The following is a 72,089-nucleotide window of genomic DNA, read 5'->3' on the forward strand; positions in this document are numbered from 1 at the left end:
AAGGAAGATGGAGAATGCCCCACTCACTAGTCGTAGCAAGGGAGCTATAAACTTTTTCATTGGTTATTACAGTAAATCAAAAGAATGTCTCAAGTTTATAAAGATCTTACCAGACCCACTCCCACAATTTATATTTTAAGATACTGGGATTCGAACTAACAATAGAAAGATCTTACCAGACCCACTCCCTACACTTTAAGATGACAGGACAAATACAATATTGTAAAGTTAAAAAAATAGAAAATAAACTAATTTAAAAGTAAAAAAATAAAAATAAAATATCCACACACACACACAAAAAGATGACAGGATTATACAGAAGGTTGAGAAGGAGGAACATCTTCTCCTGCAGGATACATTGTTGTTATGTAGTCTTAGGTACAGGGTTTAAGGAAAAACATATCCTTGAGCAAGATGAGTTATTTAGCTCTGGGCTTAAAGAACAAAAAAAACATTTTATGTGATTAAGATGAAGAAATGTAGAAAAAAAAAAAAGCTTACCCTTTTCTCCTTCTCCAGAGTCCCATACCCCTTTCTCCTCCTCAGGGACCCTGCACTTCTTATCAACCTACCTAAGCATAGACTCTCTCAGTATTGGAGCTTCAGCTTCAGCATCAATTCTTCCAATGACTATTCAGGGTTGATTTCCTTTAGTATTAACTGTTGATCTCCTTGCTGTCCAAGGGACTCTTGAGAGTATTCTCTGGCACCACAATTCGAAAGCATCAATTCTTTGGTGCTCAGGCTTCTTTATGGTCCAGATCTCACATCCATAGAAAAAGACTACTGGAAAAACCATAGCTTTGATTACATAGACCTTTGTTGGCAAAGTGATTTCTCTGCTTTTTAATACACATGGACATCACTAGATGATCAATACCAAAATCAGATTGATCATATTCTTTGCAGCCAAAGATGGAAAAGCTCTATACAGTCAACAAAAACAAGATTGGGAGCAGACTGTGGCTCAGATAATCAGCTCCTTATTGCAAAATTCAGACTTCAGTTGAGAAAGTAATGAAAACCACTAGGCCATTCAGGTATGACCTAAATCAAATCCTTTATGATTATACAATGGAAGTGACAAATAGATTCAAGGGATTAGATCTGATAGAATGCATGAAGAACTATGGATGGATGGTCGTAATATTGTATAGGAGGCAGTGACCAAAACCATCCCCAAGAAAAAGAAATGCAACAAGACAACATGGTTGTCTGAGGAGGCCTTACAAATAAATAGCTGAGAAAGGAGAAGTGAAAGGCAAAGGAGAAAAGGAAAGATATATCCATCTGAATGCGGAGTTTCAGAGAATAGCAAGGAAAGATAAGAATGCCTTCCTAAGTGAACAATGCAAAGAAATATAGGAAAACAATAGAAGGGGAAAGACTAGAGATCACTTCAAGAAAATTAGAGCTATCAAGGGAACATTTCATGGGCACAGTAAAGGACAGAAACGTTATGGACCTAACAAGCAGAAGAGATTAAGAAGCAGTGGCAAGAATACAGAGAAGATCAAGTGTGAGTATCTGCTAAAGCTTAAACTGTGCCTACCCTGTGACTTAGCAATTTCACTCTTAGGTATATACACAGTAGAAGGAGTGCATATATATATCTAGCAAAGGACTTTTAAAAATATTTGTAGCAGCTCTATCCGTAGTACGCCAACAACCAAAATGCCCATCAAAAATAGAATGAATAAATTTTAACTTATTGGGAAAGGAGTACAACAAGGCTGTATATTGTCACCCTGCTTATTTAACTTCTATGCAGAGTACATCATGTGAAATGCTGGGCTGGACGAAGCACAAGCTGGAATCAAGATTGCCCGGAGATATATCAATAACCTCAGATATGCAGATGACACTACCCTTATGGCAGAAAGTGAAGAGGAACTAATGACTCTTGATGAAAGTGAAAGAGGAGAGTGAAAAATTTGGCTTAAAACTCAACATTCAAAAAACTAATATCATGGCATCTGGTCCCATCACTTCATGGGAAATAGATAGGGAAACAATGGAAACAGTGACAGACTTTATTGTTTTGGGCTCCAAAGTCACTGCAGATGGTGACTGCAGCCATGAAATTAAAAGACGCTTGCTTCTTGGAAGAGAGGCTATGACCAACCTAGACAGCATATTAAAAAGCAGAGACATTACTTTGCCAACAAACGTCCGTCTAGTCAAAGCTATTATTTTTCCAGTAATCATGTATGGATGTGAGAGTTGGACCATAAAGAAAGCTGAGCACCCAAGAACTGATGCTTTCAAACTGTGGTGTTGGAGAAAACTCTTGTGAGTCCCTTGGACTGCAAGGAGGTCCAACCAGTCCATCCTAAAGGAAATCAGTACTGAATATTCATTGGAAGGACTGATGCTGAAGCTGAAGCTCCAATACTTTGGCCACCTGATGCGAAGAACTGACTCATTGGAAAAGACCCTGATTCTGGAAAAGATTGAAGGCAGGAGAAGAAGGAGACAACAGAGGATGAGATGGTTGGAAGGCATCACCGACTCGATGGACATGAGTTTGAGCAAGCTCTGGCAGTTGGTGATGGACAGGGAGGCCTGGCGTGCTGCAGTCCATGGGGTTGCAAAGAGTCGAACATGACTGAGTAACTGAACTGAACTGATTCATACAGTGAATACCACATATCAATTTTAAAAAACAAACTACTGCCACTCATAACAACATGGAAGTATTTCATTGACACTTTTAAGGAAAAGAAACCAGGAAGAGAAGAGCATTTACCACATGATTCCATGTGTATGAAGTTTAGGAATAGGTAATTAAAACTAATCTCAGGTGATAAAATGCAGAATAGTGGTTACCTCATCAGAGGGGTATGTCATGAGAAGGGGCACTGAATAGACTTTTGAAAACATTCTAGTCTTGATTGGGGTGCTGGATATGGAATGTATACATATGTAAAACTTCTTTGGGCTATATATATATGCTATACTTCAGTGTAGCAAGAAAAAAAAGGAGGAAGAAAGGGAGAGGCAGGAAAGGAAGGTAGAAGGAGGGAAGGGAAGGAACAAAGTCAGAGGGGGAGGGAGGAAGGAAACCAGGAAGACTGGCTGGAGCAGCCTCTGTGGCTGGCAATAAGAAACCCTGACCTGACTAAAACATGCATAAATGAAAAATAACATGACTTCCCCGGTGGTCCAGTGGTTAAGAATACACTGCCAATGTAGGGGACATGGGTTCGATCCTTGGTCCAAGAAGATTCCACATGCCCGTGAGCTACAGCTCCTGAGCCCACACACCCTAGAGCCCATGCTCCACAACAAGAGAAGTCACCACAATGAGCAGCTGGTGCACCGCAGCTAGTGAGTAGCCCCCACTTGCCACAACTAGAGAAAGCCTGCACACAGCAACCAAGACCCAGTGCAGGCAAAAAAAATAAAATGAATAAATTTTAAAATAAGAAATGAATAATAGTCTAATGTATGATTAGATGGTAAAAATTTATAGTGGGCTTAAATCTGTGCTTTCTCCAGGAACATCCATCAACTCTGAAGTATAATTGGAGCAGGAATGCTAACACTGAGTGCCTATAGCATGTGTTATATGAAGGCACTTTTCATGTCTTCTCATTTAAAACACATGATCATTCTGAGGAAGGTATTACTATATTTTTTAGAGTAGATAATAGATTCAGAAAAGTTAAATCATTTGTCTGAGAGTAAAGGGCTACGTAGTAGTAGAATGGAAATTTTATTCAAGTAAATTGAAAAATTCAAGTAAATTCAATGTTTTCAAAAATTCAAAAAAATTCAAGTAAATTACTCTGCTGAAAAGAGTAAGAAGCCTGGGCTTGGAAACTAGAAAATAGAAGTCAAAGGTCATAGTAGTCTAAGGGCAAACTCTCCACTGGATCTAGTTTATATAGAAGTGAAAATATCATCAGGAAATAAATTGGAAAATAAAATCATGTTAAAGGACCAAAGGCCATACTCAGTGTGAAAAGTCAATGTAATGTGAGAGGAGGGAAGTTAGGGTAAAAGCTTAGAATCTTAGAAATGGAAGAAAAGAGTAATGAAAGTGTTCAGCCAGTGGAGAACAATTGAATATGTGAATACTCAAAATATATGGAATTTTGTAAGCTTTTAAAAGCAGATGTTGGAAATGTAGCACAGGCCTACCCTCAGTCAGTTTGTTGGCAATAAATCAAGAGAAAGATGCCAGAAATTACTGAGTGTCTCATAGCTTCTTGGAAATAAGAAGCAGGCCTGGTTCAGTTGAACTTGTGCTTCACATCATGGACGTAAGTACATGCGAAGGAAAAATGTGAAATGTGAAAGATGGTTTAGAAATGATGTACAAGCAGGTCTGTCTTTCAAATTAATTTTTTTACACTTTAATTTGTGGACCCACGTATCTATTTGACTTCTGTACTTTGTTTTATTTTAGTTCTTCCATAATGAACACTTCCCACAAATGCAGTGTTCGGGAAATAGCTGGTCATTGTCCTAGTTTAGCAAATACTGGCTGTTTCATTCTTTCCAGTTGTATAACTGTAAGTGAACATGAAGCTGAAATTCTGGAAGCTGACAAAAACTTATTCTTTTTTTTTAATAAACCTTATTTCTGAACTTTCCTCTCTCAATTCCTTCCTCAGGTTTCTCACTCCTTACTATTTCATTTTTATATAAATGTAAATATGAGGGGGAAAGGAAGAAGGGAGAATCAGAAATGCCTTTGCAATGAAGGTAATAACATGGTCAGGAAAGAGGAATGTTGACTACTTACTACCATTGGTGAGTCTTCATTTTAGGTTTAAGTCTGTCCTCAGAATCAGTATTTAATATGTTCGTAAATTGCTTTCATGTTAGGTTAGTCAAAGTGCCAATAAGCTGAGCTTTCATATACTGCCTTGGGTGCTTCCCAGCCTCTTGGAATTAACTCTCCCTAAAAAATGTGATGAACGATCTCAGTCCTACAGGTCATGAAGAGGCCACTATTTGAGCCTACAGACATCAGGAAAACATGTTGTCTAGTGATAATTTATTAAAATTGCTGGAGTAAAACTGATGTATTTTCCCATCTTTGAAGTAAATTTCCCTCTCTCTGTGTACTTTAGTGTCTTCCATGAACAAAAAAGCATTGCTCCATAACACACCTCTGTTTCACATACTTATGTTGAGATTTCTTTCTACAGTCATTTCAGTAAGATTTTTATTTTTCTTATTCCTGAGTGCTTTTAGGAAAGGAACAAAAATTATAATGCTAAGGAATCAAGCAGCTATGTTTTCAAGCAGCTTGTAAATGGAGCCTGAATACTTAGTTGGACCCTCCATGACTTCATAAGTGGAGATCTTTGAGAATGACTCACATTTTCAGGCAGAGATTTCCTGCTAAAAGTCCAATATTTTGAAGGCATCTCCATCAACTAGAAACATCCCGAGGTACAGAAATTATTAGAGTGCCACGTTGTGGTGAATTCAGAAAAAAATGCTATACTAACCTCTGCCTCTTCCTACAAATAGCAAATAAAAAGAGACGCCTCACCCTTTATCAGAGCTGGTTTCTGACACTTAACATATATTTCTGGATATAAAATAAAGTGATTACATGTGAGTCTTTTTGCAATGCTCAAGAGCTTTTTTAAAACTACATAAGAATTGTATCATCGGATGACACCTAGGACCCTGATCAGTCTTCACTGATGGGCACTGATGGATATGAAAAGGAACATTTAGCTGTTTGATTTTTTGATACAACTTACCACAAAATTTCTCCAGTTAGTCATTTTACTGATATCAAATTCCATATCAAGTTTCCCCCACCATTGAAAACTGATGAAAAGTATCAGGTTGGCCAAAAGATTCATTCAGGTTTTTCTATAACATTGTCCAGAAAACCGCAAATGAACCTTTTGACCAACCCAGTATTTGCCTTTTCTAATCCATGTCATAGAGGGTGGAGACAGGAAAAACCCAGGGGAGTAATTAAATTGACTATCTTTGAGTTGGCAGTTACATAAACTGCTAGAGGCGACCTAAGGTCATTCCTAGTACCCGAGTTAGTTCCACACTTGAACGTAGGGTTTATTTCCAGGGACTGCAGAAAGAAGAACCAGAAAGAGTGCTGGGAGTCTCCAAGGCCAACAATACAGAGATCAGTGTCCGGGTTGTGTCATCCCAGTCTCAGCTGTTAAGGCTCTGTGTTGCGAAGATGCCCCTTTAACTGCCCAAATTCAACTGCTTCATATTAAACTTCAGATTTTTCAGAAAGGTACGTTCAACTTGGCTAAAAGAAGATTTTGATATATTTTATTACTAGCACTTATTCAAATTCCTTCAGGGCAGAAACTTGCTCTCTTATCATTTTATATCATTAGTACTCAGCAGAGTATGGCACAAAAAAAAGATGCTTGATCATGTTTTCTTCATGTTTTGTTGATAGAATTGTTGAAAGTTAAGCACTTTACCAGGTTCCTAAAGTTGATATTTTGTCCAATACCACTGTCCCATTTTTTTTCTTTTACTGTTTGGTATTAACACATATATGGTTTAGCAAAAATATAATAAACTTTATCTTAGAATTGTTGGACCACTGTCACCTGGAAAAATGGCAGTTCCATGTGGTTCAACTTCATAACTTAATTTGGCTTTATCAGTTCAGTTCAGTCACTCAGTCGTGTCTGACTCTTTGTGACCCCATGAATGGCAGCACGCCAGGCCTCTCTGTCCATCACCAACTCCCGGAGTATACCCAAACCCATGTTCATCGAGTCAGTGATGCCATCCAACCATCTCATCCTCTGTCGTCCCTTTCTCCTTCTGCCCCCAATTCTACCCAGCATTAGGGTCATTTCCAGTGAGTCAACTCTTTGCATGAGGTGGCCAAAGTATTGGAGTTTCAGCTTCAACATCAGTCCTTCCAATGAACACCCAGGATTGATCTCCTTTAGGATGGATTGATTGGATCTCCTTGCAGTCCAAGGGACTCTCAAGAGTCTTCTCCAACACCACAGTTCAAAAGCATCAATTCTGCGGCGCTCAGCTTTCTTCACCATCCAACTCTCACATCCATACATGACCACTGGAAAAACCATAGCCTTGACTAGACGGACTTTTGTTGGCAAAGTAATGTCTCTGCTTTTAAATATGCTATCTAGGTTGGCCATAACCTTCCTTCCAAGGAGTAAGCGTCTTTTAATTTCATGGCTGCAATCACTATCAGCAGTGATTTTGGAGCCCCCCAAAAATAAAGTCTGACACTGTTTCCACTGTTTCCCCATCTATTTCCCATGAAGTGATGGGACCAGATGCCATGATCTTAGTTTTCTGAATGTTGAGCTTGAAGCCAACTTTTTCACTCTCCTCTCTCACTTTCATCAAGAGGCTCTTCAGTTCTTCTTCACTTTCTGCCATAAGGGTGGTGTCATCTGCATATCTGAGGTTACTGATATTTCTCCCGGCAATCTTGATTCCAGCTTGTGTTTCTTCCAGCCCAGCGTTTCTCATACTGTACTCTGCATATAAGTTAAATAAGCAGAGTGACAATATACAGCCTTGACGTACTCCTTTTCCTATTTGAACCAGTCTGTTGTTCCATGTCCAGTTCTAACCGTTGCTTCCTGACCTGCATACAGGTTTCTCAAGAGACAGGTCAGATGGTCTGGTATTCCCATCTCTTTCAGAATGTTCCACAGTTTATTGTGATCCACACAGTCAAAGGCTTTGGCATAGTCAATAAAGCAGAAATAGATGTTTTTCTGGAACTCTCTTGCTTTTTCGATGATCCAGCGGATGTTGGTAATTTGATCTCTGGTTCCTCCGCCTTTTCTAAAACCAGCTTGAACATCTGGAAGTTCACGGTTGACGTATTGCTGAAGCCTGGCTTGGAGAATTTTGAGCATTACTTTATTAGCATATGAAATGAGTGCAATTGTGCGGTAGTTTGAGCATTCTTTGGCATTGCCTTTCTTTGCGATTGGAACGAAAACTGACCTTTTCCAGTCCTGTGGCCACTGCTGAGTTTCCCAAATTTGCTGGCATATCGAGTGCAGCAGTTTCACAGCATCATCTTCAGGATTTGAAATAGCTCAACTGGAACTCCATCACCTCCACTAGCTTTGTTCGTAGTGATGCTTTCTAAGGCCCACTTGACTTCACATTCCAGGATGTCTGGCTCTAGGCGAGTGATCACACCATTGTGATTATCTGGGTCGTGAAGATCTTTTTTGTACAGTTCTTCTGTGTATTCTTGCCACCTCTTCTTAATATCTTCTGCTTCTGTTAGGTCCATGCCATTTCTGTCCCTTATCGAGCCTATCTTTGCATGAAATGTTCCTTTGTTATCTCTAATTTTCTTGAAGAGATCTCTAGTCTTTCCCAATCTGTTGTTTTCCTCTATTTCTTTGCATTCATCGCTGAGGAAGGCTTTCTTATCTCTCCTTGCTATTCTTTGGAACTCTGCATTCAGCATTTATGTTTTTCAAGGCATGTTCTTAGTAGGAAAAAATTCTCCACCATCTCTTAGAGTCTCCAGCTGAGCCTAAGAAATAAACTGACAGAAAATAGATTAACAGGAGAAAAGCATACAAATTTTATTAAAGTTTTACATGAACAGGGGAAACTTCACAAGAGAATAAAGCAAAAAGAAGTAACCAGAGCAGGAAGCTCTTCTATACCTTAGACAAAGAAATGATAAATTTGTGAAGAATTTGCAAGATAGGGGATTTGGGCTAGGGGTAGCAAATGATGAGTGCTTCCCAGGTGGTTCAGCAGTAAAGAATCCACCTGCAATGCAGGAGACATGGGTTCAGTCCCTGGGTCGGGAAGATCCCCTGGAGAAGGGAATGGCAACTCACTCCAGTATCCTTACCTAGGAAATCTCACAGACAGAGGAACCTGGCAGGCTACAGTCCATGGGGTCACAAGAGTCGGACATGACTTGGCAACTAAACAACAATAGCAAGTGATGAAGAAGCAACTAGGAAGAAAAGGGTGAATTTAACAAGATGTGTTTATATGGATTTTTCAGCCCCAGATTCCCCATCTCTGGTGATAAGAATGTCTTCTTTGCTCCTGGTACAGGGAGGATACCTTTCATTTGATAGTTTTTTCTCCTGCTTTCAGGAAGAAAAAGGAAAGTCAGAGTGTCTTTCTTACCCCTGCTGGTTTTTAAGTGCCTTTATATCAAGAAAATTAGTACACCAAAGCAGCATATTTTGGGTAATGTATTCTGGTTTCCTTCACCATGTATAGTGCTTTGTTTTTATTTTTACTGTGAGGTGGGTTAAAATAGGAGCATCCCATTTTACAGATGAAGCCCAGAGAGTTTAAGTGCCTTCCCAAGATTTCCCTACATTGCAGACGGGCCCAAGGTTAAAATCAGCTCTTTTGTCTCAGCTCATTCAAACATCTTTGCAAAAAGTCCAGAAAGTTTTAAAACTTTATTTTTGCCTTCTTTTCATATATGATGTTCCCCTAAAGAGCATCAGATTTTGGTTGTCCATCAAGTTAGAAATGATATTTGTCACTTTAAGAGCTGATAGACCAAAATGCAGTTTGAACACTGAAAATGCATATTTTATTACAGAGCGATGGGGAATTAAGCATTATAGCCAAATCATTATTCAAATCATTTAACAGGCTAAAAGTCCCAAATCCCAACAAGCCCTAAATCACCCCTACCAAAAGTTAGAGTCATTTTTAAAGAGGTTACCAAGACATGTTTTGTTGTTATCCATCTATATACTTATTAGGTTTCAAAATATCATTAGAAAATATTTTTTACCCCTATCCTCTGGGAAATTTTCTACTGCCCAATTTTATTCTTTGGCCATAGGCAAGTAGATTTAATTTACATAAAATATTCTTCCAAGCTGTAAACCATTTAAGCATTTTTTCCCAGAAGTAATCTTGCTATTACTGTCTTCTGTTAAATATATATATATATATATATATATATATATGCACATATTCATATGAAACAATCTCAATCATGTTTAGGTTCTTTTAGGAAGAAATTTAGTTCTTGAATAAGGATAAATATTATTTTCTGATTAAAAATCTGATGAAAGCTTGTCGAAGTCTGACATAGTGAATAACAAAACTTAATTTCTTAGGATCAAAAGTTCAGATAAACTTAGAACTAATGAGCATTTTTCCATATTTTACTTAAATTCTGAGCTATTCTTCCCCCCCCGAAGATTTAAATTAATAATTACTCAAACTAAATTTCCCCAAACCTCAATTTCAGATTTTAACTTATGTCCAAATACTGTCAAATTCTCAAATGACTTAAGTTTTGTTGAAAACTTCAGACAATTGTAAATTGACTTGCCCTATTGATATTCAAAATCAATTTTTATATTATATTTTTAGAAGCAAATGTGAAATAGTTCCTAAAAAAACCCTAACACTCATTGTAGTTTTCTCCCCGTCTTCTGTGAAGGCTGTCTCTGCTTAGTAATACCATTTCCAGAAGATAATTCTAGGGGTGAATCTCCTGGGTCTGTGAGTAGATGGGGAAGGCAGGGGAGAAGCAAGGACAGGCTGGGCCATCTGGAGGCTTGATTCAGTGGACATACTGGAATAAAAAGATTTGGTTCTGAACAAGGGCATGAAAGAGATGTTAGCTCTGAAGAAAGAGAGCAGCTGAGGAAAACAACATGAGACCTGAGAAAGCCAAGAGGTTGCTATCTGGGCAAAGGGTTAGGTAGCCAAACAACGAGGCACTTCTGTGCATTGTGACAGTACCCTGAAGTTCAGCCACCCTCCCAGGATCTGCCTTGTTGCTGTAAAAGTGACTGTTTCCCCAGTTAAAAAAACAAACAAACAAACAAAACAGCCCAGTGTTCCAAATAGCATGTGCTTCAAAGTTCACTCTGCCTGTTACACGATGAAATCTTGCTGTTTATGCACTGCCAGGAGTGGACCCATTTACATACTAATCCACATGGCATCACCAAAGTTTCAGAATTACCCTAGCTGGTGCGTGACCCCATGGACTGTAGCCTACCAGGTTCCACTGCCCATGGGATTTTCCAGGCAAGAATACTGGAGTGGGTTGCCATTTCCTTCTCCAGGAGATCTTCCCGATCCAAGGATTGAACCCCGGTCTCCAGCATTATAGGCAGATGCTTTACCGTCTGAGCCACCAGGGAAGTCCCCTAGCTGGTGCAGCACACGATTAACTGTGTGCACGTGGGAGAAAAAGAAAAAAACAGCTTGTAACTGTCACTCAGTCTCCCAAGCCCCTTTGTGATACATGGCACTGTGGGATTAACATGACATCCCAACTGGGGGTTCCAGGAACGACTTTATTTTCTTTTCCATTGTATTCCTAGTCTCTCCAGGGTTATCCTGCCCTCAGACAAGCTAATTCACTTACCACCTACTCTAAGTAGAAATATACTACCTCCTAGGTATAGGGTTGGAGAAGGAAATGGCAACCCACTCCAGTACTCTTGCCTGGAAAATCCCATGGACAGAGGAGCCTGCTAGGCTACAGTCCATGAGGTAGCTAAGAGTCGGACACGACTGAAGCGACTTAGCAGCAGCAGCAGCAGCAGCAGGTATAGGGTATCATATAGTAACTAATCTTGTGTACATGTCTTTGTGTGTGTGTGTGTGTGTGTGTTTCGTTCATCAACAAATATTTTCTGAGTATATCATAAGTACACTAGACCCGGCCCAGACAATGGAAATGCAAAAATTAAAAAGAAAGCCTAGGTCCCTGTTCCTGTAGAGCTGGTATTCTAGTAGAAGATGATAGATAATAAGCAAGGGAAAAAATAAACAAGATAATTTCAGAGACAGTCATCCTCGTGTTAGTTGCTCAGTCGTGTCTGACTCTTTGTGACCCCATGGAGTGTACCCACCAGGCTCCCCTGCCCATGGAGTTCTCCAGGCAAGAATACTGAAGTGGGTTGCCATTCCCTTCTCCAGAAGATCTTCCCAACCCAGGGATCGAACCTGGATCTCCTGCATTGCAAGCAGATATTTTACCATATAAGCTACAGGGAAGTCCCTCAGAGACAGTAATTAAGTCATTTAATTTACAGTGAGCTGTGATTGCTAGGCAGTCATTTTACATACTAAGAAATAAATCTAACTCATAAATTGTTTTCATGTGTAGTGAAAATATGAAATACAAAGGCTTGAGACCATTGCTGTGTTTAGACACTCACTTAAATGTATTCTTTTTCATTTTGCAGTTTCCTGTTCATATTTTGGGGCCATTAGTTGTTTTTCTAGTTCCAAACATTTTTGTAGGCTCATAAAAATTGCTGAGAACCTTGGCACTGTGTTCATAGACTTCGGTGAATAAGCACACTCTCCTTCTAGACTATGTGAAAGTCTGTATTTCCTGCTGATGGTGATGGGAAGATTTGCTACATATCAGGGGACCTCCACCTTCTTCTGCCCCAACACAGAGGATGCACACTCCCATTAGTTACAGGGCTCAACCCAGAGGGTATTTCTAACTCAGGGGCTTATCAAAAACTACAGGACGTTTGAAGGTTAATAAATCAAAAAGAGGCATACATATGGAAAGCCCCTGATGGGATGTACTTCCACTTTGAAAATGACTGCAATATACATATATAGTATTTTATGCTTGCATGTTAACTGGTGTTGAAAGGTTAAATAGTAGCTGTTGCTTCAGGAAGGGAAGACAGTTATGACGTTGCACAGGATCAACAATGGGGGAATTTATTTTCAGTTGTTCCCCTAATCAGAAAGTTATTGTTCTTGTTGTTTAGTCACTAAGTCATACCCAACTCTTTGCGACCCGATGGACTGTAGCCTGACAGGCTCCTCTGTCCATGGGATTCGCCAGGCAAGAACACTAGAGGGGGTTGCCATTTCCTTCTCCAAATCAGAAAGGTATACTTCTTACACACACAAGAAAAAAAGTAGTTTTAACTCATTGCTTGTCAAAACATCACTCAGAAAGTAAAGAGAGTAGAACCCAGGAAGAAGCGCAGAAAGCTTAAAAGGCCACAGGTTAGTTCAGGAAAATAGTTCAGCTTTTTGGTCCTAGAATCAGACTTGTTAGTCATATCCTAGCTGTGAGATCCTGGACAAGTTAGTCAAAATCTCTGAGCCTCAGTTTGCATATCTGTAAAATGGAATAATTATTATCCCTACTTCATGGAGTTGTGATCATTAAGTGAAGTGACCTAGGTTTGCACCAGCAGTTCAGCAAATATTAGCTGTTAGCAGAGAGAGTGGCTGCACTGAGCAGAAAATGAAGTTTTTGGAAGACTAATCAACAACGTGGGTAGCTGGTATTTTACAGAATTTATTATTTAGAAATTCCCATGTCAGAATGTCATATATGGGGAAATTTTTGACTAATAACACGTGTTAGAAACTCAAAAGTGGCCTAAGTTTGAGAAAAACAGGAAGAGGTAGAGTCTAGTTTCTTTTACATCAAGTTCCTTATAGAGGAGAAACTGAAATCCAGACACCGTGGTGTCAGAAACCCCATGTGTATATGTCAATGCATAGAACTGTAATGTACATGTGGTTCTCATTCATTCTCAACTAATCCTTGTGATGTATTCTTTTTTTTTTTTTATAAATTTATTTATTTTAGTTGGGGGCTAATTACTTTACAATATTGTAATAGTTTTTGCCATACATTGACATGAATCAGCCATGGGTTTACATATGTTCCCCTTCCTGGACCCCCTACCCACCTCCCTCCCCATCCCATCCCTCTGGGTCATCCCATTGCCCCGGCCCTGAGCCCTTGTCTCATGCATCGAACATGGAATGGTGTTCTGTTTCACATATGATAATATACATGTTTCAATGCTATTCTCCCAGAACGTCCCACCCTCACCTTCTCCCTCAGAGTCCATAAAATTGTTCTATGCATCTGTGTCTCTTATTCTGTCTCGCATATAGGGTTATCATTACCATCTTTCAAATTCCATATATATGCATTAGTATACTGTATTGTTGTTTTTCTTTCTGGCTTACTTCACTCTGTATAATGGGCTCCAGTTTCATCCATCTCAGTAGAACCGATTCAAATGTATTTTTTTTAATGGCTGAGTAATATTCCATTGTGTATATGTACCACAGCTTCCTTATCCATTCGTCTGCTGATGGACATCTAGGTTGCTTCCATGTCCTGGCTATTGTAAACAGTGCTGCGATGAACATTGGGGTACACGTGTCTCTTTCAATTCTGGTTTCCTCGGTGTGTATGCCCAGCAGTGGGATTGCTGGGTCATATGGCAGTTCTATTCCCAGTTTTTAAAGGAATCTCCACACTGTTCTCCATAGTGGCTGTACTAGTTTGCATTCCCACCAACAGTGTAAGAGGGTTCCCTTTTCTCCACACCCTCTCCAGCATTTATTGCTTGTAGACTTTTGGATAGCAGCCATTCTGACTGGTGTGAAATGATACCTCGTTGTGGTTTTGATTTGCATTTCTCTAATAATGAGTGATGTTGAGCATCTTTTCATGTGTTTGTTAGCCATCTGTATGTCTTCTTTGGAGAAATGTCTGTTTAGTTCTTTGGCCCATTTTTTGATTGGGTCGTTTATTTTTCTGGAATTCAGCTGCAGAAGTTGCTTGTATATTTTTGAGATTAATTGTTTGTCTGTTGCTTCGTTTGCTATTATTTTCTCCCATTCTGAAGGCTGTCTTTTCACCTTGCTTATAGTTTCCTTTGTTGTGCAAAAGCTTTTAATTATAATTAAGTCCCATTTGTTTATTTTTGCTTTTATTTCCAATATTCTGGGAGGTGGGTCATGGAGGATCCTGCTGTAATTTATGTCGGAGAGTGTTTTGCCTATGTTTTCCTCTAGGAGTTTTATAGTTTCTGGTCTTACGTTTAGATCTTTAATCCATTTTGAGTTTATTTTTGTGTACGGTGTTAGGAAGCGTTCTAGTTTCATTCTTTTACAAGTGGTTGACCAGTTTTCCCAGCACCACTTGTTAAAGAGATTGTCTTTTCTCCATTGTATATTCTTGCCTCCTTTGTCGAAGATAAGGTGTCCATATGTGTGTGGGTTTATCTCTGGGCTTTCTATTTTGTTCCATTGATCTATATTTCTATCTTTGTGCCAGTACCATACTGTCTTGATGACTGTGGCTTTGTAGTAGAGCCTGAAGTCAGGCAGGTTGATTCCTCCAGTTCCATTCTTCTTCCTCAAGATTGCTTTGGCTATTCGAGGTTTCTTATATTTCCATACAAATTGTGAGATGATTTGTTCTAGTTCTGTGAAAAATACCATTGGTAGCTTGATAGGGATTGCATTGAATCTATAGATTGCTTTGGGTAGTATACTCATTTTCACTATATTAATTCTTCCAATCCATGAACACGGTATATTTCTCCATCTGTTTGTGTCCTCTTTGATTTCTTGCATCAGTGTTTTATAGTTTTCTATATATAAGTCTTTTGTTTCTTTAGGTAGATATATTCCTAAGTATTTTATTCTTTTTGTTGCAATGGTGAATGGTATTGTTTCCTTAATTTCTCTTTCTGTTTTCTCATTATTGGAGTATAGGAATGCAAGGGATTTCTGTGTGTTAATTTTATATCCTGCAACTTTACTATATTCATTGATCAACTCTAGTAATTTTCTAGTAGAGTCTTTAGGGTTTTCTATGTATAGGATCATGTCATCTGCAAACAGTGAGAGTTTTACTTCTTCTTTTCCTATCTGTATTCCTTTTATTTCTTTTTCAGCTCTGATTGCTGTGGCCAAAACTTCCAAAACTATGTTGAATAGTAGTGGTGAAAGTGGGCATCCTTGCCTTGTTCCTGACTTTAGGGGAAATGCTTTCAATTTTTCACCATTGAGGATAATGTTTACTGTGGGTTTGTCATATATAGCTTTTATTATGTTGAGATATGTTCCTTCTATTCCTGCTTTCTGGAGGGTTTTTATCATAAATGAATGCTGAATTTTGTCAAAGGCTTTTTCTGCATCTATTGAGATAACCATATGGTTTTTTTCTTTCAATTTGTTAATGTGGTGTATTACATTGATTGATTTGCGGATGTTAAAGAAACCTTGCATTCCTGGGATAAAGCCCACTTGGTCATGATGTATGGTCTTTTTAATATGATGTTGGATTCTGTTTGCTAGAATTTTATTAAGGATTTTTGCATCTATGTTCATCAGTGATATTGGCCTGTAGTTTTCCTTTTTTGTGACATCTTTGTCTGGTTTTGGAATTAGGGTGATGGTGGCCTCATAGAATGAGTTTGGAAGTTTACCATCTTCTGCAATTTTCTGGAAGAGTTTGAGTAGGATAGGTGTTAGCTCTTCTCTAAATTTTTGGTAGAATTCCGCTGTGAAGCCGTCTGGTCCTGGGCTTTTGTTTGCTGGAAGATTTCTGATTACAGTTTCGATTTCCGTGCTTGTGATGGGTCTGTTAAGATCTTCTATTTCTTCCTGGTTCAGTTTTGGAAAGTTATACTTTTCTAAGAATTTGTCCATTTCTTCCAAGTTGTCCATTTTATTGGCATATAGCTGTTGGTAGTAGTCTCTTATGATCCTTTGTATTTCTGTGGAGTCTGTTGTGATCTCTCCATTTTCATTTCTAATTTTGTTGATCTGATTCTTCTCTCTTTGTTTCTTGATGAGTCTGGCTAATGGCTTGTCAATTTTGTTTATCTTCTCGAAAAACCAGCTTTTAGTGTTGTTGATTTTTGCTATGGTCTCTTTTGTTTCTTTTGCATTTATTTCTGCCCTAATTTTCAAGATTTCTTTCCTTCTACTGACCCTGGGATTTTTCATTTCTTCCTTCTCTAGTTGCTTTAGGTGTAGAGTTAGTTGATTTATTTGATTTTTTTCTTGTTTCTTGAGGTACGCCTGTATTGCTATGAACCTTCCCCTTACCATTGCTTTTACAGTGTCCCATAGGTTTTGGGTTGTTGTGTTTTCATTTTCATTCGTTTCTATGCATAATTTTATTTCTTTTTTGATTTCTTCTGTGATTTGTTGGTTATTCAGAAGCGTATTGTTTAGCCTCCATATGTTGGAATTTTTAATAGTTTGTTTCCTGTAATTGAGGTCTAATCTTACTGCATTGTGGTCAGAGAAGATGGCTGGGATGATTTCAATTTTTTTGAATTTACCAAGGCTAGATTTATGGCCCAGGATGTGATCTATCCTGGAGAAAGTTCCATGTGCACTTGAGAAAAAGGTAAAATTGATTGTTTGGGGGTGGAAAGTCCTGTAAATATCAATTAAATCTAATTTGTCTATTGTATCATTTAAAGTTTGTGTTTCCTTGTTAATTTTCTGTTTAGTTGATCTATCCATATGCGTGAGTGGAGTATTAAAGTCTCCCACTATTATTGTGTTATTGTTAATTTCCCCTTTCATACTTGTTAGTATTTGCCTTATATATTGTGGTGCTCCTTTGTTGGGTGCATATATATTTATGATTGTTACATCTTCTTCTTGGATTGATCCTTTGATCTTTATGTAGTGTCCTTCTTTGTCCCTTTTCACATCCTTTATTTTAAAGTCTATTTTATCTGAAATGAGTATTGCGACTCCTGCTTTCTTTTGGTCTCCGTTTGCATGCAATATGTTTTTCCATCCCTTCACTTTCAGCCTATGTGTGTCCCTAGTTTTGAGGTGGGTCTCTTGTAGACAGCATATATAGGGGTCTTGTTTTTGTATCCATTCAGCAAGCCTTTGTCTTTTGGTTGGGGCATTCAACCCATTTACATTTAAGGTAATTATTGATAAGTATGATCCCGTTGCCATTTACTTTGTTGTTTTGAGTTCGTGTTGAAACATCCTTTCTGTGTTTCCTGTTTAGAGAAGATCCTTTAGCATTTGTTGGAGAGCTGGTTTGGTGGTGCTGAATTCCCTCAGCTCTTGCTTGTCTGTAAAGCTTTTGAATTCTCCTTCATATCTGAATGAGATCCTTGCTGGGTACAGTAATCTGGGTTGTAGATTATTCTCCTTCATTACTTTAAGTATGTCCTGCCATTCCCTTCTAGCCTGAAGGGTTTCTATTGAAAGATCAGCTGTTATCCTTATGGGGATCCCCTTGTGTGTTATTTGTTGTTTTTCCCTTGCTGCTTTTAATATTTGTTCTTTGTGTTTGATCTTTGTTAATTTGATTAATATGTGTCTTGGGGTGTTTCGCCTTGGGTTTATCCTGTTTGGAACTCTCTGGGTTTCTTGGACTTCTGTGACTATTTCTTTCCTCATTTTAGGGAAATTTTCAACTATTATCTCCTCGAGTATTTTTTCATGGCCTTTCCTTTTATCTTCTTCTTCTGGGACTCCTATGATTCGAATGTTGGGGCGTTTCATATTGTCCCAGAGGTCCCTGAGGTTTTCCTCATTTCTTTTGATTCTTTTTTCTTTTTTCCTCTCTGCTTCGTTTATTTCCATCATTCTATCTTCTACCTCACTTATCCTATCTTCTGCCTCCGTTATTCTACTGTTGGTTCCCTCCAGAGTGTCTTTTATCTCCTTTATTTCATTATTCATTCTATATTGACTCCTTTTTATTTCTTCTAAGTCCTTAATAAACATTTCTTGCATCTTCTCAATCTTTGTCTCCAAGCTATTTGTCTGTAACTCCATTTTGCTTTCAAGATTTTGGATCATTTTTATTATTATTATTCTAAATTCTTTTTCAGATAGATTCCCTATCTCCTCCTCTTTTGTTTGGTTTTGTGGGCATTTCTCATTTTCCTTTACTTGCTGAGTATTTCTCTGCCTTTTCATCTTGTTTAGATTGCTGTGTTAGGCGTGGCCCTTCTGTATTCTGGTAGTATGAAGTTCCTCTTTATTGTGGAGGTTTCTCACTGTGGTTGGGGTTGGACAGGTGGCTTGTCAAGGCTTCCTGGTTGGGGGAGCTTGTGTCCATGTTCTGGTGGGTGGAGCTGGATTTCTGCTCTCTAGAGTGCAATGGAGTGACCAGTATTAATTTTTGAGATGTCTATGGATTTGGTGTGCCTCTGGGCAACCTGTATATTGATGCTCAGGTCTATGTTCCTGCGTTGCTGTAGAATTTGCGTGGTATGTCTTGCTCTGGAACTTATTGGCTCTTGGGTGGAGCTTGGTTTCAGTGTATATGTGGAGGCTATTGGATGGTCTCTTATTAATTAATGTTTCCCCTGGCTTTCAGTCTTATTCTTGCAGTAGCCTCAAGACTTCTCCTTCCATACAGCATCAATAATAAAACTTTTAGGTTAATGGTGAAAAGATTCTCCACAGTGAGGGATACCCAGAAAGGTTCACTGAGTTACATGGAGAGATGAGGTGGGGGGGGTGGGTTGAGGTGACCAGGAGGGGAAGAGGGGAATTCAAATGTGGAGAGAGCAATCTAGCCAGTAAGCACTTCCCTCTGTGCTTTCCACAGTTTGGAACCCTCAGAGTGGTTCACAGAGATACATAGAGAGGGGGGAGGAAGGTAATAGAGGTGAGCATGAGTAGAAAGGGAGGAATCAAGAGGGGAGAGAGAGATCTGGGCAGTATCCTGTTCCTGAAGTGTTCTCCAGTACCCAGGTCACCCTCAGAGATTCACAGATTTGGGTTGAGAAGAGAAGGAGGAGGGTGGGAGATAGAGGTTCCCTGGGGGAGAAGAAAGAGCATCAATAGGGGGAGAGAGTAATCAGGCCAGTGATCACACTCCTGAGTAAAAATGGGTCCTAAAGATTGGGTTCTTAAATGTACAAAATTGATATCAAATATGTAAAACAAAGATTAAAAATCTAGAGTAGAGGTTAGACTCTTATAAAACTTACAATATAAAAAAAAATGAAAAAAGGAAACAGTGTAAAAAGAAAAAAAAACAGTAAAACAGTAAAAAAAGAAACAGTAAAAAAAAGTAAAACAGAAAAAAACAGTAGAAAAAGAAAATACAAAAGGTATAAGATATACGTATGTAGTTTGCTTCAAAAATAGGGTTTTTTTTTTTTTTTGCAAGTTAATAGTGGGTTATGAAAATGAAAGTTAAAGGCTTGATAGAGGACTTGAAGAAAAAGGAAAGAAGAGAAAAAAAATTTTTTTAATTAAAAAAATAATAATAATAATAGTAAAAAAATATATATCCCGGACTTTCTCTGGAGCTGTTGTGAGCAGTGTGGGGTCTGCTCAGTTTCAGATAGATCCTTACTCCTGCTTATACTTTTCAAGATCTACAGGTCCTTTTCAATGCAGTCGGTATTAACTACAGGGATTTTAATCTGTTGGCCTGTCCCTTCCAAAGCGCTTCCCTCTGTTTATTTGGCTTCTGTTTGGAGATCTCTTCAGTATCTAATTTCCGCCCTGCAACAAAGCGGTGGAGGTGATCTCTTTAGGTTCGCTTGTTCAATCGTGCTGTGGGGAGGAAGGAACACTGCGAATCTGGCGTGTGTGTGGTGAGCTCGCAGTGTCTCGGCTGCACTGGGTTCGCCCCCGCTCACGGCGTGGGTGCTTTCCCCGTCTACCCTGCTCAGGCTTCAGGTTACTCCGTCGGGGAGTGGGCAGGGGAGTGGGCCCTGAGATGCGTGCACTTCCCAGGTCTAAGCCGCTCAGGTTCAGGCTCCCGGTTACTCCACAAAGGCGCAGACTCGGTTTCGCCCACGGCTTGTGCCTTTCCCGGTCGGAGCTGCTCAGGCGGCCAGGAGTTTGGCGAGCACGCTCCCCACTGTTGGGGCGGTGCGGCTTATCACCTCCCTGGTCCCCGCCTCGGTTTACGGGCGCGCCCGGCTCCGGTGTGCTTTGTGTCGGTTCTGGGGAGCTGGTCTCTGGCTGCGACCCTCCCGGCGGCTGTCGACCCTTTGGGATCTCAGGCAGTCTTTGCTTAGAAACTGGGAGCCTGTTTGCAGTTTGGTAGGGGGTGCCCTCTCTGGGGCCGAGTTTGCCCCTTTCCGGCTCTGGCTGGCCCCGCCTGCCTGCTGTATCCGGCGGGGGATGGGGCGGTCCGCAGCCGGCTAGCTCTCCTCTGGTATCGCTCAGTCCTTTGTTCTGTGAGCGGGCCCGCAGTGCCCTAGAGTTGGGCTTTTCGCGGGATAGTTGTCTCTCTCTGGCTGTCCCACAGTTTAGGCCACTATCTCACGTTAGCTCCCTCAGATTGCCCTCGGGGCACTCGGCCCGGTCCTTACCCTAGGCAGTGCCGCCCGCTCCTCTCCGTTCAGCCCCCACTTGCTGGTGGCGGATGATGCGAGCGTCTGGGGTTCTTGGCTGGGAGTTGCTTTAGGCACGTAATCTGTGGATTTTATTTATTTTTTCCTCCCAGTTACGTTGCCCTCCGAGATAAGAAATCTTCCCCCACACCCGCCGGTGAGAGGGTTTCCTGGTGCTTGGAAATTCCTCCTCTTTTACGACTCCCTCCCCGGGACAGGTCTCCGTCCCTAACTCTTTTGTCTCTCTTTTTATCTTTTATAATTTCTCCTACCTCTTTTGAAGATAATGTGCTGTCTTTGTGGAAGCCTGACGTCCTCTGCCAGCCTTCAGAAGTAGTTTTGTGAAGTTTGGTCAGCGTTCAGATGTTCTTTCGATAAATTTGTGGAGGAGAGAGTGGTCTCCCCTTCCTATTCCTCCGCCATCTTAGCCCCGCCCCCCTAATCCTTGTGATGTATTCTTAAACCTTTGATTGAAAGCTTCCTTCAAGTTATTGGAACTGATAGAAACTTGGCCTGAATAAAGTCTTCCTGGTGCCCAGATGCCCATGGCATCAACCAGGCAGGTCTTTAATGGAGACCCACTCCAGTTTTCTTGCTGGGAATATCCCATGGACAGAGGAACCTGGCAGGCTACAGTCCCTGGGGGTCACAAAGAGTTGGACATGGCTGAGTGACTGAGCACACATGCTTGACAACTGTGTTATACTTCTACATTTGTCATCTGTATGTTCATCTGTTCATTTTATGATGAGGAAACTGGCATTTAATAAAAGACCATCATTAAACATCAACTTAGCAGAACCATGATAGAATCCTGGACTCTTGATGGCTCCCAAGGACTCAACCCACCTTCCCTGACTAACTCTAGGATGGGGAAGCAATCCTGACCGCCTGTGGACATTCCTGAGTCCAGGACCATGAGTCAGGCTACAGCACAGCTTCAAGCTACGTGGGAATATCAGGATTCTTAGGAAACAGACTGCAGAGCATCATAAACCAAACCTACCTGAAAATAGGGCTGTGTGCTTTCAGAAAGGTTCTGGGAAGCCAGCCAGACATTCATGTACATTTTTTTATGTGTCAGCTGCTGCACGGGTATTTTGAGAAGCACTTTGGGAAGTCACAGCAGGAACTTGGCTTTTGTGTTTTGAAAGTGCCAGCTTTATTGCAGTTCAAACAGAAATAAAAGGGAAACAGCATCATAACCTGGCAGGTTTTTCAGTGTGATTCCAGCAGATATTCTTGCTTTTCTAGCTTTAACATGCTTGCCTCCCCAGCTTTATGAAAAAAGAACACTATCTGGGAGGGACCTGAACCAAATATGAAACATGGTTTCAACAATTTCATACCATTTTTCCCAGAAAGTGCTTTTCACTGGAACATTTTGGTTTACTGAGAACCTCTTCTTTTGAGAGACAGAACATTCTTTCATTTGATGACCTTAAGAGCCTTTTTACCTTTAGCTGGAAAGAAGGAAGAGAAAAATGGAACTCCAGTGGAAAAGTAATTGTACATCTCTGTCATGAACTTTCTTGCTGAGCTACATAATGGTTCATAAGCTCTTAACTGAAACTTATAAAAATGTTCCCAATTGTTAATTCAGGATCTGTAGCCAGCTTAGAAATTGTTGAAATGTACAAAATAAATGGAAGAAAATTAAAAAAAAAAAAACCAGCAGGGAAAGAAATTCTAGGTCATGCTTTTAAAAGCTGCTTGACCAAGAAAAAGTTTCTTTCAGAGAATGGGAACAATTTCAGTGTTCAGTTTTCTGTCGTTGGTTTTGTTGGGCACAATATGTGCATCTCTGGTGAAACTGACTCAGTGTTTAAAGAGAGTTTGATTCTAGCTCCTGTGAAATGCAGATATATTGAGGTATGGAATCCTGCCTACCACCAGTAATCTTAGATTGTGTAGCTTAGTTAAACCTCCATTGCACTCTCTTGTTAACAGTGGTTGGAAAGAAGAATTTTAAGCTGAGGTCAGATACAGGAGACAAAATTATGACACAACAAGAATATATTAAATTTTCAAGACAGTTCTAAAATTTCTGAAAGAAACCTGAGGAAAAGACTGCAATGCACATAGGAAATGATATGCATGAGTGAGCTGATCATGCCAAGTCAGGATATTTTCCTGTGTCAGGGCATATAGTCATCATCTGTGGGTAGAATGGGTAGAATGCACTGTGGTTTCCCCATTCAGCAACACAGAGGCTGAGGTTTCCCAAAATAAAACATTCTTGTCACTCTGCATCTCTTCCCTCCTTTCCCTCTGATCACCCAACTTTGATTAATTTCTAGTCAACTCTCAGATCTCACTCAGACGTCACTTCCTCAGAGAAACCTTCCCTGAATGAATGTCCCCATAATATACTCTCTTTCTAGCCCCATGTAGTACATGTCATAGTTGGTTTTGCATTTGCATGAGTATGAGGTTAATGGCTGTCTCCCAAAGTATCCTTAGAGCTCAGTCAAGGACCAGTTGGGTAGTAGGTCTTCAAGAGATGTTGGCTAATGAATGATTAAGTGTAGGGATAAATACATGAGTCAGTTGAAAGAAGGATAGAATGGAGGCACTGGAGTAAATGTATCTCCTACTGGAAGGGAAAAGAACTCAACAGTCTTGACTGTATTATTAGAACGAAAACAGACCACTCTATCTTAACTTTCATAACTTATACATAAAATTCATCAAAATTATCTTCTCTTTATATAACTTCTGAGGCTGCCCATCTTAACATTTCACACAATGTCCAGCACTAAAACAGACTCATGTTGTATTAAAAAACTTAAGCCATATCTGATATGGTGGAATGATATGGAATAATTATTCTGCAGCTGAGATTGGAGGATCCCTGAGAGGGAAACTTCAGAGAAGGGAGACTGCTAAGGCAGACACAAGGCTTCCACATTTTCTCCTGGTGTCTCTGCCATAATCAATAACTGCACAGTTCCCCGTACACTGAACACCCTGGTGAAACACCACAGACCCTCTTCCTGAACCTGCATTCATCCAGTTTTACTGTACACTTTAAAAATAACCTAAACTATAGAAAAGTAATTCTGTATCTCTATGGTAATGAATTAAAGCAAAAGGTAAACATCTCCAAGGATTTAAAATTAGATGCTTAAAGTAGTCTGTGAAATGTAGTTCTTTCTATGATCACTTCCCCCCTTTCCCTAGAAGCAGAGGGCTTCCCATCCACTACACAGCTGCCTAGAAGAGGCTGCATTCTAGATTCAACTTCAGTGACAGTTAAGGAGAAAAGTCTAACATGAAATCCCAGTGACACTAGTGAAAACAAACATGGCTGAGGCCATAAGTCAGGAACGATAAGTCTAGATAACATTCTAGCTCTTGAAATGGCAAATACTTGTAATGGAGGTCTGATTTAGTGCTCATTTAAATTAACTACCTACTCCTTACTTCTTTTTGCTCTCTTTTAAAAATTTTTTGTAAAATAAAGAGCATAATATATATATGCAGCCATGTTTCATGAATGATCATACAATTTGTAGTATTCATGTAAATTATTATATATTAGCTTCCCTTCTGCTCCTCCCCCACAACACAGACACTGTAACTATCATATGTGTTGCAAAGCCCCGTCTAAACTGTTCATAATTATGACAGTCTAAAATGCTTTTAGAATCTCACCCATTTGAGAAAACTTGATTAATTCCCTACATTCTATAATTATCATTAGACCTAGAATTATTTTGAATATTATCTGTAAGTGAAACTGAAAGTTACTCAGTTGTGTCCAACTCTTTGCAACCCCATGCACTATACGGTCCGTGGAATTCTCCAGCCCAGAACACTGGAGTGGGTAGCCTTCCCTTCTCCAAGGGATTTTTCCAACCCAGGGATCAAACCCAGGTCTCCCTCATTGCAGGCAGATTCTTTACCAGCTGAGCCACAAGGGAAGCTCAGGAATATTGGAATGGGTAGCCTATCCCTTCTCTGTCAGATCTTCCCCACCCAGGAATCAAACTGGGGTCTCCTGCATTGCAGACAGATTCTTTACCAACTGAGTTATCAGTTCAGTTCAGTCGCTCAGTCACGTCCAACTCTTTGCGACCCCATGGACTGTGGCACGCCAAGCCTCCCTGTCCATCACCAACTCCCGGAGTTAACTCAAACTCATTTCCATTGAGTCAGTGATGCCATCCAACCATCTCATCCTCTGTCATCCCCTTCTCCTCCTGCCTTCAATCTTTCCCAACATCAGGGTCTTTTCAAATGAGTCAGTTCTTTGCATTAGGTGGCCAAAGTATTGGAGTTTGAGCTTCAACATCAGTGTTTCCAATGAATCTTCAGGACTGATTTCCTTTAGGAAGGACTGGTTGGATCTCCTTGCAGTCCAAGGGACTCTCAAGAGTCTTCTCCAACACCACAGTTCAAAAGCATCAATTCTTTGGTGCTCAGCTTTCTTTATAGTCATACATGACTACTGGAAAAACCATAGCCTTGAGTAGACTGACCTTTGCTGGCAAAGTAATGTCTCTGCTTTTTAGTATGCTGTCTAGGTTTATCATAGCTTCTCTTCCAAGACACAAGGATCTTTTAATTTCATGGCTGCAGTCACCTTCTGCAGTGATTTTGAAGGCCAAGAAAATAAAGTCTGTCACGTTTCCATTGTTTCCCCATCTATTTGCCATGAAGTGATGGGACCAGATCCCATGATCTTCATTTTTGAACGTTGAATTTTAAGCCAGCTTTTTCACTCTCATCTTTTACCTTCTTCAAGAGACTGTTCACCTCCTCTTCACTTTCTGCCATAAGGGTGATGTCATCTGCATATCTGAGGTTATTGATATTTCTCCCGGCAATCTTGATTCCAGCTTGTGCTTCATCCAGCCCAGCGTTTCTCATGATGCACTCTGCATAGAAGTTAAATAATCAGGGTGACAATATACAGTCTTGACGTACTCCTTTCCCATTTTGCAGCCAGTTCGTTGTTCCATGTCTGGTTCTAACTGTTGCTTCTTGACCTGCATACAGATTTCTCAGGAGGCAGGTAAGGTAGTCTGATATTCCCATCTCATTAAGAATTTTCCACAGTTGGTTGTGATCCACATAAACAAAGGCTTTGGTGAAGTCAATAAAGCAGACGTAGGTTTTTTTCTGGAACTCTCTTGCTTTTTCTCTGATCCAACAGATGTTGGCAATTTGATCTCTGGTTCTTCTGCCTTTTCTAAATCCAGCTTGAACATCTGGAAGTTCACAGTTCACGTACTGTCGAAGCCTGGCTTGGAGAATTTTGAGCATTACTTTGCTAGCATTACTTTGCTATCATTACTTTGCTAGCTATGCGATTGTACAGTAGTTTGAACATTCTGTGGCATTGCCTTTCTTTGGGATTGGAATGAAAACTGACCTTTTCCAGTCCTGTGGCTACTGCTGAGTTTTCCAAATTTGCTGGCATATTGAGTGCAGCACTTTCACAGCATCATCTTTTAGGATTTGAAATAGCTCAACTGGAATTCCATCACCTCCACTAGCTTTGTTCATACTGATGCTTATTAAGGCCCACTTTACTTCACATTACAGGTTGTCTGACTCTATGTAAGTGATCACATCATCATGACTATCTGAGTCATGAAAATCTTTTTTGTATAGTTTTCTGTGTATTCTTGCCACCTCTTCTTAATATCTTCTGCTTCTGTTAGGTCCCTACCATTTCTGTCCTTTATTGTGCCCATCTTTGCATGAAATATTCCCTTGATATCTCTAATTTTCTTGAGATCTCTAGTCTTTTCCATTCTATTGTTTTCCTCTATTTCTTTGCATTCATCGCTGAGGAAGGCCTTCTTATCTCTCCTTGCTATTCTTTGGAACTCTGCATTCCAATGGGTATATCTTTCCTTTTCTCCTTTGCTTTTCACTTCTCTTCTTTTCTCAGCTATTTGTAAGGCCTCCTCAGACAACGATTTTGCCTTTGTGCATTTGGGGGGGGGGATGGTCTTGATCCCTGCCTTCTGTTCAGTGTCACAAACCTCCATCCATAGTTCTTCAGGCACTCTGTCTATCAGATCTAGTCCCTTAAATCTATTTGTCACTTCCACTGTATAATCATAAGGGATTTGATTTAGGTCATACCTGAATGGCCTAGTAGTTTTCCCTACTTTCTTCATTTAAGTCTGAATTTAGCAACAAGGAGTTCATGATCTGAGCCACAGTCAGCTCCCAGTCTTGTTTTTGCTGACTATATAGAGCTTCTCCATCTTTGGCTGCAAAGAATATAATCAATCTGATTTCAGTGTCGACCATCTGATGATGTCCAAGTGTAGAGTCTTCTCTTGTGTTGTTGTAAGAGGGTGTTTGCTATGACCAATGCGTTCTCTTGGCAGAACTCTATTAGCCTTTGACCAGCTTTGTTTTGTACTCCCAAGGCCAAATCTGCCTGTTACGCCAGGTATTTCCTGACTTCCTACTTTTGCATTCCAGTCCCCTATAGTGAAAAGGACATCATTTTTGGGTGTTAGTTCTAGAAGGTCTTGTAGGTCTTCATAAATGATTCAACTTCAGCTTCTTCAGCATCACTGGTCGGGGCATAGACTTGGATTACTATGATATTGAATGGTTTGCCTTGGAAATGAACAGAAATCATTCTGTCATTTTTGAGATTGCATCCAAGTGCTGCATTTCAAACTCTTTTGTTGACTAGGATGGCTACTCCATTTCTTCTAAGGGATTCTTGCCCACATAGTAGATATAATGGTCTTCTGAATTAAATTCACCCATTCCAGTCCATTTTAGTTGACTGATTCCTAAGATGTTGATGTTCACTCTTGCCATCTCCTGTTTGACCACTTTCAATTTGCCTTGATTCATGGACCTAACATTCAAGGTTCCTATACAGCATTGTTATTTATAGCATCAGACTTCACTTCCATCACCCGTCACGTCTACATCTGGGTGTTGTTGTTGCTTTGGCTCCATCTCTTCATTCTTTATGGAATTATTTCTCCACTGATCTCCAGTAGCATGTTGGGCACCTACTGACCTGGGTTGTTCATCTTTCAGTGTCCTATCTTTTTGCCTTTTCATACTGTTCATGGGGTTCTCATGGCAAAAATGCTGAAGTCATTTACCATTCCTTTCTCCAGTGGACCACGTTTAGTCAGAACCCTCCACCATGACCCATTCATCTTGGGTGGTCATAGAGCATGGCTCATAGTTTCACTGAGTTAGACAAGGCTGTGGTCCATGTGATCAGACTGTTTAGTTTTCTGTGATTGTGGTTTTCAGTCTGTCTGCCCTCTAATGGAGAAGGGTAAAAGGCTTAGGGAAGCTACCTAATGGAAGAGACTGACTGAGGGGAAACTAGGTCTTCTTCTGATGAGTAGGGCCATGCTCAGTAAATCTTTAATCCAATGTTGATGGGTGGGGCTGTGTTCCCTCCCTGTTATTTACCTGGGGCCAAACTATTATCTGTATTATCTGTATAATCTGTATTAGCTATTATCTGTAAAATTTATTTAAAACATTAACTTTCTTATTTATTCATTTATATAATAATTTTTGTATATAGAAGATATAGTCACTTCTAGGAGTCAGTTGCCCAAGTTTGAATTCTACTCTGAATGGTGTAAAACCTTTGAAATAGAACTTAGTACCTCAGTAACTAAGACTTTTACTCTTTAGAACCAAGGGGTTAGACCAGTGCACTGTAAAAGTCCCTTCCATTTTTGGCATTTAAGACTAAATTACAGTAATTGTTTACATTGATGAATGACATTCTGCTTAGCATCTAAAGTATATTATTTCATTCAATTCTGCCAACCATTCCATGTAATATGTGCTATTATTATTGACATTTTACAAATGAGAAAAGGAGACACAAAAGGGTAATAAAACTTTCCTAGAATCATTCAGCAGGAACCAGTGGAGCTGGGATGAAAATCCAGGTCTGACTTAAACTATTCTGCACAATGTCTAAATCAGAGATCAAGAGAGTGGAGGTAAATTTACCCAAATGTTAAATTCGATCACTTCAGAAAATGTCAGTGGTACCTCTGGTTATGAATTATTTTGATTACTATGAATTATTCAGTCACATAGAAACAAAAATATTTTATGCCTCCAATTCTCCATGGACCCTAAGCTGTACTTTATCCACACATCTCCCCTCACCAGATGCTACCACATAAACATACAGGCTCATGTATGCACATGAGTGTGCAAACATACACACACAGAGTTCTAGATGAAGGATATCTACCTATTATACACCTGTATTAATCCACAATGATTTTTTGTAACTTGACCCTTATATAATAAGATTAATGTGTTTGAAGTTGGAGTTTTATCGAAATAATGGTACTTTTCATTTCCAGAAAATACCTACAGAGATAGCCACAAGTATACAAAGCTAATGCCTAAAACTATTTGACCTATTTCTTATTTCCAAAAACTTTTTTCTCTCATTATTTTTGCTTAAGGCAGCAACAGAAGAGAATCAAAAATATATTCAATTTGACAAAAATCAATTAAACAGGATCCTGAGCTAAACTCTGGGTGATCCTTAGTTTTAATCTTGGTTCATCAATTTTGAAAGCAGTCTCCATAGTCTGTAGAAGTGTTGCAATACATCACATTCTAATATAAAACTGAAAAAATGTGGGCAAAAAAAGTGTATACATTTCTGGTCATTAGCTTAAGCAACTAACTTATCTATTAAAGAGCATGTTTTCATTATATTTTGATAGTAATTCCTTGGTTAACCTTACATATTCTCATTTTATTTAAGTAATTTCAGATTTAACTAAAGAAAAATCAGTACTATTTGAGATTTTAATGGAATGATAAATTTAGTTTCCTTCAGGTGTATATATGAGCAATAAACAGAATTACATACCCAAATATTGATTGTAAATAGAATGAAGAAATAATACATATATAGAGAGATTGATATAGATATATAAATTAAATAAAACATGTAAAAGCAAAACTTTTAAACAGCTGAATATTTGTCATCTCCCAGTCCATCCTAAAGGAGATCAGTCCTGGGTGTTCATTGGAAGGACTGATGTTGAAGCTGAAACTCCCAATACTTTGGCCACCTCATGCGAAGAGTTGACTCACTGGAAAAGACTCTAATGCTGGGAAGGATTGGGTGCAGGAGGAGAAGAGGATGACAAAGGGTGAGATGGTTGGATGGCATCACCGAATCAATGGACATGGTTTGGGTAAACTCCGGGAGCTAGTGATGGACAGGGAGGCCTGGCGTGCTGCGATTCATGGGGTCGCAAAGAGTCGGACACGACTGAGCGACTGAACTATGAACTATATTATATTTTAATTTTCAGCATTTCTGAGTTTGGTTGGTATAAATTTGAAGTTTTCTTGAAAACTTACTTCCACCTTTTCTGAACCTGAAATATTCATTGCTATATCTAATTGGAACCATAGACTTAATACCGTATTCATGGCTCTATTTTACCTCAGATACAAAACAGCTTTGATATCGTCTCTTCAACCCAACACACCATTAAATACTTTTTCTTAACTGATTAAGAGACAACACATCTCTACAAATATATAAAGCATGATTTGTATATGTATTAGATACATGTCGCTTCACTTCAGTTCAGTTCAGTCGCTCAGTTGTGTGTGACTCTTTGTGACCCTATGGACTGCAGCACACCAGACCTCCCTGTCCATCACCAACTCCCGGAGTTTACCCAAACTCATGTCCATTGAGTCAGTGATGCCATCCAACCATCTCATCCTCTGTTGTCCCCTTCTCCTCCTGCCCCCAATCCTTCCCAGCATCAGGGTCTTTTCCAATGAGTCAGCTCTTCACATCAGGTGGCCAAAGTATTGGAGTTTCAGCTTCAACATCAGTCCTTCCAATGAACACCCAGGACTGATCTCCTTTAGGATGGACTGGTTGGATCTCCTTGCAGTCCAAGGGACTCTCAAGAGTCTTCTCCAACACCACAGTTCAAAAGCATCAATTCTTCGGTGCTCGGCTTTCTTTATAGTCCAACTCTCACATGCATACATGACCACTGGAAAAACCATAGCCTTGACTTAACATATCACAAATAAGAAACAAAAACTAAAGCTCCCTACTTACCTTGTCTTGACTGTGATAAAGAGAGAAGGCAAAGTTGGAAAATGCTTGTACCACATGACAATGCTGAAGTTCCTACATAAGAGAAATGCTCTTAGAAAATCAGTGTTTAGTTTCATGTAATGGAAGTTATCCAGTTTTTCTTTTATGATTTCTGAATTGTGTTCACTGTTTAGAAAGGCTTATCACTGAAAGATTTTTAAAACAATTTTATGTATTTTCTTATTGTATTTATTATGATGGTTTCAATTTATTTTTACTGTTAATTTTTGACCCACATGGAATTTGGTGGAAAAAATTAGCAAAGATCCACCTTTACTTTTTTCTACTTTTCTTAACACAATTTATTGGATAATCTATCACTTCCCCTTGCTTAAAATGTGTACTTCGTTATAGACTAAATTTTCGTATGTATACATATGTGTTTCTTCACAGTTTCATTTCCTCTATTTCTATGTTCATTCTTGAGTTCATACCAAAATTTTTACTTATTGTAGCACAGTGCCCAGGTTAAGAGCATAGAATCTGGAGCCAGATTACCTGGGTGTGAAGACTGGTTCTTTCAATTTACAAGCTGTGAGATCTTGAAAGGAAGGCAATGCCAAAGAATGCTCAAACTACTGCACAATTGCACTCATCTCACATGCTAGTAAAGTAATGCTCAAAATTCTCCAAGCCAGGCTTCAGCAATAGGTGAACCATGAACTTCCAGATGTTCAAGCTAGTTTTAGAAAAGGCAGAGGAACCAGAGATCAAATTGCCAATATCTGCTGGATCATCGAAAAAGCAAGAGAGTTCCAGAAAAACATCTACCTCTGCTTTATTGACTATGCCAAAGCCTTTGACTGTGTGGATCACAATAAACTGTGGAAAATTCTGAAAGAGATGGGCATACCAGACCACCTGACCTGCCTCTTGAGAAACCTGTATGCAAGTCAGGAAGCAACAGTTAGAACTGGACATGGAACAACAGACTGGTTCCAAATAGGAAAAGGAGTACATTAAGGCTGTATATTGTCACCATGCTTATTTAACTTATATGTAGAGCGCATCATGAGAAACGCTGGGCTGGAGGAAGCACAAGCTGGAATCAAGATTGCCAGGAGAAATATCAATAACCTCAGATATGCAGATGACACCACCCTTATGGCAGAAAGTGAAGAAGAACTAAAGAGCCTCTTGATGAAAGTGAAAGAGGAGAGTGGAAGAGTTGGCTTAAAGCTCAACATTCAGAAAACTAAGATCATGGCATCCAGTCCCATCACTTCATGGGAAATAGATGGGGTAACAGTGGAAACAGTGGCTGACTTTATTTTTCTGGGCTCCAAAATCACTGCAGATGGTAATTGCAGCCATGAAATTAAAAGACGCTTACTCCTTGGAAGGAAAGTTATGACCAACCTAGACAGCATATTAAAAAGCAGAGACATTACTTTGCCAACAAAGGTCAGTCTAGTCAAGGCTATGGTTTTTCCAGTAGTCATGTATGGATGTGAGAGTTGGAGTATAAAGAAAGCTGAGTGCTGAAGAATTGATGCTTTTGAACTTCGGTGTTGGAGAAGACTCTTGAGAGTCCCTTGGACTGCAAGGAGATCCAACCAGTCCATCCTAAAGGAGATCAGTCCTGGGTGTTCATTGGAAGGACTGATGTTGAAGCTGAAACTCCAATACTCTGGCCACCTGATGTGAAGGGCTGACTCATTGGAAAAGACCCTGATGCTGGTAAAGATTGAGGGCAGGAGGAGAAGGGGATGACAGAGGATGAGATGGTTGGATGGCATCATCAACTTGATGGACATGGGTTTGGGTGGACTCTGGGAGTTGGTGATGGACAGGGAGGCCTGGTGTGCTATGGTTCGTGGGGTCACAAAGAGTCGGACACGACTGAGCAACTGCACTGAATTGAACTGAGATCTTGAGCAAATTACCTGACCTCTCTGTGCCTGTTTTCTTATCTATAAAATGAGGAAAGTAATAACTCCCTCTTCGAAGGATTATTACATGATAATATTAAATATATATATGCCACTTAATACATATATGGCACACAGTAAATAATATCAAATATCTATTAAACAAAATAAGCACATTTTAATGTCTGGTATAACTAGTCCTGCTTTATGTTACATTTTCTAATTTTCCTGGCTACTTTACATTTTTTTTTCCATATGAACTTTAAGTTAGACCAAAGATCAAGATGTTATATTTTTATTGGGGCCATATTAAACTTATAGTTTACGCAGTATTGGTATTTTTACAATAATATCTTTCTTTCTAAGAACAAAGTATATATCATTACATATGGTCGGATTGTCTTAGGCTCTCAGAAGCAACTTATTTTTAACATAGATTTTACAAATTTTGATAAGGTTTATTTACAGATATTTTATATTGCTGGTTATTATTATAAATGTAATCCTTCCACTAAGTTTTGGGGGTTTTATATGTTGTACAACTATTGCCTTTTGCATTTAATATTGTAGTCAGTTACCTTAGAAATTTCTTACCTATTGCTTCTATTATTTGATCATCTGATTATTTGGAATTTCTCTATATGTAATAGTTATGGACTGAATTGTATTCCCCTCAGATTCACATGTTGAAACCCTTACTACCAATGTGATGATATCTGGAGGTGGGCCCTTTGGGAGGTAATAAGGTTTACATGAGGTCGTGACTAATCTCGTGATGAGATTAGTGTCCTTATAGGAAGAGATACTGCAGAGATTCCTTAGTCTCTCAGCCATGTGAGGACACAGCAAGAAAGTGGCCATCTACCAGCCAGGCCATCTGCAAGTTCTCACCAGAACTTCACCACACTAGAACCCTGATCTCTTACTTTCAACCTCCAGAACCATCAGAAAATTAATTTCTGTTGCTTAAGGCACCCCATCTATGGTAGTTTGTTATGACAGCCTGAGCTGAAAAAGACAGTAGTCAAATCATCTACAAATAATTGTCATTCGCTTCTTTCCTTCTCATTTATATATTTCATCTTCTACCTATTTAATTGCATTTGCAAGTACTCCCAGAAAATATTAAATAATAATGATGGTAGAATAACTAATATTTCACCATTAAGCATTATGCTTAAGGCTTAGTTTGCAGTTTCTGTATGATGTAACTAATAATAATAATCACAATAGCTAGTACTTACTGAATGCTTAGTGTGGTCTGTGCCCTTCATATACAGTGATTGAATTAATCCTCACATTCAATCTCTGAGAAGGTTCTATTGGCTCCCTTTTATAGATAAACTGAGACACAGAGAGGTCATGCAAAGTGACCAAGATCACACATCCCCATCCTGTAACTAGCTTCGCATTACCAATAACATTATAGTTATCATTTTGTGTATTATTTTCCTCACTATTCTGTACCTCTGGAGGGCTGGTGCTCTTAAGACAAAGCCTGGAATATATTAAATATTCAGTAGATGCTTGCTTGGGGAAGGAATGAAAGAGCTGGTTTCTGGAAAAAAAATAGTAAGCTCTGTTTGGGACATGACAAAAATGAATTGCTTGCAGGAATTCTGGAGCAGTGTCTTTTTTGTTTCTTTTTTTTTTTTTTAACTGAAATGAATTTTAATACAGAAAACGAAGACAGCATTTTGCAAGTTTATCGCTCAAAGGAGTATCTCTATTTGAGGAAATCAGCGTGTTACACTCTGAGAGATGAAATGTTACAGCTTGTACACCAAAATCAAAAAATGAAATTAAATTAAAAAGTGAAATGGTTACCAAGGTAATGGAGGTCAGGGGATCAAAGGTGAAGGGTCACACATTATTAAAAAGAAATCCAAAAGGACGGCTGCATCATGATCTCTCAGTGTTCCATCGGTGCCTCTCTTTGGGTAAACTTGAACATTTTGGCAGACATTCAAGCAGCTTTTTCGGTAAAAAGAGTTTTACGTGACTACTATTGCTGTTCCCATGATCATCTTCTAGAGGTGGCAAGGTGTTGAGAACACAGTAGGTGCTAGTTGCGCAGAATACACTTTGGGAAACGCTCTTCCGGCTTGTTTTCGGCAGCCATTTCCCCTCCGCGCGCCACATCCTCCTCCTCCTCGCGACCGGGACCCCGAGCGCGCGCCTCGTACCGCCGCCGCCGCCGGCCCAGCCACCCCGCCGCCTGGAGCAGTGTCTTATGAACAGTTGAGTAAATACATCTTGAGCTGGGGAAACGTCTTGGCTAAAGCTAAGATTTGAAGTCATGAATTCCATCTTAATTGTGATTTTGCTCCTGCTTCCTAACATTAATTATACATTTCACTAATAATGATATAGAAATGCTAGTCAATAGAGAATGTCATTGAATAAAGGCTCTGAAGTCATGAGAATGGCCGAAGGTACACAGGGGGCACATGTAAAGGAAGCAAAACAGGTGAGGAATGGGCTGGTGGTACTTCCTTCCAGGGCAGAGGATATGGCCAAACAATGCACTAGGAAGCAGGCAGTGTGATTTCATGCCCACGCATTTTCTTAGTAGATTTTCTTAAGAAAAATTGTATGTATTTTTAAACTATACTAGTCTGAACAAGAATAAATTGTCTGGAAAGGAAGCTATTTCTCAGCTCCACAGGTACACCTTATTATCTTATTCTTCCCTTCAGTGGTCCTTATTGTTTTCCCCACTGTTGATATTACTTAAGGTACAGCAAATGTACCTACCTATTGCTTTATTTCCTACTGCATTATCTAAAATTGCCCCCAGTCTTATTGATAACAGAGAACCAATTCATATCTTAAAACCCCTGAGTCATCAACATAAATTAAAACATGAAAAACCTTGACATGCAATAGAGTTGTGTGCTCACTGATGGGACCAATGTTAATGAGAGCAAACAATGCAAGGTGCAAGCCAGACGTCAGGGACTGGACAGTCAGGTGGAATAAAGACAGAAGGAAGCAGGCAAGATGACAGAATAGGTAGAAGCGGGGCTCAAGGGTCCCATCCGTATCAGTTTCCGCTTCTTCCTGACAACACTAAATTCCAGCACAATGGTCTCCCCAGAATTCCCAGAAAACATGTTTGCTCAGAAATAGGATGAAAAGAATTCCAGTGTAAAATCTAGGATTTTAACAAGTATAATGAACTGCCTTCTATATTTATACCCGTAATGCTATTTTGTTTGTTTGGTGGGGTTTTGAGGGGACTTGCTGTGGGAGGTTTTTGCTGAAAATAACAGGAACCTCAATTAAGGCTACATTAAACAATAAGAAAATTTGTTATGTTGCATAAGGCAAGTCTAGAGATCGATTCAGCAGTCTGGTGATGCTAACAAAGGTATAAGCTCTTTCCATTTTTCTGTTCTGCTAGACTTGGTTTTCCCTTCCCTTGGAGGCTGGTGTACTTTGTTTTCATGGCTGGCAGGGAGCAGGAACTGAAGCCAGGGGCTTCCTTCATTACATTCTACTGGAGGCAAAGAAAACATCTCCCCTAGTTGGAAAACATAAGATACGCATTCTGTTGAACTGGGCAAACCTGAACTGCATGTACCAATAAAAGTCATTAGGTGTGTCCCGAGTGCTCATCCTCATTTAGACAAATCAAGATTCAGTCCTAGGGTTTTGGATGAGAAATTTACATGAAAAAGTTTTTTTTAAGAAAAGGTAAAAGTGGCAAATTAAAGCTAAATAGGAAACAGATCAGGTCCTCTACATCCATCAGAAAATCTGAGCTAATGATAATAGGGACAGAGTTTGCTATGTTTTCCAGTCCAGTATATTCTGTCATTTCATTCTATATAAAATTCTTTAATTGTACTTTAATATCAATTGTACTAAAATACTTTAACATTAATTGTACTAAAATATCATAGTTTATTGGGGTATTTTTATGAAAATACTGATTTTCCTTTAATATACAATTGAGTATGATTGCACTGCACCATATTCACAGAACCACTTTGACCAGAGAAAAAAGGACTATTAATTTTCTAATAAAGCTCAAGGTGAAATTCAACAGAGTTCCAGCAAACATGAGATATACATACACTTTTGCATTGTGGAAGGTAGAAAGATAGAAAATCTTTTAAACCGTCAATATTTTCTGAGTCAATCAATGGTATGTTTTATTTATTTAAATATGTCTTGTAGTGCCTATACCCTTTATTAATAGTTTTCACAATGATGTTAGCACAGGAACATTTTCTAAAATGAAAGCTTGAGTGAAATGCTGGTATATAAGACAAGTAAAAAGTGGAACTGCTCTGATTGAAGCAGAAGTTCCACCTATTTTTGTCTGTTTCTTGTTTTGTCATACCTCTCACCATGGTAAAAATTGGTACAGTTGGATGGGTGGATGAAACTGGTCTATGAAGGACTTTAGAAACAATTGCCCTATATTATTGCCAATTATAATGGAAGGACAAAAAAGTAGGGGGCTCTTGGAATTAAAATGACATTGTCAATAATGTTAACTTGTCTATGAAGACTCAAATTCACATCCTTCCTAACATTAATTTTACATTTATTATTAAAAATGTAGATATGCTTGTAAATAGAGAATTCCATCTAATAGAATGCCATATTATTATCAAGAGAGTGCTGCACTAAACCAAATATAACATAATAAACAATATTCATATTTATGATAAAGAAATACAAATAAACAGTGTTGAAAGGAGTGATTCTTTTGTACATGCACCATTATACACTCTTTTATATGTAAGATTATTTTCTTATTACTTTATCTTATCAATTATGTACTACAGATCAATTTCCTTCCAGTTTAATTATGATTTTGCTCACGCACTTGTTATTACCAAATCAATACAACAGAGTATAATGCATTATAAGCAAACATGCTGTTGTGTGATTAGTACTATAGGAAATTTCAAGTAAGCCATTTGTTGGAATCACCATAACTCTTCTTTAACATGATAAAAAGTTTAGTTTATCCTTGTGTTTAGGTATTTTGTGTGGGAGCTGGGATGGTCTTTTAGATTTGTCATAATTTAGGGAGAATAGGTCAAGACATTGCCCACTCCCCAAACCAGTGACCAGTCATTGAGTCTGGCTGTCCCCAGCAAGGCCGTGAGTAAGACAAGAACTCTGCTGAGGACATTACTAAGAAGTGTTCAACTGTGAGCTGGCAGCATCCAAACTGCCGCACAGCTGGGGTAGTGAGTGTCTCGGTCCTGCAGGGAGATTGGTGATGCATCACAGAATCAACTTCTGACTCCAGCTTTTACCTCTGAAGAGTGATCATTAAAAATAATCAGGCATTTATCCTGCCTTTTTGAAATGAACTAGCAGAATAACAACAAAGCATTAATGAATGAGGGGAAGTTTTCTGTAAAGAAGAATCCTAGCTAACAACTACAAAAGGAATAGAATCACATTTTATAAGTCCAGTACAAAAATTTGATTCAGAGAATGGTCATCAATAGATGCCAAAATTATTAAAGGATATGCTGAAAAGATCAGAGCGTCATCACCTGAAAGTCATGAATTAATCTTAATATCATAAAAGTGGCACATTATGGGCAAATAAAGTACACATGCCACTTAAGAAGTGTTTTGGTCCAAAAAAAATTGGAATCTGACTTTAGATCTAAATTTAAGTCTACAGAATAAGAAAAAGAAGTTAAACTTCACTACAAAGAAACAACAGTCAAATCCAGGAAGTGAGTCATATTTCTTCAGTATGCTGATGGCCTGAAAAAAATAAGATGAATGTTGGGGAGATGGGGGGAAGGAGGCTTAAAATAAATAATAACCATAAACAACATGTGAACCACATGTGAATGGTCTTGTTTAGATCCTAATTTAAACAAACTATAAAAAGACATTTTGAAGAAAATAAGTGAAAGTTGAATATGGAGTGGGTATTAAATAATATTAGGGAATTACTTATTAATTTTAAGCATAAAATTGCATTGTGGCAATATTAGAAAATATCCAAAATTTTTGCAAATTAATATTAAACTATTGAGAAGTAAAATGACATCATATTTCATATTTATTATAAACTACTCCAGCCAAAAAGAAGAAAAGACAGGGTAAGGTGGCCAGGATGGGGAAAAGAGATGAAACAAATATAGCTGACTGTTGGCAATCACAAAAGCTGTGTAGTCAATACAAGGGTGCATAGGACCATTGACTCTACTTATTTGCACATTTTCAAACTTTCACAACAAATTTTTAAAGACAGAAAAATCATTTTCCAAGTTTCATGGGGTTCTTCTTTACTATTCTGGGAAATAATGAGAATATTAAGAGACTTTAGTTTATAATATGTATGAGAACATGAATGCAGAATGGATTTAATTATAAATATAGCACACATCTCTGGATTTATTCATAATTAAATAAAAAGTATGTAGCAATTTAGAACTTTCATTATGTGAAAAGAAAGGAATGCTCATTATTCCTTCCCTGATGTATATGTTGACTATTCAGTGACATTGTATAAACATAGAGCAAGTGATGGAAGAATATATTTGCTTTAATAAAACCCCATTATTCTGTTTGTAAAGAAGGGATTGTATATCAGACTTTTAGTCCCAAGATAAAACTGTCCAGCATCATTAAAATTCTAGCACAATCTTCTTTTTAACTGAACTCCCGTTAAAATATGCAGAGGAAAATTGTACTTTCATAATCCACTTATTTCATATCAATTTCCAAGAGTTAATCTATATATTTACATTGATTTCTACAAGTCTGTAGGCTGAGATTAATATACAAATCTTTGATTTTGATCTTTGACTTCAAAGTATATTTGAATACTTTCACTGAATTTTTAGATAGGATGTCATAGTATTGACTGGAAACATTGCTGATCAACTTTGGGGAGAGAAAGTGAATGATGGAGAATGCTGAGTGTCATTGGATTCACATAATTAGGCAGAAGGAATGTATCAGACTCCTGGCATTAAGCCTTTAGGTAGAATAGGCTCTTTCATGACTAAGGTGTTCACCATAATGGAGATCATTTGGAATCTTGATATTCTCCTTTACAAATCAAAGGTGTATAGGCAAGCCTTACCACTGTTCTTTTTTTCTGTCAACATTTTAATGCAGTTTATATTCTTGAAAAAATGGTAGCTGTCATTTAAAGAGTACACCTTTTCTCCAGCTCTGGATTTTTGTGATTCTGTCTTCATTGTATCACTTGTGATGGACTCATGGTCAATAATAAATGCAGTTTTATAAGATAACCCTTAGTCATTCTAGGGTTACAGACCCTTTTGAGTATCTGTATCAGTTGGAGTCTAGTTACAAGTAACAAAAGTCTATTCTGCCAAGTTTAAGTGTTTTTAAGTGAAATATTCATTAAGTAAGAGGAGAGTGAAAAAGTTGGCTTAAAGCTCAACGTTCAGAAAACTAAGATTATGGCATCTGGTCCCATCACTTCATAGGAAATAGATGGGGAAACAGTGCAAACAGTGTCAGACTTAATATTTGGGGGCTCCAAAATCACTGCTGATGGTGATTGCAACCATGAAATTAAAAGACGCTTACTCCTTGGAAGGAAGGTTATGACCAACCTAGATAGCATATTTAAAAGCAGAGACTACTTTGCCAACAAAGATCCGTCTAGTCAAGGCTATGGTTTTTCCAGTGGTCATGTATGGATGTGAGAGTTGGACAGTGAACAAAGCTGAGTGCCGAAGAATTGATGCTTTTGAACTCTGGTGTTGGAGAAGACTCTTGAGAGTCCCTTGGACTGCAAGGAGATCCAACCAGTCCATCCTAAAGAAGATCAGTCCTGGGTGTTCATTGGAAGGACTGATGTTGAAGCTGAAACTCCAATACTTTGGCCACCTCATGAGAAGAGTTGACTCATTGGAAAAGACCCTAATGCTGGGAAGGACTGGGGGCAGGAGGAGAAGGGGACGACAGAGGATGAGATGGTTGGATGGCATCACCAACTCGATGGACATGGGTTTGGGTAAACTCTGGGAGTTGGTGATGGACAGGGAGGCCTGGCGTGTTGCGATTCATGGGGTCGCAAAGAGTCGGACACGACTAAGTGACTGAATTGAACTGAACTGAAGTGGGTATTGGGTAGCTCACAGAATTTCTGGGTTTAGCTTTGGGATTAGGCAAACAGAAACTCCATCCAAAATCTTTCTGCAGTATCCAAGTTAGTAAGGACAGCCCTGGGGCCTCTCTGACATCCTCCATGACGTCAGCACTCACTCTTGCTATGACTGCCACCCCCATCAGAGTGTTCCCTTTGTACCCCTCCCCCCATGTTGTCAGCTCCAATCCAGTGATAAAGGGACCAGTGTCCACAACTCCAGCTCTGCATTTGTCTGGTATTTTTAGGTTAAGCAATGAGAGGTGAACAATGCTGTCATTTCCCAGGAAGATGAAGAAAAATTTAAAGGATAAATATCTAATACAAAATCTTTAATGAATATAGATTCTTCACTCCCAAAACACACACACAGTTTTGTGCATTTATGAAGGTTCATGAGCTTTCAAGACTCATCCGTTGGAATCCTAGAGATAAAATGGGTCCTGGAGGTGCTGGCAGTTGTCATCATCGTTTGAGAAAACAAATCCTGCTACAGAATAGGAAGTCCATAGATAATTAGCTCTAATTTTCTAAATCAACTATTTAGACTTATTTATATAACAGTTTGAGTTCTAGATGAGAAGTATGGATATGGCTGTGTATTTAAAATAAAAAGAGTTTATATAAATAACCTCTTTGCTTATGAGCTTTACATCTATAAAAATCTTCAGTTATCATGTTAATGAAAGGAAATTTTTATTACTACCCATATGTAGCCATAACATTGATCAGGGCCCCATGTGTCCTGTCCTTCACTGTGAGTCATAGCTATATATCTACATCTCTGTATCTATATTTATATATAATCTGGCTCTCAGAACTACTTTCAAATGAATTTCAATTTTTTGGTTATATCTCTCAAGAAATATTAAGGATCTGATTCACAATTCATGACAATACTTGTTAAAACCTGCTCTCCTGACCTTTCTTTCCTCAGTCTCTCATATTCCCTAGAGTTTCTGGCATTGTGCTGTCCAGTAAAGTAGCCACTAGCCATATATAGCTATTTAAATTTAACTTAATTAAATTAAATGAGATATAGAAGTTCCTCAGTCACACGATCCACATTCATGTACTCAACAGTCACGTGTTGCTATTGGTGAAGTTGTTTGACATTTCAAGTAGAGAACAATTCCATAACTGCAGAAAGTTCTGCTGGACAGCACTGCACTAGGGCCTCACCTCAACAAACCACCAGACTCTTTCTGACACACCCAAGTTGCCATCTGCACCTCCAACATTCTCAGCAATTTGAAATAAAATGGCAACTCTCTATTTCAGCCCTTTATCCTTACATCTCAGATCACTTCCTTCTCTAGTATATTTTTTGATTTTACATCACCAGTATATCCAGAGACTGAGCTGACAAAGACTGAAAGCTCTCTAAGAGAGATACAAGCCTGGAGTCAGGCAGGAAATACATGTTAAGATGCCTTTTCACAATCACATTAGTATAATAATACCATTACGTAGTAAACGGCTTCTGATGCATTCATCACTTTTAATGCTCAGAATAACCTTTCAGAATAAAAATTAATTTCATTTAAAAAACAAAAACCTGAGGCTTGGAGAGCTTGAATCATTTACCTACAGTGGTACAGCTAGTAAGGAGTTAAGGCCAGGGTAGAAAACATTGTTTCCTAAATATAAGGCCAACTTTCTCTCCGCTCTACCACACTGAAAAACATTATCTCTCTGAAGATATAAAAATGGACATTCCCATGGCAACACAAGAAAACAATGGTAAAATTCCGAAAGAGCTCCCTTAGATATGCTAAATGAGAAGCCTCTGCCACATACATTTTTAAATAAAGTCCTTGAGGAAAGAAAAATCCTACTTTATCATGTATCCCAACACAGTCTGGCCATGGTATTTTAAAGATTCAGAATTCACTATGAAAATAACTAGGAAAGGTTTTCCATCGTGGACTTTAATAACACTTTCCAACTCCTCTAGTTTGGCCTTTAAAAATAAGTACAAAATGTATAATCAAATAAGCAGATGGAAAAATGCCAGTTTTACCCTCATTACTGATAGTCTATGGAAAACCATCTGATTTTAATCTCCCCACTTGATTTACCTCATGTTTTAACAATTTGTCCAGCCAGTGAGGAATAAATGCAAAACAAGTATAGCGTTATGTTCTAGGGTTTGCCAGAAATTCAAATGTGGGCATTACCAGTTTGCTATAAAAATCGAGGCAGGAAGTATTTTAATTCCAGAAGCAGAAGCACAAAATGCACCTATTTTCCCCTCAAAAATCACACGTAAGAAAAAATGTTATTGTCTTCTGGAATTTAGGGAGAGCTTGGTTTAGAAAAATAAGATGATACATTTAGAAGAGAAAGGGGGAAGATGGACCTTACTAATCTCTCCTTTTTCCTTTCCCCAGTTCTTCAGCACATTTTTTTTGGAGTGAAATCGGACCAAATTCTAGTCAAGAATATTGGTATTTGTCTCTTCCTGGCTTAGGAAGCATTTGTATCTCCAGACAGAATTTCACAGACATTATTTAATCAAACTATACAACAGTTTTGCATGTAAAGTGAATTTGGGGAATTACTTTCAGTAGTATCTGAGATCTCTTTACAAGCACCATATGTGGTTTCAAATATTAACAACAATTGTTCAATGAGAGAGAATATGATTTTTCAAATACTCTGTTCAGTGAAGAAAGTATAGATTATATTTTACTCAATCTTGATAAACTAAAGAATGAATTTGTTCTCTTAGATGTGGATTATCATAGAAGCAAGATAAGAAACAGAGACTTAAACACAGTGAGAAGAGACCACTACAGTGATTTTCAGAGTAGAAATAAACTTCATCTCAACTGTATTACAATAGTTACATCTGTAACCCCATCTTTTCCATTTTTTAACCTAACCAGCCCTGAAATATTTTCCAACTCTACTGCTCTGGGTTTGCACTTAGCAAAGCACTGAATTCTCAAGATTTGTGAACAGCTTTCTAATTAGTTCACAAACTACAGAAATGGTTCTGATAGTGATCTAGAATTAGAAATAATAGGGTGTCCCCAAACTGAAAATCCTCAGTTACTTACCCTTACCCCTTTTCTAGGTCCCACTCAAATATCACCTTCTCTTTTCCCTGACACATATATGCAAAGTGGCAACTCCTTTCCCTTCAACCTGCCATTACCATATACACAAAGTCTAGTGAACCCATGAGGAAAAGGAGTTTAATCCCAGCTAACCCATGAGAATTGACTAGAAGTCTGGAGATTCATGGCTCAGCAGAGATCAGCAATTGTCAGCCAAAGAGGATAACAATTTTATCAACAATTTCAATCCTTGAGTTACTCTAGAAGACAGGCTGGTGGGCATGACCTGGTTCACAAGATCACATCTGGGCTAGAGAAATGCAGAGCTCCTGTAGTTACAGAACCCCAAGACTCAAGGGAAAGATGAATCCTAGACCAGAATCAGGCGGAGTCCTGAAAGAAGGGGGAAAGCAAAATGAACAAACATCTCCTGCACCATTCATTTGGTAATTCATCAGGCTCTGCCTACCAATGCCGTCCAGTGTTCATCTTCAAATGTTATTTGATTTGCACTTTATTATGTAACTTTTGATTAATTTACTTACATGCTATTTTTCCTACTAAATTGTTAGTACCTCAAAGGCAAAAAAATAACATGTCTTTAAATTACCTACAGTACTTCATACAAAAGGATGTGCTGAATAAAATTTTTAAGACTAACAGTTACAGTTGCTTAAAGGATTGTTTTACATCCCTGTAAAATCACTTTCTAGGTTCTTCAACCGTTTATTTTGGAAAGCCCCTTAAAAAGCCAGGTTTTTTGATATTTGCAGCTGTTTTTTTCTTTCAACAATATCTGGTATTTCCTTGGCAAGAGAAGCTGCTGGAATAGTTGCTGAGTATGGGAAGAATCTGTCAACATGAGGAGCTTAGCATTCACATAGGGCTTATTTAAATCTTAAATATTTACTTCACACTCTAAAGACATCAGTTATTGCCAAGTAATGAGACTGTGCCCAATAAACTAAAAGATCTGAGCTCCAGGAGTCAAATTATGTCAGACTGCTTTCAATTCTTCTCTGAAAATGCTGCAAATTAGACCAGGTTCTAACCATCTACAGTGAACAAAAGACTGTACAAGTGGCTATCAACCAGAGGCCCAGAGGCTCGTCTCCCACAGTTGTCCTTCACAGGCACATGTTGGCAGCAAGGCAAGCCATGGAAACGTGATGCCTGCCTTTTCCACTAGCTGGTGTTTTCACCCTGGGTATTATTTGCCCGCTTTAAGAATCTGCCTGCAATGTGGGAGACCTGGGTTCGATCCCTGGGTTGGGAAGATCCCCTGGAGAAGGGAAAGGGTACCCACTCCAGTATTCTTGCCTGGAGAATCCCATGGATTATAAGTCCATGGGGTCACAAAGAGTGGGACACAACTGAGCGACTTTCACTTCACTTCACTTCACTTCACTTTGGTCTTCAGCTTCCTCTCCTGTAAAATAAAGATGCCAGATCAGAACATCTCTGTGGTCCGTCTGGACTCTACTATTCTTTGAATCTAGGTTTCTGTGCTTCTCATCTTCAAATGAACACCAAAGCACACTTTATACTTAGTAAAGTAATAATTATGTCTAACATTTACTGAGTCCACATTATGAACTAGGCTAACAGTTTTACATAACTGTTACTATTGTTTACCATAACTATTTCAGGTGGCTACAAAAGATCACCATTGTCTATGTGAAAAAAAAAAATGAAGCTAATATCTATATATGAGAAATTAAGGCTGCAACTAAGTTGTTGTTCAGTTGTTCAGTCATGTCAGACTCTTTGCAATCCCATGGACTGCAGCATACCGGCTTCCAGAGTTTGCTCAAACTCATGTCCATTGAGTCAGTGATCCCATCCAACAATCTCATCCTCTGTTCTCCCTTTCTCCTCCTGCCTTCAGTCTTTCTCAGCATGAGGGTCTTTTTCAGTGAGTTGGCTCTTTGCATCTAAGTAGCAACTTAAGTAAGATCACAAAACTAAAAGGTTTTCAGGGTAAGGATTTATATCCAGTTCCATCTCATTCCAGACCTTGAATTAATTGATAAAGTCTATAGCCATGCAATGGAGAAGGCAATGGCTTCAGTACTCTTGCCTGAAAAATCCCATGGTTGGAGGAGCCTGGTAGGCTGCAGTCCATGGGGTCGCTAAGAGTCGGACACAACTGAGAAACTTCACTTTCACCTTTCACTTTCCTGCATTGTAGAAGGAAATGGCAACCCACTCCAGTGTTCTTGCCTGGAGAATCCCAGGGACTGGGGAGCCTGGTGGGCTGCCATCTATGGAATCGCACAGAGTCGGACATGACTGAAGCGACTTAGCAGCAGCAGCAGCAGCAGCATAGCCATGCAAATGTCCAATCACCATACATTCAGCCATGTTAAATAAGTATATACAAGGATATCAGCCTAGGCTACAGACTAGAGGCAATGTTTCAGGGCATTGAGCATAGATTAATCAAATATCCACAACTACTTTAATACCAGAACAGGATACTGTTTTGCCATAGTACTACATTATCATTTCCTCATTGTAATCCCTTCACTCATCACCAGCATGTTTAAACACATGGATTATGAAAGAAGAGTAGGTAAGGAAACCACTATTTAGTGCACCATCATCGGTGGAATGTCTATTTCCATGGGCTGTAACTGTCTGGAATATGACAGGAGACTTCAATCTCAATTATTCATAGACTCATAGTTACAGAAAACAAACTAGTGGTTACCAGTGGTGAGAGGGAAGGGAAGAGCGGCAAGATAGGCATAGGGATTGAGAGGTACAGACTATTATGTATCAAATAATGTAAATAAGCTATGATGCTAAGTTGTACAACACAGGGAGCATAGTCAATATTTTATAAAAACTATAAGTGGAGTATAACCTTTCAAAATTGTGAATCACTATGGTGTATACCTATGCTGCTGCTGCTAAGTCGCTTCAGTCATGTCCAACTCTATGCGACTCCATAGACAGCAGCCCACCAGGCTCCCTCGTCCCTGGGATTCTCCAGGCAAGAACACTGGAGTGGGTTGCCATTTCCTTCTCCAATGCAGGAAAGTGAAAAGTCAAAGTGAAGTCGCTGAGTCCTGTCCGACTCTCAGCGACCCCATGGACTGCAGCCTACCAGGCTCCTCCGTCCATGGGATTTTCCAGGCGAGAGTACTGGAGTGGGGTGCCATTGCCTTCTCCAGGTGTATACTTATAACTTACCTAATATCGTACATCAACTATACCTCAATTTAAAACATCAAAAAGAAAAAGCAGTGCGTGATTTTTACAAGTGATTCTCTGGAAGGGAAGATCAAATCTGTGTTTGAGTAAGTATTCTGTTGGCTGAAGCAAGAACTTTACCTCAAGCAAAATTGTACAAAGGTAAGTTTATTTTTGTTACCCTCGTTATCTCAACGCTGCCCATACTTCCATCTTTCAATCGTCAGGCTTTATAACTGCATCTTTTATCCTTTTTGAAACCTGTCCTTGGAAACTGCTGGGACACATAAACATCCCAAAGCATTTAAGAGTGAGAGCAATTAAAAGGTATGAGTGCTGAGACCATCTGTGTTAACATGGCTTAATTAAGAATACAGATCAGCTGAGCCACCCATCCCCACCCCCGCACGCCCGCAGGCTTCTGCGGTTGCCATGACGGTGGCCTTGTTCTGGGCTGCGCTTGCCTTTGCACCTGTGCTCGAGTTCTACCTCTTCGCTATGGCCACCGCCATTGCGCATCAACTTCCTCTTCATTGCAGAGTTCTTCTAGTTGGTGTCTCTGCTGCTTTCCTCCCTTGTTTGGTTCATGACAGCGGTCATTACTGACATCAAAGATGGACCAGTGCGGAAATGTCTACTGATCTTTGGAATGTTAGTCTGTCCTTATGCAAGAAATGTGCCAGTTTGCATGTCATAAACTTTTTGTTTTTTTAAAGCCAGTGAGGGCTTGAAGAGGATAAACCCAGGTGAGAGCACCCTCTATGGACTGCTGGCTTATGTTTCTGGCTTGGGTTTTGAAATAATGAGTGGAGCATTTTCCTCTGTAAATACTGGGACTCTCTGGGGCCAGGCACAGTAGGCATTCTTTGAGACCTTCCCCAGTGCTTCGGAAATTCAACTTTCATGACACTGGTGAACATATTGCTGCACATGTTCTACAGCATCATGTTTTTGGAAGTGCCTGTGAGAAGAAAAAGTGGTACACCCTTCTTGTCGTTCTTCTCACCCATCTGCTGGTGTCAGCCCCAAGCTTCATGAATACTCACTGTGGATTAAATCTGGTGTCAGGGTGCATCATGCTGGTACTCACAGGCATCTGGCCATTCTCCGTTTCTGCCAAAGCCTGAAACGCTGCCTGCTCTGCCAAGACTAGGACTTGCTCCTCTTCAACCAGTGCTCCAGATAACCTCCAAGGACCAGCACTTTTGAAACGGTAAGTTGCATCTTTAGAGGAAGCACAACTGTGTCTTTTTCTGTAAATCCCTTTCCCTGGTGAAATTTGGAAAAAGCAAAGCTGTCTAGATATGATATAGCCTTCATGCTACAACTTTCTGAAAGGGATACATCAGTGGTATGTAATCTGGCTGCAAACTAAAATCACCTGGTAAAACATAGCGTACTGATTTCTGGGTTCCACCTCCAGGTTTAATTGATCTGGTATTTGATAATTTTTTAAAGCTTCTCAGATAATGCTGATGTGCATCCAGGTGGAAAACCACTGATGTCCAAGTAGGAACCTTCTGAGAATTCTGTAAGTAAATAAAAATGAGATGTTTAGCTGTCTCCTGACTGAGTTTGTCCTCAGTCTGCTTTGAGCAAGTAACTATCCGAGTGTCAAATCCTGGTTAACCTTCATCTTTCTGAGTTCTGAAGTCACAAAAGGCTAAAGGGCTATCACCTCTGTGAACTGTTTCACTTCACAGTACTCTTATTTCTAAGAATGTGAAAGGCTGTGCTTCTAACTACAAAATTGCACTGACTTACTATGCTAATTTAACCAAAGTAAGCTACTGATTATTAAACTGTATTTTTCTGTAGTTTATCCCTTATAGATTTTGCTTTTTTGAGGCATTACATTGTTTTGAGCATAGATTCATTTTCTTTAACTAAAAAACCAATTATTCCTGACTTCCCGGGGAGATATTATAAAACCAGGAATTTATGTGCATATGAAGAAAGTAGGGAAAACCACTAGACCATTCAGATATGACCTAAATCACATCCCTTAGGATTATACAGTGGAAGTGAGAAATAGATTCAAGGGATTAGATCTGATAGACAGAGTGCCTGATGAGCTATGGACAGAGGTTCGTGACATTGTATGGGAGATGGAGATCAAGACCTTCCCCATGAAAAAGAAATGCAAAAAGCAAAATGGTTGTCTCAGGAGGCCTTACAAATAGCTGTGAAAAGAAGAGAAGCTAAAGGCAAAGGAGAAAAGGAAAGATATACCCATTTGAATGCAGAGTTCCAAAGAATATCAGGGAGAGATAAGAAGGCCTTCCTCAGGGATGAATGCAAAGAAATAGAGGAAAACAATAGGATGGGAAAGACTAGAGATCTCTTCAAGAAATTTAGAGATACCAAGGGAACATTTCATGCAAAGATGGGCTCAATACAGGACAGAAATGGTATGGACCTAACAGAAGCAGAAGATATTAAGAAGAGGTGGCAAGAATACACAGAACTATATAAAAAAAGCTCTTCATGATCCAGATAATCATGATAGTATGATCACTCACCTAGAGTCAGACATCCTGGAATATGAAGTCAAGTGGGCCTTAGGAAGTATCACTACGAACAAAGCTAGTGGAGGTGATGGAATTCCAGTTGAACTATTTCAAATCCTAAACGATGATGCTGTGAAAGTGCTGCACTTAATATGCCAGCAAATATGTAAAACTCAGCAGTGGCCACAGGACTGGAAAAGGTCAGTTTTCATTCCAATCCCTAAGAAAGGCAATGCCAAAGAATGCTCAAACTACTGCACAATTGCACTCATCTCACACGCTAGTAAAGAAATGCTCAAAATTCTCCAAGCCAGGCTTCAACAGTACATGAACAGTGAACTTCCAGATGTTCAAGCTAGATTTAGAAAGGGCAGAAGAACCAGAGATCAAATTGCCAACATCCAATGGATCATTGAAAAAGCAAGAGGGTTCCAGAAAAACATCTATTTCTGCTTTATTGACTACGTCAAAGCCTTTGACTATGTGGATAACCACAAACTGTGGAAAATTCTGAAAGAGATGGGAATGCCAGACCATCTGACCTGCTTCCTGAGAAATCTGTATGCAGGTCAGTTAGAACTGGACATGGAACAACAGACCGATTCCAGATCGGGAAAGGAGTACGTCAAGGCTGTATATTGTCACCCTGCTTATTTAACTTCTATGCAGAGTACATCATGAGAAACGCTGGGCTGAATGAAGCACAAGCTGGAATCAAGATTTCTGTGAGAAATATCAATAACCTCAGATATGCAGATGACACCACCCTTATGGCAGAAAGTGAAGAAGAACTAAAGAGCCTCTTGTGAAAGTGAAAGAGAAGAGTGAAAAAGTTGGCTTAAAGCTCAACATTCAGAAAACTAAGATCGTGGCATCTGGTTCCATCACTTCATGGCAAATAGATGGGGAAACAGTGGAAACAGTGGCAGACTTTATTTTGGGGGGCTCCAAAAATCACTGCAGATGGTGACTGCAGCAATGAAATTAAAGGACGCTTATTCCTTGGAAGAAAGGTTATGACCAACCTAGACAGCATGTTAAAAAGCAGAGACATTACCTTGCCAACAAAGGTCCATCTAGTCAAGGCTATGGTTCTTCCAATAGTCATGTGTGGATGTGAGAGTTGGACTATAAAGAAAGCTGAGTGCCAAAGAACTGATGCTTTTGAACTGTGGTGTTGGAGAAGACTCTTGAGAGTCCCTTGGACTGCAAGGAGATCCAGCTAGTACATCCTAAAGGAAATCAGTCCTGAATATTCATTGGAAGGACTGATGTTGAAGCTGAAACTCCAATACTTTGGCCACCTGATGTGAAGAAATGACTCATTTGAAAAGACCCTGATGCTGGGAAAGATTGAAGGCAGGAGGAGAAGGGGACGACAGAGGATGAGTTGGTTGGATAGCATCACTGACTCAATGGACAAGAGTTTGGGTAAACTCCAGGAGTTGGTGAAGGACAGGGAGGCCTGGCGTGCTGCTGTCCATGGGGTTGCAAAGAGTCAGACACGACTGAGCAACTGAACTGAACTGCCGTTAAGTCTTTTCTGGGTGCGTCCCCACACAGCGTTTACCTGCTAAATGCTGGTTGCTGGACTCGTTGAAGTGAAGCCCACTGTTCTATCTCTGAGCAGCTCTGCAGGTTTGCCAAGTTATTACCCTGGGACAGGATTCACTGGAAGCTAGTGGAAGTTTGGGTGGAAAACAAGCCAGTAGGGTGGTGGTAATACTTTTAGCTTGTCCTGTATTACTGACTAACACTTCTATCCAAATGGTATGGTGGAAAATTGGAAATATGTCCTAAAATACCATATTCATACTTTTACATAATCCGTATATTCTTTAGATATGGTAAATGCCCTTAGGTTTTGGTAGCACATACAGCATTCACTTTTTAGGAATACCAAAGATGTTTGTTCAGGCTTCCCAGGTGGCATTAGTGATAAAGAACCCACCTGCCGATGCAGGAGATGTAAGAGAAGCACATTCCATCCCCGGGGCAGGCATGGCAACCCTCTCCAGTATCCTTGCCTGGAGAATCCCATGGACAGAGGAGCCTGAGGGTTACAGTCCACAGGGTCATATATAGTTGGCCACAACTGAAGTGACTTAGCTCACAAGATGTTTGTTCAACTTCCAAACAACACTTTTGGTTTCCTTTATAAAGGAGAATTGTGCCTTTTCTAATTAGAAATTGTTCCAAGTTGATGGTTTTTAGGGAGCTGATGTTCTGTAAGAAATGCAAATTCCCTACATATTCAAGTGGGAACACGGTGAAGCTTGTATGTGCAGTAGAACAGCCAAAAGAAATAGAAGCCGCAATGAGAGGGCTCACCAGTGACATGAAGGATGGAAGAATTTGGTAATATTATGGTGGGGGGAGAATAATGGACATGTTCAAAATGGAAACATGGCCAGTAATTTGGGCTAGCTGCACATCTGTCCAGGGACCAGAACCTTATACATAAACTGGACCTTTATCAATGAAATCCCCTCTTATGTTTAAATAATTCAAATTTTTTGATCTAGGGTTTCAAGAGGAGTAAGGTTTTTAGCAAGGCTGTAAACCATCCCTTAAGCAATTACAGTTATTCCCCTAAAGTCTACTTGAGCACTAATACCAATGCTCCTGCTGGGGTTTGCTGTTTTTCACTTTTATACAAGATTTTCTTTAGGTGAGTCACACAAGAGTCAAAGACATAGAGACTAAACAGTGACATTTACTGTGCAGAATTGAAGAGAATAAGGTACCTGTCGAACTAGGCTTCATTCCTATTGGAGCATGGTGTTCTTTGATAAACAGGGTAAGAAAAATGTAGAGTTGGTTTATTACTGTTGACTTACAATTCTCTTAAATGGATAGTCTGATAAAACATTTGTGGATCTGTGAAGTCTAGAAAAATCTGAGAATATTAGTATTACTCATACTTGAGCTCAGAGGATGTCCTCTGTGCATTAGTAGTTTAATCTTAAGCAATCTGGACCACTGTGAAATCTCATTTAAAAAAACGTCTTGGACAAGAAAATTTTCTTTGATGGTGAGATTACTGTCTTAGTTTAGGAAATTGTCTGCTAATCCTTGATTGAGTGAGTGCCAAGGAAACCCAGAAGGAGAGTAGTCTACCTTTGTTGCTGTGTATATATTAAGATGTGCTTTATTTATTTTTATTTTTTTGCATTTGTTATTTGTGATGAGTTTTCTGAGCCCTGACAGTGTTTGGAGAGGAGGTGATGGTGTTAATCTTGTGTTCTTCTCCACACAGAGCTTTCTCAGTTTGGAGGAAAATGTGGCTATGTTCCAAGTTGACCTTGGAAAGTGAATATTGTTTCAGCACTTGACTATGTTGCCATCATATGTACATCTATGTACATCACAGAGATTGATTTTGACTCTCTAATAAGTTTGTATTTTTTTTAACTCATTTGAATTAGGAGTTGTAGCTGGAGTTTTGTTACCTTTGATCCTGGCCTGCCTGCCTGGCAGTATAGTAGAAGCAGCCTCTTTTAGAGCATCTTTGTGAACACATTGCTGAAAGGAATAAATGGTGTCTGTAGACTGTATAGAAAATAGAAAATGGCTTTTGTTCCCAGTATTGCATTTTTGTTGTCAACCACTTTTCAGTGTTTGCTGAGAGTGACAGATACACATCAAAAATGCTAGGTGTTCTTATCTGTTGAGTTGGTGCAGTACAAGGGGTCTTGACAGAAGCTTCCTCCTACATGATCTTCTTCCCACTCACCTCAAACTAGCCCCAGGACAGGGACTAGTGGTCAGAGTGGGCCTGAGGGCTCCAGGGAAGCCAGGGAGCCAGCCTGTCTCGGGCACCAACAGCGTGCTTCCTGGGAAGAGCTTCTGAAAGTGCTGGCTTTTTGTTGACTAAGTTTTCATTGGGCCCCACCATCCCTAACTCAAGAGAGACAAAGTAGATGTCACAACTAAAGAATTTTAAAGTTCTTTGCCTAAAACACTTTATTTATGATTGCAGTTTTTATAATTCTCATTTAATAAAAGACTTCATTCCATTAAATGTAGTGTTCAGAGGAGTGGGTACTGTCTTTATGTACAATATTTATCATTTCATTTAAGTTATACTCTTATGTCATATATAGCTTGCACTAATCAGACCTTGCATTCAATAGTATTTTCCAGCAAATAATAAAAAGACTGTTTGTCACCAAAAAAAAAAAAAAAGAATATAGATCAGCTCTGTCAACATGAATTAGTTGTTTGGTCCAGAAAACTTTGCCTGGGAAAAATAAAGCTATAAACCAATTTAAAAAAATTCACTATTTGCTTCAGGAAATTTCCCACAGATAATTAATGGAAACAAGAGTCTTCTCACCTTGGCAAATACTTGCTTATCATACAAAGTTTCCTCATGAAGGCTGGTTTCAAGACCTTTGTGTCATAAGGTCTACTAATTCCAAACTAGTACTTTACAAACATTGCCCAGTCCAGATCAGGTCTTCGTCTTGAAAGACCTACTTCAAAACCACTTTGAGCTCAGACCCCAAAGCCCTAAAATTAGACCACTTCTGACTTCCACATTCTGAGACACTGCTGGGATTGGTAAGGTGATGGTCTCCCTTGCTACAGCAAGTTTTAATACATTTAGCATTCCTTTTTTCATAGGTTGAAGATTTGCTGGGAAGTCCAACGGTACTACCTATAAGATGGTAACCTATGTTTCTCTAGCTTACAGCAGGCTGAGAATAAAAGTTTCAAGTAATATTTCTCCGACAGTTCAGTTCAGTTGCTCAGTCATGACCCACTCTTTGTGACCCCATGAACCACAGCACGCCAGGCCTCCCTGTCCATCACCAAATCCCAGAGTCCACCCAAACCCATGTCCATCGAGTGGATGATGCCATCCAACCATCTCATCCTCTGTCATCCCCTTCTCCTCCTGCCTTCAATCTTTCCCAGCATCAGGGTCTTTTCCAATGAGTCAGCTTTTCACATCAGGAGGCCAAAGTATTGGAGTTTCAGCTTCAACATCAGCCCTTCCAAAGAACACCCAGGACTGATCTCCTTTAGGATGGACTGGTTGGATCTCCTTGCAGTCCAAGGGACTCTCAAGAGTCTTCTCCAACACCACAGTTCAAAAGCATCAATTCTTCTGCACTCAGCTTTCTTTATAGTCCAACTCTCACATCCATACATGACCACTGGAAAAACCATAGCCTTGACTCTACAGACCTTTGTTGGCAAAGTAATGTCTCTGCTTCTTAATATGCTGTCTAGGTTGGTCATAACTTTCCTTCCAAGGAGTAAGCGTCTTTAAATTTCATTGCTGCAGTCACCAACTGCAGTGATTTTGGAGCCCAGAAAAATAAAGTCAGCCACTATTTCCACTGTTTCCCCATCTATTTGCCTTGAAGTGACAGGAGCGGATGCCATGATCTTAGTTTTCTGAATGTTGAGCTTTAAGCCAAGTTTTTCACTATCCTCTTTCACTTTCATCAAGAGGCTCTTTAGTTCTTCTTCACTTTCTGCCATAAGGGTGGTGTCATCTGCATATCTGAGGTTATTGATATTTCTCCTGACAGTCTTGATTCCAGCTTGTGCTTCACCCAGCCCAGTGTTTCTCATGATGTACTCTGCATATAAGTTAAATAAGCATGGTGACAATATATAGCCTTAATGTACTCCTTTTCCTCTTTGGAACCAGTCTGTTGTTCCATGTCTAGTTCTAACTGTTGCTTCCTGACCTGCATACAGGTTTCTCAAGAGGCAGGTCAGGTGGTCTGGTACTCCCATCTCTTTCAGAATTTTCCACAGTTTGTTGTGATCCACACAGTCAAAGGCTTTGGCATAGTCAATAAAGCAGAAATAGATGTTTTTCTGGAACTCTCTTGCTTTTTCAGTGATCCATCAGATGTTGACAATTTGATCTCTGGTTCCTCTGCCTTTTCTAAAACCAGCTTGAACATCTGGAAGGTCACGGTTCACGTATTGCTAAAGCCTGGCTTGGAGAATCTTGAGCGTTACTTTACTAGCATGTGAGATGAGTGCAATTGTGTGGTAGTTTGAGCATTCTTTGGCATTGCTTTTCTTAGGGATTAGAATTAAAACTGACTTTTCCAGTCCTGTGGCCACTGCTGAGTTTTCCAAATTTGCTGGCATATCGAGTGCAGCACTTTTACAGCATCATCTTTCAGGATTTGAAAAGGCTCAGCTGGAATTCCATCACCTCCACTAGCTTTGTTTGTAGTGATGCTTCCTAAGGCCCACTTGACTTCATATTCCAGGATGTCTGGGTCTAGGTGAGTTATCACACCTCGTGATTATCTGGGTCTTGAAGATCTTTTTCATACAGTTCTTCTGTGTATTCTTGCCACCTCTTCTTAATATCTTCTGCTTCTGTTAGGTCCCTACCATTTCTGTCCTTTATTGTGCCCATCTTTGCATGAAATGTTCCCTTGGTATCTCTGATTTTCTTGAAGAGATCTCTAGTCTTTCCCATTCTATTGTTTTCCTCTATTTCTTTGCATCGATCACTGAGTAAGGCTTTCTTATCTCTCCTTGCTATTCTTTGGAACTCTGCATTCAAATGGGTATATCTTTCCTTTTCTCCTTTGCTTTTCACTTCCTGTCTTTTCACAGCTATTTTCACAGCTTTTCACAGCTATAAGGCCTCCTCAGACAGCCATTTTGCTGTTTTGCATTTCTTTTTCTTGGTGATGGTCTTGATTCCTGCCTCTTGTACAGTGTCACGAAATTCCATCCATAGTTCATCAGGCACTCTGTCTATCAGATATAGTCCCTTAAATCTATTTCTCACTTCCACTGTATAGTCAGTCATAAGGGATTTGATTTAGGTCATACCTGAATGGTCTAGTGGTTTTCTCCACTTTCTTCAATTTCAGTCTGAATTTGGCAATAAGAAGTTCATGATCTGAGCCACAGTCCGCTCCTGGTCTTGTTTTTGCTGACTGTATAGAGTTTCTCCATCTTTGGCTGCAAAGAATATAATCAATCTGATTTTAGTGTCGACCATCTGGTGATGTCCATGTGTAGAGTTTTCTCTTGTGTTGTTGGAAGAGGGTGTTTGCTATGACCAGTACGTTCTCTTGGCAGAACTCTATTAGCCTTTGCCCTGTTTCATTCTGCACTCCAAGGCCAAATTTGCCTGTTACTCCAGGTGTATCTCTTGACTTCCTACTTTTGCATTCCAGTCCCCTATAATGAAAAGGACATTTTTGGGGGTGTTAGTTCTAGAAGGTCTTGTAGGTCTTCATAGAACTGTTCAGCTTCAGCTTTTTCAGCATTATTGCTCAGGGCATAGACTTGAATTACCATGATATTGAATGTTTGCCTTGGAAATGAACAGAGATCATTCTTTTGTTTTTGAGATTGCATCCAAGTACTGCATTTCAGACTTTTTGTTAACTATGATGGCTACTCCGACAAGTTAATGGCAAAGACAGAAATCATGCATGCCCATCTAGTAATAACTGAGGAATCTCAAGTTCTCCAAAACTGCCCACCTATTGCTAGAAGATCTAAGGGTCTTCTAGATTACTCATGAACAAATCTCAGTATCCACTCAATGCTGAGGCTTCTGCTGGATTCAAACTAAAAAAAAAAAAAAGAAATGGCATTATAGTTGGAACTGATTATCGAGCTTCTTCTTTGTGTGTGGAAAGAAACTATTGGCCTCCCCTAAAGTCACTGTTTTTGCTGCCCACCACTTAGATCATTGCTGTTTGAGCCTTCTGAAGTTGATCATGTGTCCAAAGGTGGCCAGAATCAGTGCTGCTCATATCAGTGCCTCCAGGGCTGAAGTCAGGAAGGATTCCTGGTGAGGAATGCTTGCAAAACCACCAGGTTACACTGTGTAAGCCATTACCTGCTCCATTAATGTATATGACGGGTGGGAGCCCACACAACATATTACTGAGGAGCATTTGGACAATGGGGGAAATAAGCAGAATACAAAGGATCGAGAAAAATCTTTCATTCATTGATTCCTTCTTTCATGCATACAACAAATATTCGAGTGTCTCCTGGCTATAACAAAAAGGAGTTTATTAATGGCCTTAAAATGTTCTCATCCATCAAGAAGTTTTGGCATCCATTCTCCATTCACTCCTGATTTTCTGTGTCACAAACAGTGCACTGGAGATAAAATGAGCAAGATAGACAGTCCTCACCAAGCCAAAGCGCAGAATGGGGAAAGAGATAATGAAACATTGGGACTATAGAATGGCAAATTCAGTGTAAGGAAAGTAGAGGGAGGTGTAAGAGCAAAAAAACAAGGCAAACTGATCCAAATTTTATTTTTTTTAATTTATTTATCTATTTTTTTACTTTACAATATTGTATTGGTTTTGCCATACATTGACATGAATCCACCATGGGTGTACATGTGTTCCCCTTCCAGAACCCCCCTTCCACCTTCCTCCCCACCCCATCCCTCCGGGTCATCCCAGTGCACCAGCCCCAAGCACCCTGTATCATGCATCAAACCTATACTGGCGATTCATTTCACATATGATAATTTACATGCTTCAGTGCCTTTCTCCCATATCATCCCACCCTTGCCCTCTCCCATAGAGTCCAAAATACTGTTCTATACATCTGTGTCTCTTTTGCTGTCTCGCATACAGGGTTATCTTTACTGATTTGCTAAATTCCATATATATGCATTAGTACACTGTATTGGTGTTTTTCTTTCTGGCTTACTTCACTCTTTATAATAGGCTCCAGTTTCATCCACCTCATTAGAAATGATTCGAATGATTCTTTTTAATGGCTGAGTAATATTCCATTGTGTATATGTACCACAGCTTCCTTATCCATTTGTCTGCTAATGGACATCTAGATTGCTTCCATGTCCTGGCTATTATAAACAGTGCTGTGATGAACATTGGGGTACACGTGTCTCTTTCAATTCTGTTTTCCTTGGTGTGTATCGGGGAAGTCTCTGTATAATAACGATCTGTGAAGTTTCAGAAACAGGAGAACATCATGTTCTCAAGGAACGAAGTTTATATGGGCAGAGTGTATCCTATGAAGGAGACGAGAGGATACATGAAGCTAGAGATTGGGAAACAGACCATGGAAAGTCATGTTGAGTTTAGAATTTATTTACAGGCGAAAAAAGGCTATTGGTAGCTTTAACAATGGGTGTAAATCAATGAAATTTTCAGAGTGGTTACTCTGGATACATTGTGGAAAATGAATTTGAGGGAAGAAAACAGAGGCAGGAAATCTACTAAGAAGCTATTGAGATGACTCAAGTAGGAAATTAAGGCTTCCTGGACTAGTGTGCTGACAGTGATGATGGGGGGAGAAAAGATAGGACAGATTTGAGAAATAGAGAAGAAATAGACTTGATTGTCAACGGCAATTGGCTGGGGCAGTGAAAGAGATGGGAATTCATCCCTCTCGACAGATGAATCAGGTCATGGCACTCCTCAGCTCAGAACCCTGCAGTGGCTTCCATCTCACGCAGAATGAAAGCTAAAATCTTCACAGTGGGCCACAAGGATGAAAAAGTCTGTACAACACAGCCCTACCCTAGCCCTGTTGCTTCAGTGGATTCACCCCTCCTGGCTTCCTGCCAGCTCACTCTACCTCACCCACTCCAACATCCTGCTCTTCTCAAACATTCCAGGCATGAGCTTACCTTACAATTTTTGTTTTTGCTCTGCCCAAATACCAGTATGGTTCATACCCATGCCTTCTTCAAGTCTTTTTTTAAATATCACCTTTTCAGTGAGGCTTCTCATCATCATCCTATTAAACATTCCAACCTCTGTGACAGTATCCCAAGTTTTCTTCTTATTACCCACCACTTTTTGATTTATAGTATAGAGTATGTTTTGGTTATTACTTAGAATGTAAGCTCCTTAAAGGAAGGAATTTTTGTCTTGTTTTGTTCATTATTGTATCCCCAGTTCCTAGAATACCCAGGATGTAGTAAGCACTCAATTTTTATTGAATGAATTAATGGGCAGTCCCCATGTCTGTAGCCTGACCAACCAGTCAGATGGTGGCTCTAATCACTAATCTGGAAGTATGAGAGATGGCGAAGGTTTGCACAGAAAAGCTTATGAATTCAGTTTGGGATCATTTGCTCAGTACCACAACTATAATATTAAGAGCATGATACTATTATATAAGCCAAAACTGTTAGCAAAATTTCAACTTTCTTAGAAAAACAGGAGCCAAATTCTTCTGTAAGAGAACAAGCTACAGAATTCCAAAGCTGCTCTCACTGATGAGGCATGTGCACTAGTTCCCTGCAAGTCAGCCAATAAGATGGTCAATCAATATCCATCAAGAAGAGGTCAGCAACCCTGGACTGTTCAAAGTGACATAAGTCATACAGTGGTGTGGATACTCAGAATAATTACGTTTAGGGATTCTGCTTGAGGTCTTGTATATCTTATATATCTAGACAGAGGATTGACAAATAATCATTAGATAATGTCAAGGCAACGTACTCAATTTTTCACCTAACAAAGGTTAACATTTACTCCCCAAATTATAAATCAGATATCAAATAAGAAGTAGACTAATGGAGAATAAGAATAACTTGCAGAGAAAACGCTAGTAAAGTGCAATCAGGTTCTTGGTACCTAAATTTGTTTTTTTGTTGTTGTTTTCTTAACAATTTAGAAACCTTGATCAACTCTAAATAGTGTTTTGCAGCCCCAGATGAGAATGAGTTTTCACATGTCTGTATTTTTCAAACTTTAGCATGTATCAGAATCCCCTAGAAGATTTTTTATTCCTGGGCACCAAAGCCTGGAAGTTCTGATTCAGTAGATCTTGAATGGGCCCCAAAATTTGCATCTCTAACAAGTTTCCAGATGATATAAGTGCTTCTGGTCCAGGGACCACACTTTAAGAGTCACTGTAATCCTGGGCCTATTTGAGACCTTTTTGCCCGTTTCAACTGGGCTCTTTACTGACTCCCAAATGAAGTTGGTTGAGTTCAATATCTGAATATGGAACCACAGAATGGTATAAAATTAATGCAAATTATTTTTTAAACCTCTTTTTATTTAATTTAGTTTAATTCTAACTGTTTTCATCATATAGTCTGTCAGTTTATTTTTTCTTCTCTTTTTTTTGTTGGTAATTTGTGGTTAAAATGGAAGTGAGCATTTACATGTGTGTGATGGAACAAATATTGTTCATTCCTGAGCTAACCACGATACCATGTGCATTATGTTTTCTCTCTTATATTAACTTCCTGTTTTCTCCTAAAGTTAGTTATAGCCTCATTTTTAATTTGCTTAGTTTTCTATGATCTATCACTAATGTGATAGATCTTTCCAATGCTTCTTGATATTTTCCAGATGATCAAATAATACAGTTTTTTTTGCCTTAGAAACCCCACTCCAATTTCCTGTTCTAATCTGACAGCTCATTTTCCAGGCTGGCTGCATAGTTGTTATCCTAGAATATCCTTAGTCATTTTCCTGTTGGACCCGCTATTTCCTAATCCCATATTTTCCTATTTCTTAATTTATTTGCTTACTTTGTTGGAGCATTTAGTTCAGCTGCATCATAAGAAAGAAAACGGTGAGATTAATTTTGTCAGCTGTCACATGCCTGAAAATTTGCACATTCTTGACTAGATGGTTATAGGATTTTGACTAAAATTTATTTTCATTTCAAGTTTTGAAGATTTTGCTCTATTTAGTTTTCTAACTCCAGTGTTGCTTGTGGAAATTCAGATGCTATTCTGATTTTCTTCTTATGTGCCTTTTGACTTTTCTCTCAAACTCTTAGGATCTTCTTTTTCACCAGGTGTTATGAACTTTCACATTAATGTGCCTTATTGTGGGTTTTTCTCATGGGCTGGGCACCGAGTGGGCTATTTCAATTAAGGAACTCACACATTTCAACTCTGAAAAATTTTCCGTATGTGTCTGCAGAACTCCTATAAAGTAGATTCTGAGGGTCTTTTATTATTATTATCCTTTAAATTCTTTATCTATTCTTTCCAATTTTTCATCTCTTGTTTTTTAAAGCTTTATAGATACTTTTTGCAACTTTATCTTCAAAGCCTTCTATTGAATTTTTATTTTAATTAAACTTTATTTTGTATATAATCTATTTTAATAAATTTGATTATTTGTATTAAATATTTATTATGTATTTAATTTCTAGAAGCTATCTTTCGGAGCATCCTCTTATATCTTGAGATCATTTATTACAGCTTCTTGGGTGCTTTTTGCTGCTTCATATATTATTTCTTTTTCACCAAACTTATTTTTTAATAATTGGATTTCTCTCTTTCATTTGAAAGCTATTTCTCTACATCAACACATCTCAAACATTAACTTACATCAAAATCACCTGAAAGTCTTATTAAAACACAGACTACAGGGTCTCGTCCCTAGAATGTTTGATTCAGTAGGGCTGAGATGGGGCTACAGAATCTGCATTTCTAACAAATGCTACTTGTGCCAGAGATCACATTTGAGAACTTTTGTTTGGGGTCACATGGGGTTGTATACCTCACAAAGTAAAAAGTACTGACATGTATACAGATTAAGTGGAGTAGGGAATGGCAATCCACTTCAGTATTCTTGCCTGGAGAATTCCATGGACAGAGAAGCCTGGCGGGCTACAGTCCATGGGATGGCAAAGAGTCAGACAAGACTGAGCAACTCACACACACACACATACAGGTTAAGGGCCTGCTTCTGGGTTCTCTGTTTAGGGCCTTCCTCAGCAGAACCCCTTGATGCTGTAATTTTAACCAAACCCCAGAATTCAGTGCTTTGTGAACTGGGCTCAGTGATTTTATTTTCGTGAATGGCAGTGATTTTGAATTCTTCAATGTATTTAATGCGAGTAAAATCTATAATATATACAATAATATGAACCATTATAATTCCAAAATGTATGCTTATAAAATAATAAACAGTTTTCATAGAAAAGAGCAGAGAATAAATTACCAAGAAGTTTCCAGAAAAAGTTCAGGATTTAGGATGTCACTGTGACTTTAGCCACTGTACTATAAAAGAAGGAACAAATTGCATAATACATGCTGATTATTCTTTATTAGCTATTGAAATCTTTCTGGTGATGAGAGGAAATTTGAAAACTGAGTTGCAGCCTCCTGAATGATAATGACAGAACAATCTGGAAATTATGTACTACCAGCAGAGAAAAGGGCACTAAGTGTGTACTTGAGTATGCTATGCTATGCTATGCTAAGTCGCTTCAGTCGTGTCCGACTCTGTGCGACCCCATAGACGGCAGCTCACCAGGCTCTGCCGTCCCTAGGATTCTCCAGGCAAGAATACTGGAGTGGGTTGCCATTTCTTTCTCCAGTGCATGAAAGGGAAAAGTGAAAGTGAAGTCGCTCAGTCGTGTCCGACTCTTAGCGACCCCACGGACTGTAGCCTACCAGGCTCCTCCGTCCATGGGATTTTCCAGGCAAGAGTACTGGAGTGGGGTGCCATTGCCTTCTCCGTGTACTTGAGTACCTGTCTCATAAAACATTATTATTTATAGATTTCTCTTTTCATTGGCTCTACTTCTCTTGAAAATTCTAAACTCTGTAGTGTTCAAAATTAAGACAAACAGCTCTGTCTAGTGGCCAATTTGATCATTGCAGTCAAAGTCAAAAACAGTATTCAAGTCAGACCTTTTTAAATAATCTGTCTAAAACTTGGCAAATGACTTTGACAGGAGGTGGCTCTTTTGTCCCAACTCAGGAGATGCAATGGATAAAAGCCATCAGTCATGTCATCTACATTTGGGACTTTTGCAGCAGTTAAGGGAGACAGGTGCAAAACCAGCTCAATAATTTAGCTTAAGAGGAAAGGATTTTTATTTGTGAAATTGTGTTTGGTAGATAACTTTGTTCAAAACATAAGTATACACTGTAGCCTGCTTTTAGCTTCACTCTTCTTTGTTTTTCCCCCATTCTTCCCTCTCCTGCCTTTAAGCAAAATCTGGAATTGAACTGTAAGTCAGAATCTTGTCATTCTTCGTATGGCAGATGAACTGCCCCCTGGCAGCTGGGGTGTCCTGCCTTTGACAGTTGTTGCCACAGCACGGCAGAATATGAACAGGACGCCATGTGGGAAAAATGAAGAGCAGCAGCTATTGGCTTCTAATTCGCCATAAAGCATTCAGAACAACAGTGGCCTTTTTCTAGCAAGAACTGGTATATTGAGGCAAAATCTTGCTATTTCCCATACATTTCCACTTCCCAAAATAATGTGAAGTATGTTAGAAAAAATTTAAAAGGATAAGTAAAATCAAGTATAAAAAAAAGATGAGGAATCCAATGGTAGACTAAATCTGGGCCCGTGATACGTCTGGGCGTGGAATAGAGATGAAATTTGCTGAATTGAATTAAAATTTATTGGACATAGAGGATGAAAATTTGGTTGCTTTTTAATATATAAGTTACAAGATATTAAGCATATGGTTGTATCCCCAAAATAAAATGATCTAAGGGTTAAGATATCACATATGTTTGCTAAAGATAATCTTCAAGTACATAATTAATACTAAACAAATCAATTAGAAAATTATAGTTTAACACATACCCAAGAAACATTCCAGTGTTAAACGAATGTTTACTTTCTGAAGATAAATTTTACAACATGCTTATTGTTAAAAATTATAGTACCCAAAAATATTAATATAAAGAAGGTAAAAGATAACCGTAATAGGAGATTTACAGATAAGCACTATTAATATTTAGTGTAAATCTTTTAAGGTATCATTCCTATGATAAAAGTAGTTATTTACATTCTGAGGAGAAAAATTATTATTTTGTATGTATTAATATTATGCATATCTGGTTAAAGACTTATGGTGAACTTAGAAAAACCTGATCCAATAGGAAAAGTAAGTGGGCCTTGTTTTTTTAAAGTGTAATTTAAAAGATTATTTTTGAAATATTTCAAAAGGATGAATTTGTGGAGTCAGTTAACATTGTGAGGGCAAAAAAGTAGATTTAGAAACCCCCAAAATGGCAACGAAGGACTTGCTGTCAATTTTGACATTACATTGAGTCTGGAAGGAGAAGAAATATGGTCCATCAAAGTTTCCCTCAGTGGCAACATTCTAAATTTTTAAGATATGAAATGATAACAATATTGTGAAAGCAACAGACCATGAAGTCTAAGAATCCTGGGCATGATTTAGTGTTATAATCAAATAAAAGCCACCACAAGGCTAATGTGACACATATTTAATGATATGCATAATCACTGTAGTATTATACAGCAATTTGGCATAAATGGCAAATGATTGCATAAATGACTAAAATTAGCATGACTTTCACATAGTCAAATTAAGCATTTCTGGGGTCAGCTGGGGAGAAAGAGAACAAGACAGGCTAAAAAGCTGCTTCAAGAACCTGCCAAAGAAAACCAGGCAGCTGGGTCTCCCTTATTGTCTGACAGCACAGAGTTGAAGAGGGAAAAAAAGAAAAAATGTAGGGAGTCCAGCAAAGGAACCAAGAAAGTACTGTTTTGGCTCCCTGCTACTTTCTCTTGCTTGGTCTCATCTCGGAGTTTCTAGAAAATTCAAGATAATTTGATTTTCCCTGCCAGGCAAATGGTAAGACTCTCCAACCTCTAGTCTTTTGGACTCACAAAGAAATCTTCAGAGCTGATATGTACACTTACTGTCACTCCCATCATCACCACCAAGTAGAGCCCCTGTACACTGTCTGAAGTATCAGCCAGTTTTCCAGTTAACAAAAACAGCCGTGGAATGGTTAACAAGTGCACAATAGATGTTCATGCTTGGATATAGCAAGAGCACTGGATATTTGGGTTTCTGGAGAGGTTACAAGGAGAAAGGCAAAGCCAGCACAGAAACAAGACAAAATTTTGGCTCCTTCAAAAAATGCCTCAGAGCTAACTCTGCCTACTAGTGACTAAATAATAACAATAACTCTGCCTATTAAGAATAGGCAGAAAATTAAGGAGTCAAAAATAATATCAAGACTATAAAATCTGAGGTAATATTTTAGAAAGTTCAAGTCTCAATTGCACAATATCTGTGTGAGCTTGGATAAGTTACTTAACCTCTCTGAGTTTTCATTTCTTTATGTTAAAAAATGAATAAATAAGAGGAATATGAGTGTGCACTCAGTTGCATCCAATGTTTCATGGCCCCGTGGACTGTAGCCCACCAGGCTTCTCTGTCCATGACATTTTCCAGGCAAGAATACTGGAGTGGGTTGCCGTTTCCAACTCCAGGGGATCTTCCTGACCCATTGGCAGGTGGGTTCTTTACCATTAGGGCCCCCTGAGAAGCCCACATAAGAGGAATATATTGATACCTATCTAATTCTCAGAAATGTTCAGAGAATTAAATTTGATTAGCATTCATCATCCTTCTCATGTGCTTCCTCCAAAGCAATTGTCTTAACTTGGGCTGCTATAACAGAATACCACAAACAAGGAGGCTTACAAAAAAAATATGTGTTATCATGGTTCTGGAGACTGGGGCTTCCAAGATCAGGGTGCCAGCAGATTCAGTGCCTGGTGAGAATCCTCTTCCTGGTTTACCAAAGGCTGTTTTCTCACTCTGTCCTCACATGGGAGGAAACAGAGAAAGGGAGAAAGCAAATAACTCTTCTTGCTGCTACTGCTGCTAAGTCGCTTCAGTCATGTCCGACTCTGTGCGACCCCATAGACGGCAGCCCACCAGGCTCTGCCGTCCCTGGGATTCTCCAGGCAAGAACACTGGAGTGGGTTGCCATTTCCTTCTCCAATGCATGAAAGTGAAAAGCGAAAGTGAAGTCGCTCAGTTGTGTCTGACTCTTAGCGACCCCATGGACTGCCGCCAACCAGGCTCCTCTGTCCATGGGATTCTCCAGGCAAAAGTACTGGAGTGGGGTGCCATTGCCTTCTCTCATAACTCTTCTTAGGAGAGCACTAATCCCATTTATGAGGACTCCACCCCAGTGACCTAATTACCTCCCAAAAGTTTCATCTCCAAACACCATCCCATTGAGAATGAGGCTTTAGCATATGAATTTTGAAGGGAAATCAACATTCAGTCCATAGAATCAAATAGCAGTTGAGAGCACATTCATGTCTGTAGAGATCTATACACACTTTATGTTCTACCTTTTATGCTTGTTGTTTAATATAAAATTAAATGTTTTAAATATTTACATTAAGTAAAATTGATACTCTAGTGCTTACCTTCTGGTTTAGAGTAGCCCTGGTTCATACTCTTCTTTGAGACTGCCACATGTACTAATATGTAAAAGCACAAATAGAGTGCATCTAAGGTGGCCCTAGTGGTAAAGAACCTGCCTGCCAATGCAGGAGACACAAGAGATGTGGGTTTGATCCCTGGGTCAGGAAGATCCCCTGGAGAAGGAAATGGCAACCCACTCCAGCATTTTTGCCTGGAAAATTCCATGGACAGAGGAGCCTGCCAGACTACAGTCCTTGGGGTCACAAAGAGTCGGACATGACTGAGCACACACATATCACTCCCATACTTCAGAGGACCTAAATTTAAAATTGAGCTGTTGAAACCTGGTTCCAGGTCTTTACTGGATTCAAATTTTGTTCAGAATCTCATGTATCCAAAAAAATTACAACTCTGGCAAATAGTTAGAGGTGTAATTTTCTTCATTCTGTAAGTCCTATTGCCCTAAAGAGTACTGTAAGCTAATTCATTTATGTACTAAGAGTGCTTGGTACTCTAATCTTTTAAGGTTTCTCCAAAAAATGTGAAAGACCGAATGAGTCTGAGGCCAGTTCTTGACTCAGGAAGACACACATGCCCATAGCTTGTCAGAGAATTTAAATAATGCTCTTTACTCTCAGACATAAACTGGAATGTGACATTTCACAATATGGTTGCTGAAGAATAAGCATGTGAGTGTGTCTGCCCTCCCCACCACCCTGTTTTGTCAGCTTGGCATTAGCAATCAGTACATTGACATAATTCTCATGCTGTGTAGTATTTGGAAGCCCCAGTATCAACCAGGCCTGAGCTAAGAGGCACTCAGACGATATCCTCAGGGAAGAAAGAGAGGTGAGAACTAATCGGAGCCACAAAGTCTTAATGGAAATTAATCAGTATTTGCCTGATGAAAATAACAAAATATTCAGTTATATAACTTATATCTTTGTACTATACTAATGTGTACTGCAACTTAAGCTCCATATACAGCTAAGTGCAGACAATCTCCTTTTTCAAAAGACTGGTTGACTTGTCAATGCTTAGTTCCATCTCATCACTGCAGATGACAAACATTCGACTGACGGTCAGCAGATGGAAACCAAGAAAGCCTTTGGAATCCAATGTAAGCTAAAAATGACCGGAAAACTTGAATCAACAAATGAAATATCAAATAAGAGATAGACCAATGGAGAATAAGATGGGTTAAATTGCAGAGAAAATACTAGCAAGGTAGAGTTAAATTCTTGGTACCTAAATTTGTTTTCCTTTGTTTCCTTAACAATTTTAAAAACCCTAAAAGAAACCCGAAGTAGAATTTTGCAGCCCCAGCTGAGAACAAGTTTTCATAAATCTGTACTTCTCAAACTTCAGCATGCATCAGAATCACATGGAAGACTTGCTATTGCTGAGCACCAAACACAAAGTTTCTGATTAGTTAGGTCTTGGATGGGCCCCAAGAATTTGCCTCTCTAACACGTTTCCAGGCATTGTAAATTCTGCTGGTTCACAGAGGAGATTTGCTCTAATAGGAATTGTTCTCCCCATCTCAGGGATAAGAACTCCTGGCTTAATTTTACAAGTTCAGAAAGAGAAGTACCTTAGACCTGGGCAAGAGGACACCTCTTCTGATCCTCACATTCTGGAGATGTCAGGAACCTGTCTCTGGTCCTCCCCGCTCTGACGGATGAGGGAGGCAACAGAGCCACGACTGCCCACCTGCCCTCAGGCCATGCTCTAGGTGGTCAGTACCTGGAATTCCTTGCCAAGCAGCCCAAATACACTTCTAAGGATGATGTTATCCTTTCCACAAGTCTATTCTTCCTTCCCCAGAAACACCTAGGCCTCAGAAATGAGCAAAATGTAGTTATTTTACATGATGCTTTGAGATGATGATGGGGGTTGGGGTTTGGAGATGCAACCAAGGATTTCCACACTTAGCCAGCCAGGCCCTCATGGTACAGGACAAAACAAAGGATGGGAGAGAAGGATGGCTGGCTGGGTGAGAAAGATAAAAATCAAGGCCCTGGGCCTTTGGTTTGCTCTCCAAATACTGCCATCTTCTGGCTAACTCCAGGAAGTCCAAGAATCCTAAATGTGAATCCTGGCCTTTCTGTATCTTTATGAAGGTATTTTGTCAAAGTAGGCAGATAGAACATTTTCATTAACAGTTTAATAATTTAATTTGCAACTTTTAAAATACTTATGCACATGATACATGGGCTTCCATTTGATCTCTGAGCCCAGTGCCCACATATAAAACAAGGGGAAAGTGATTTCACTGACTGTTCACCCCATCCTACCAATGTGTGTGCACTAAATGACTTCAGTTGTGTCCAACTCCATGCAACCCTATGGACTGTAGCCTGCCAGGCCCCTCTGTCCATGGGATTCTCTAGGCAAAAATACTAGACTGGGTTGCCATGCCCTCCTCCAGGGGATCTTAGCCCTCCAGGGATTTAACCCACATCTCCTGTGTCTCCTGCATTGTCTGGCAGGTTCTTTACCACTAGCGCCACTTGGGAAGCCTTTACCGTTATATAGCCTTTGCCTAATCTGGTTCAGTTCAGGGAGCATTGCTCTCAGCTCCTCTATACCTCAACTACGTTTCCTCTGCCTTGCAGAATTTAGATGATAACATGTATTCCAGTGTACTGGACATTCCCGGTCTGTTCTCAGAAAAGTCTGCAAAGCAGCTCTTCGTCTCCAGGCAACTTCTCCAAGGAGCTTTTATCTTTGAAGCTGCTGCGTTTTGACCCTTGCCTTGCTCTTCTCACCCTCCTCTGTCCCAGGCGCCCACACGCACGGTTTCGTGCTCCTTCGCTGGAAATCCTTTTATAGAGTCTGACTCATTTCAGTCCCTGTGGGTTCCTTTCTGGCTTTGTCTCTCTCATGACTCCCTGCCAATTTCTTGATCTTTGTCTGCTCCTCCGCTCAGCATCTTTTCTGGCGGCTTCTCCGTTCAGACTTTGGCAATTTTAATCGCTTTCCCCATGAGCATATATTCCTCCTCCCTTTGCTTCTTGTATCTCTATAAGTCATGGGGAATTATGGTTTTATTTCCAGTTTGGTTCTTCTCCCAACTTCTACGTCCCAGATACTGAGTCTCCACCCATTGGAGGGGGAAATTATAATAATAATAAACTTGCTTTCACGCCAAACTGACCAGATTGCAACTGGCTTTTGAAACTGGGGTGTTGCCATATTCACCAATGATTTTCCAATTATTGTTCAACTTTCATTTCCTCTCAACTTCATATTTTTTCCTTTAGTAAAAGTTGCCAAACAGCTTTATAAAGTAACTGGAAATATACCAAAGTTAAGATAATATTTTTTGGCCTCAGGCTACTTTACAAAGCTAAATATGAGTTACTCAGATGATGGAGGGGCTTCCCTGTTCTCTGGGCTTATGTGTTTTATTTCACAGGTAGGATTGCTGTTTATTTAGGTTGATGAAATGACTTGAGACCTTTTCAAAATTAATCGTGGAATTTTAAGACTGTGCTGGAAAGAAGCTTAGAGATTTTCCAGGTCCAAATTTTATTTATAAGTAAGGAGATTCAGAGTAGAGAATTTAAGTGGTTTGACAAATAATAAATAATAGCTATTTTTCATAGCTTATGAGCTAATGAAGTCATTTGATACTCAAAACAAATCTGTCCTCCAGTAAATATTTAATTTTTGGTGAAACTTTAGAAACATTCTAGTCAAAGATAGGAATAAGACAATAATGTTTGTTATCACTGCCATTCTTTTTCATCATTCTAGAGGGCCTAGAGGCCCTCTTAGGGCCACTTAGACGAGAAAAATAGTTTTTTATGTAGAAGAAAGGTATACTCAGAAAATAGTTTTTAAGATCCATAAAGTGAAAGACTAACAGATTTGGACCACATGAAAAAACAAAACTTCTAGATTAAAAAAAAAAAATGACAACATAAAATTAGGAAACAAGTGGGGGATGGGGGAAATATTTGGAGCCTATGTAGAGATAAAAGATATATATCCATAATATACAGATCAATGAAAAAGAATTAATACCCAAGAGAAAAATGAGCAAAGAGTATAAATAGCTAATGCAGAAGGACTGCTCTGGTGGTCTGGTGGCTAAGAATCTGCTCTCTCAATGCAGGAGGCCTAGGTTCTGTCCCTGGTCAGGGAACTAGATCCTGCAGGCCGCAACCAAGAGCTCACATTCCACAATTAAAGATTTCACTTGCCACAACCAAAAAAAAAAAACAAAGCCTAAGATACAAAAGAAGAAATTCAAATGATCAATAAATGTAAAGACTTGCTCAACTTTAGTTCTTTTTGATATCTCATCAAGATTTATTTTCTCTCATGTGAGTTGGCTTCTTTGGTTTTTGTCTGTTGGGTTTTGACTTAGTGACTGCCACCTTGAAGTCTCTGGCTAATATGGAAAGACCATACTCTTTTCTTTTTAAATGTTTTTTCTTTCTCCACTATGGTTTATTATCAGGTATTGAGTATAGTTCCCTGTGCTGTACAGTAAGGGCCAGCTGTTTATCTGTCCTATATGTAATAGTTTGCATCTGCCAATCCCAAGCTCTCAATCCATCCCTCACGTACCACCTCCTCCCCTTTGGCAACCTCAAGTTGTTCTCTATGTCTGTGAGTCTGTTTTTGTATCATAGATAAGTTCATTTGTGATCATATTTATGATATAAGCAATATCATACAATATTTGTCTTTCTTTGTCTGATTAACTTCACTCAGTAAAACAACTCTAGTTCCTTCGATGTTGCTGCAAATGGCATTATTTTATTCCTTTTTGTGGTTGAGTAATATTCCATTGTATGTGTATATCTATACATATATATGTATATATATATATATCTACATATATACCATAATTTCTCTATCCATTTCTCTGTGAATGGACATCTAGGTTGCTTCCATGTTCTGGCTATTGTAAATTGTGCTACAGTGTACATTAGGAGGCCTATATCTTTTCAAATTA

General features: G+C 39.2%; 2 long non-coding RNA genes and 2 pseudogenes across 3 annotated transcripts; 1 reads left to right on the forward strand and 3 right to left on the reverse strand.

Moving 5' to 3' along the window:
• Positions 1-6,034: 6,034 nt before the first annotated feature.
• Positions 6,035-21,523, reverse strand: LOC145522868 (uncharacterized). The gene is made up of 2 exons (XR_014066201.1): positions 21,350-21,523; positions 6,035-8,518 (listed from the first exon to the last, which is right to left on the reverse strand). It is a non-coding gene; the product is annotated as an uncharacterized LOC145522868 (long non-coding RNA).
• A 13,255-nt stretch (positions 21,524-34,778) lies between these two features.
• On the reverse strand, positions 34,779-38,741 carry LOC145522871 (calmodulin-binding transcription activator 1 pseudogene; annotated as a pseudogene). The gene has a single exon (XR_014066204.1). The product of XR_014066204.1 is annotated as a calmodulin-binding transcription activator 1 pseudogene (transcript).
• A 2,764-nt stretch (positions 38,742-41,505) lies between these two features.
• On the reverse strand, positions 41,506-47,859 carry LOC145522876 (uncharacterized). Its single transcript, XR_014066207.1, has 3 exons — positions 47,638-47,859; positions 45,579-45,687; positions 41,506-44,651 (listed from the first exon to the last, which is right to left on the reverse strand). It is a non-coding gene; the product is annotated as an uncharacterized LOC145522876 (long non-coding RNA).
• A 29-nt stretch (positions 47,860-47,888) lies between these two features.
• LOC145522919 (gamma-secretase subunit APH-1B pseudogene) lies at positions 47,889-48,642 on the forward strand (annotated as a pseudogene).
• Positions 48,643-72,089: the final 23,447 nt, after the last annotated feature.

Source organism: Giraffa tippelskirchi, chromosome 2 (genome assembly GCF_054371585.1).
Source record: "Giraffa tippelskirchi isolate mGirTip1 chromosome 2, T2T-mGirTip1v1.2.pri, whole genome shotgun sequence".
Classification (NCBI taxonomy): Eukaryota; Metazoa; Chordata; class Mammalia; order Artiodactyla; family Giraffidae; genus Giraffa; species Giraffa tippelskirchi.